Source organism: Schistocerca piceifrons, unplaced genomic scaffold (genome assembly GCF_021461385.2).
Source record: "Schistocerca piceifrons isolate TAMUIC-IGC-003096 unplaced genomic scaffold, iqSchPice1.1 HiC_scaffold_1544, whole genome shotgun sequence".
Taxonomy (NCBI): domain Eukaryota; kingdom Metazoa; phylum Arthropoda; class Insecta; order Orthoptera; family Acrididae; genus Schistocerca; species Schistocerca piceifrons.
Window position 1 is genome coordinate 11,811,271 of NW_025727396.1, and position 72,089 is coordinate 11,883,359.

A 72,089-nucleotide genomic window follows, 5' to 3' on the forward strand; every position below is an offset into this window, starting at 1 on the left:
GCCTTTTCTATTTAATTCCGATGTAATTTCTGTGTTTCATCGTCAATAAGAAGGTCTGAGGGATACGGTAAACCTGAAGTGAAGCATCGAAATCTATAACTAGTGTCACAGGAATGGTTCATAACTTAGACAGTAAGAAGAGTCAGTTTTCTTGAACTTAAGTAGGCATTGTGCCTTTTGTATTTAATTCCGATGCGATTTCTGTGTTTCATCGTCAATAAGAAGGTCAGAGGGATATAGTAAACCTGAGGTGAAGCATCGGAATCTATAACTAGTGTCACAGGAATGGTTCAAAGCATAGACTGTAAGAAGAGTCAGTTTTCATGTACTTAATTCGGCATTGTTCCATTTGTATTTAACTCCGATGCAATTTCTGTGTTTCATCGTCAATATGAAGGTCAGAGGGATACAGTAAACCAGAAGTGAAGCATCGGAATATATAAGTAGTGTCACAGGAATGGTTCAAAACATAGACAGTAAAGAAGAGTCAGTTATCTTGTACTTAAGTCGGCATTCTGCTTTTTGTATTTAATTCCGATGCTATTTCTCTGTTTCATCGTCAATAAGAAGGTCACAGGGATACAGTAAACCGGAAGTAAAGCATCGGAATCTATAACTAGTGTCACAGGAATGGTTCAGAACATAGACAGTAACAAGAGTCAGTTTTCTTGTACTGAAGTCGGAATTGTGCCTTATGTATTTAATTCCGTTGAAATTTTTGTGTTTCAACGTCAATAAGAGTTCAGAGGGATACAGTAAACCTGAAGTGAAGCATCGGAATCTATAACTAGTGTCACTGGAATGGTTCAAAACATAGACTGTAAGAAGAGTCAGTTTTCTTGTACTTAAGTCGGCATTGTGCCTTTTGTATTTAATTCCGATGCAATTTCTGTGTTTCCTCGTCAATAAGAAGGACAGAGGGATTCAGTAAACCTGAAGTGAAAAATCGAAATCTATAACTAGTGTCACAGAATGGTTAAAACATAGACAGTAAGAAGAGTCAGTTTTCTTGTACTGAAGTCGGCATTGTGCCATTTGTATTTAATTCCGATGCAATTTCTGTGATTCATCGTCAATAAGAAGGTCAGAGGGATACAGTAAAAATGAAGTGAAGCATCGGAATCTATAACTAGTGTCACATGAATGGTTCAACACATAGACAGTAAGAAGAGTCAGATATTTTGTACTTAAGTCGGCATTGTGCCTTTTGTATTTAATTCCGAAGCTATTTCTGTGTTACATCCTCAATAAGAAGGTCAGAGGGATACAGTAAACCGGAAGTGAAGCATCGGAATCTATAACTAGTGTCACAGGAATGGTTCAAAACATAGACAGATGAAGAGTCAGTTTTCTTGTACTTAAGTCGGCATTGTGCCTTTTGTATTTAACTCCGAAGCAATTTCTGTGTTTCATCGCTAATAAGAAGGTCAGAGGGATACAGTAAACCTGAAGTGAAGCATCAGAATCTATAACTAGTGTCACAGGAATGGTTCAACACATAGACAGTAAGAAGAGTCAGTTATCTTATACTTAAGTCGGCATTGTGCCTTTTGTATTTAATTCCGATGCAATTTCTGTGTTTCATCGTCAATAAGAAGGTCAGAGGGATGCAGTAAACCGGAAGTGAAGCATCGGAATCTATAACTAGTGTCACAGGAATGGTTCAAAGCATAGACAGTAAGAAGAGTCAGTCTTCTTGTACTTAAGTTGGCATTGTGCCTTTTGTATTTAATTCCGATTCAATTTCTGTGTTTCGTCGTCACTAAGAAGGTCAGAGGAATAGGGTAAACCTGAAGTGAAGCATCGGAATCTATAACTAGTGTCACAGGAATGGTTCAAAACATAGGCAGTGAGAAGATTCAGTTATCCTGTACTTAAGTCGGCATTGTGGCTTTTGTATTTAATTCCGATGCTATTTCTGTGTTTCATCGTCAATAAGAAGGTCAGAGGGATACAGTAAACCGGAAGTAAAGCATCGGAATCTATAACTAGTGTCAAAAGGAATGGTTCAAAAAATAGACAGTAAGAAGGGTCAGTTTTCTTGTATTCTAAGTCGGCATTGTGCCTTTTGTATTTAATTCCGATGCAATTTATGTGTTTCGTCGTCAATAAGAAGGACAGAGGGATACAGTAAACCTTAGGTGAAGAATCGGCATCTATAACTAGTGTCACAGGAATGGTTAAAACATAGACAGTAAGAAGAGTCAGTTTTCTTGTACTTAAGTCGGCATTGTACCTTTTGTATTTAATTCCGATGCAATTTCTGTGATTCATCGTCAATAAGAATGTCAGAGGGATACAGTAAACCTTAAGTGAAGAATCGGCATCTATAACTAGTGTCACAGGAATGGTTAAAACATAGACAGTAAGAAGAGTCAGTTTTCTTGTACTTAAGTCGGCATTGTGCCTTTTGTATTTAATTCCGATGCTATATCTGTGTTTCATCGTCAATAAGAAAGTAGAGTGATGCAGTAAACCGGAAGTGAAAAATCGAAATCTATAACTAGTGTCACCGAATGGTTAAAACATAGACAGTAAGAAGAGTGAGTTTGTTTTACTGAAGTCGGCATTGTGCCTTTTGTATTTAATTCCGATGCAATTTCTGTGATTCATCGTCAATAAGAAGGTCAGAGGGATACAGTAAAAATGAAGTGAAGCATCGGAATCTTTAACTAGTGTCACATGAATGGTTCAACACATAGACAGTAAGAAGAGTCAGATATCTTGTACTTAAGTCGGCATTGTGCCTTTTGTATTTAATTCCGAAGCTATTTCTGTGATTCATCCTCAATACGAAGGTCAGAGGGATACAGTAAACCGGAAGTGAAGCATCGGAATCTATAATTAGTGTCACAGGAATGGTTCAAAACATAGACAGATGAAGAGTCAGTTTTCTTGTACTTAAGTCGGCATTGTGCCTTTTGTATTTAACTCCGATGCAATTTCTGTGTTTCATCGTTAATAAGAAGGTCAGAGGGATACAGTAATCCTGAAGTGAAGCATCGGAATCTATAACTAGTGTCACAGGAATGGTTAAAACATAGACAGTAAGAAGAGTCAGTTTTCTTGAACTTATGTAGGCATTGTGCCTCTTCTATTTAATTTCGATGCAATTTCTGTGTTTCATCGTCAATAAGAAGGTCAGAGGGATACAGTAAACCTCAAGTGAAGCATCGGCATCTATAACTAGTGTCACAGGAATGGTTCAAAACATAGGCAGTGAGAAGAGTCAGTTATCTTGTACTTAAGTCGGCATTGTTCCTTTTGTATTTAATTCCGATGCTATTTCTGTGTTTCATCGTCAATAAGAAGGTCAGAGGGATACAGTAAACCGGAAGTAAGGCATCGGAATCTATAACTAGTGTCACAGGAATGGTTCAAAACATAGACAGTAAGAAGAGTCAGTTTTCTTGTACTTAAGTCGGCATTGTGCCTTTTTTATTTAATTCCGATGCAATTTATGTGTTTCGTCGTCAATAAGAAGGACAGAGGGATACAGTAAACCTTAAGTGAAGAATCGGCATCTATAACTAGTGTCACAGGAATGGTTAAAACATAGACAGTAAGAAGAGTCAGTTTTCTTGTACTTAAGTCGGCATTGTACCTTTTGTATTTAATTCCGATGCAATTTCTGTGATTCATCGTCAATAAGAAGGTCAGAGGGATACAGTAAAAATGAAGTGAAGCATCGGAATCTATAACTAGTGTCACATGAATGGTTCAACACATAGACAGTAAGAAGAGTCAGTTATCTTGTACTTAAGTCGGCATTGTGCCATTTGTATTTAATTCCGATGCTATATCTGTGTTTCATCGTCAATAAGAAGGTCAGAGGGATACAGTAAAAATGAAGTGAAGCATCGGAATCTATAACTAGTGTCACATGAATGGTTCAACACATAGACAGTAAGAACAGTCAGTTATCTTGTACTTAAGTCGGCATTGTGCCTTTTGTATTTAATTCCGATGCTATATCTGTGTTTCATCGTCAATAAGAAAGTAGAGTGATGCAGTAAACCGGAAGTGAAAAATCGAAATCTATAACTAGTGTCACAGAATGGTTAAAACATAGACAGTAAGAAGAGTGAGTTTGTTGTACTGAAGTCGGCATTGTGCCTTTTGTATTTAATTCCGATGCAATTTCTGTGATTCATCGTCAATAAGAAGGTCAGAGGGATACAGTAAAAATGAAGTGAAGCATCGGAATCTTTAACTAGTGTCACATGAATGGTTCAACACATAGACAGTAAGAAGAGTCAGATATCTTGTACTTAAGTCGGCATTGTGCCTTTTGTATTTAATTCCGAAGCTATTTCTGTGATTCATCCTCAATACGAAGGTCAGAGGGATACAGTAAACCGGAAGTGAAGCATCGGAATCTATAACTAGTGTCACAGGAATGGTTCAAAACATAGACAGATGAAGAGTCAGTTTTCTTGTACTTAAGTCGGCATTGTGCCTTTTGTATTTAACTCCGATGCAATTTCTGTGTTTCATCGTTAATAAGAAGGTCAGAGGGATACAGTAATCCTGAAGTGAAGCATCGGAATCTATAACTAGTGTCACAGGAATGGTTAAAACATAGACAGTAAGAAGAGTCAGTTTTCTTGAACTTATGTAGGCATTGTGCCTCTTCTATTTAATTTCGATGCAATTTCTGTGTTTCATCGTCAATAAGAAGGTCAGAGGGATACAGTAAACCTCAAGTGAAGCATCGGCATCTATAACTAGTGTCACAGGAATGGTTCAAAACATAGGCAGTGAGAAGAGTCAGTTATCTTGTACTTAAGTCGGCATTGTTCCTTTTGTATTTAATTCCGATGCTATTTCTGTGTTTCATCGTCAATAAGAAGGTCAGAGGGATACAGTAAACCGGAAGTAAGGCATCGGAATCTATAACTAGTGTCACAGGAATGGTTCAAAACATAGACAGTAAGAAGAGTCAGTTTTCTTGTACTTAAGTCGGCATTGTGCCTTTTGTATGTAATTCCGATGCAATTTATGTATTTCGTCGTCAATAAGAAGGACAGAGGGATACAGTAAACCTTAAGTGAAGAATCGGCATCTATAACTAGTGTCACAGGAATGGTTAAAACATAGACAGTAAGAAGAGTCAGTTTTCTTGTACTTAAGTCGGCATTGTACCTTTTGTATTTAATTCCGATGCAATTTCTGTGATTCATCGTCAATAAGAAGGTCAGAGGGATACAGTAAAAATGAAGTGAAGCATCGGAATCTATAACTAGTGTCACATGAATGGTTCAACACATAGACAGTAAGAAGAGTCAGTTATCTTGTACTTAAGTCGGCATTGTGCCATTTGTATTTAATTCCGATGCTATATCTGTGTTTCATCGTCAATAAGAAGGTCAGAGGGATACAGTAAACCGGAAGTGAAGCATCGGAATCTATAACTAGTGTCACAGGAATGGTTCAAAACATAGACAGTAAGAAGAGTCAGTTTTCTTGTACTTAAGTCGGAATTGTGCCTTATGTATTTAATTCCGTTGAAATTTCTGTGGTTTCAACGTCAATAAGAGTTCCGAGGGATACAGTAAACCTGAAGTGAAGCATCGGAATCTATAGGGGTGTGTGTGTGTGTGTGGGTAGAGGCTTTCGGGCGCTAAACAGCGTGGTCATCAGCGCCCAAACGCATAGAAACAGGAACACATGCGGAGAAGAGACGAAGACGGACAGCGAACAAGGAGAACGGTAAAAGACACAGACCTGACGCAGTTACAAATCCTCACATACAGAGGCAAAACAAGAGGAGAAGAAACGCACTAAAAAGGAAAGGAAACACAAGGAAAAGAGAACAGAAATTGAAGGGAAACAAGTAGGTAATCGTGACTGGCGGACCTCTTACCTAAAACCTGGGTGAACCAGTCACCCAGCAGCACATTAAAATCCTCTCCCTAAAATCCGAGGCAACAAATTAGACAGGACACAAAACCGTAAGACGTTAACCACAGTCGTTGCGTCGTCTTGCAAAATAGAGGGCAAATCCGGTGGCAAGGAAACCACCGCCCTCTGGCCAGAGAATAAAGGACAGTCAAGTAAAATGTGGCGCACAGTTATGTGGACGCCACAAGCACTACAGATTGGGGGGTCCTCCCGCCGGAGTAAAAAACCGTGCGTTAAGGGACTGTGCCCGATGCGGAGGCGGGTGAGGAGAACCTCATCCCGCCTGCATGACTGGTAGGACGTACGCCATGGCCGCGTGGTGGCCTTGACCAGTCGCAGCTTATTTTCACTAACTGCCAGCCACTCCTCTTCCCATTGACGCATAACACGAGAACGCAAAAGGGAGGTAACAGCATGGAGGGGGACGGCACATTCAACAACGTGAGGGAGGGAACATGCATCTTTGGCAGCCACATCCGCCAGTTCGTTTCCCCTAATACCCACGTGCCCCGGCACCCAGCAGAAAGAAACCTCCTTCCCCTGCCGTTGCAGGTGGAGTAGGGCATCATGGATGTTGTGGACGACCGTATCCGCTGGGTACAAGTGTTGCATGGTCTGAAGGGCACTCAGAGAGTCAGAACAGATGAGAAACTTAAGACTGGGAACACATCTCATCTGCTCCAATGCCCGCAAGATCGCAAACAATTCGGCATCAAAGATGGTAAACGCTGCAGGAAGCCGTAATTTGATGACTCGATCAGGGAAAACCACAGCGCAACCTACAGAGTACCCCTGTTTAGAGCCATCCGTAAATACTGGTACATGGTCAGGATGCTGGTTTAAAATATCGTAAAATAAGGAGGTAAAAACAAACGCAGGAGTGCAGCTCCTCCGGTACTCTGACAAGTCTAAAAGGACGCTGGGCCTCTGGAGCAACCAGGGAGGCAGGCGGGTAAAACCCTGGAGTTGGGGTGCCACACGCTCCACACCAAGGGACTCAAGCAAATGCTTGGCACGAATCCCAAATGATCTCGTTGCCCTTGGACGACTGGAAAAGAGACGTTCCATAGGGGGTCAGGCAACAGTAGGGTATGCAGGGGAGGGAGGACAGGCAAGGAATTGACACACTCGTCGCACCATGAGGAGTATCCGCCGGATGGCGAGCGGCGGTTCCCCTGCCTCAGCACACAGGCTGGGGATGGGACTGGTACGGAAGGCACCAGTGGCCAGCCTGATACCCTCATGGTGTACTGCGTCAAGAATCTTCAGATACGAAGGCCTCGCTGACCCATACACAGTGCATCCATAGTCCAGACGCGACCGGACGAAAGCCCTATAAAACTGCAGTAGACGCGCCCGATCTGCTCCCCAGGACCGATGGCTCAAACACTTCAAAATATTCAGCGCCTTCAGGGCCCGCACCTTGAGGTCTTTAAGGTGCGGCATCCACGACAACTTGGAATCAAAAGTGAGGCCCAGGAACCTCACAGTGTCTCTAAAAGGAAGAATGGTGCCCCTCAGACGCAATTCAGGGGAGGTAAAAGCACGTCGAGAACGATTAAAATGAACACACACACATTTGTCTGCAGAAAAGGTAAAACCCGTCTTCGCAGTCCATGCCTCTAATCGCTTTATCGTAAGCTGCAGCTGCCGACTAGCAGTGACAAGACTGGAGGAAGAACAGAAAACAGCAAAATCGTCCACAAACAAGGAGCACTGGGCAGGACTCCGGATTGTGGACGTGATACTGTTAATGGCGACGGCAAAGAGGGTGACACTTAACACGCTTCCCTGAGGAACACCATTCTCCTGCACGTACAAATCAGATAGCACATCACCAACCCGATATCGAAAGAGGCGGCGGGAAAGAAAGGACCGAATGAAGATGGGGAGATGACCACGAAAGCCCCACTGATGGAGTTGATTGAGGATAAGGCGGCGCCAAGTAGTGTCATACGCCTTATTAATGTCAAAGAATACACCTAGACAATGCTGGTTACGTAAGAAGGCCTGCTGGATGACCGCCTCAAGCAGGGTCAAGTTGTCTATAGTTGAACGACATCTCCGAAAGCCACACTGAGAGTGGCTAAGGAGCTGCCTGGTCTCGAGCAGCCAAACCAGGCGACGGTTGACCATGCGTTCCAATGTCTTCCCGACACAGCTCGTCAAAGCAATACTCCGATAACTACTGGGATGCATTCGGTCCTTTCCCGGTTTGAGGAGGGGAACCAAAATCGCCTCCCTCCACGAGTCAGGGAACGTGCCGGATGACCATATCATATTAAAACAATTCAGGAGTACTTCCTTGGATGGCAGCAACAAGTGCTGCAGCATGCTGTACAGGATTTGATCAGCACCTGGCGCAGTATCATGAGCCACAGACAGCGCCGAATCCAGTTCCCACATTGTGAAGGGGCAGTTGTAGGGTTCAGAATTTGGAGACCGGAAGTCCAAGTGATCCCTCTCGATAGCAGTGCGGTAGCGGCAGAAATCTGGATCACAGTTCATAGTGGCAGTAGATTCGGCAAAATACGTGGCCAGTGTCTGGGCAATGTCTCTCGGCGCCGTGAGTAGACTACCCTGATGCAGCAATGCTGTGACAGGTAGTTGGCTGCGTTTCCCGGAGATCCTCCTGATGGCTTCCCACACTTTTGTTGAACTAGTGGAGCGGGAGATGGAGTTCAAGAACGATTGCCATGACCGTCGTTTGCTCTCTTTAATCACTCGCCGCGCCTTGGCCCTTGCCACCCGAAAGGCCGCAAGATTGTCAGCTGAGGGACGGCACTTGAAGCGGCGCAGAGCTGCACGGCGGGCTCGGATGGCTGAGCGGCACTCAGTGGTCCACCAAGGGACAAGGCGCCTCTTGGGATGACTTGAGGACCGTGGGATCGACAATTCAGCAGCATGGGAGATCACGGCTGTAACATGGTCGACCCATTCGTGGACGCTGGCACGGTGTTCCAAAACAGCTAAATCGCTGAAAAGTGTCCAGTCAGCTCTGCAGAGGTTCCACCTGGGTGGCACTGGTAATGCTACAGTCTCATCCAGGAGGCGAATCCAAAGGGGGAAGTGGTCACTAGAATGGAGGTCAGCGGCAACCTCACACAGAGCAGAATCCGCGAGTGCTGGAGAGCAAAAGGAAAGGTCAATAGCTGACGACGACCCAGAAGCAGTACAGAAATGAGTGGGAGCACCAGAGTTGAGGATGCACAGTTCTTCGGATGCCATGAGGCTTTCCAGAATGCGACCCCTGGGGCAAGTAGTCGTAGAGCCCCATAAGACATTATGAGCATTGAAGTCCCCCAGAAGGAGAAATGGGCGGGGGAGTTGGGTAATAAGGTCTGTGAGAGCCTCAGAGTCCATGGCGTCCTGAGGCGATAAGTAAACGGAACAGATTGTGAGCCTCTGCCCCACAAGAAGGTCAACTGCAACTGCTTGCAAGTCCGTAACGAGAGGGAGCTCAGATGAGTGGTGCATGTCATGGACAAAAACCGCAACACCACCCTTTGCCCTTTCCCCCATCAGATCATCTTTTCGATACACGGTATAGCCCCGTAAAGAAGGAGCATCAGTGGCCCGGAAATGTGTCTCTTGGAGACATAAGCACAAGGGGCGCTCTCGTACAAGGAGTTGTAATTCGGCCACATGCGTCCTGAACCCATTCAGGTTCCACTGTAATATGGGAGCCAGTGATCAGGGTGGCTGAATTTTCACCCTGCCCCTGTGCTTTGGAGGAGAGCCCGTACTGGCCGGAGATTTATTCCTGGGACGAGAAGATCGCCCCCGGTCGACATCAATGTCCATCAGCTCCGATGGCGACCCAAGGGAGATGTCAGATAGTATGATGGCATCATCATCGGACTGACCGTGACTAGTCTCCTCAGGTGGCAAAACCTTCACCTTTGGCGTCTTCGTCTTGGGGGGCTTAGAATGCAGAACCTTGTCAACAGTTGGAGCTTTACTCGCCTGGGCAGAAGGTGCCATATGGGGAGGTGCAGGAAGTACCCCAATGTCAGCAACCACGGCCTTGTCCGATGTTGTGGGGAGAGCTGCAGGTTGCAAAACAACCGCAGCAGCACAAGTGCACTGGCAAATGCAGGTATTAGTGGTGACACTAGCATCCTCCGTTTGTGTAGCAACAGTGGCCAACTGTACCGGTTTCTGCAGAGTGGAAGCGAAAGATGTTGTAAACACAGGAGGCTGCATGGCCTTAAAGAGCTTCTTGGCCTCACCATAGGGGATGCGCTTAGATGTTTTGATCTCCTGTATCTTCCGTTCCTCGAGATAGATGGGGCAGACCCGGCTCCAGACAGGGTGACTCCCAGAGCAATTCACGCACTTCACAGGCGATGAACAATCGGCTCCTTCATGGGCAGGCTGACCACATTTACCGCAAGTGGCTATCCCATTGCACCCCAACGTAGTATGCCCAAAGCGCTGACATTTAAAACAGCGCATTGGGTTGGGGAAATATGGCCGTACTGGCAAACGTAAGAAACCTGCTTTAACATGCTCTGGGAGTCTCGGGCGATTGAAAGTGAGAATAAACGAGTCGGATTTGACTAGGTCCCCATCGACTCGTTTCATAATATGCTGCACGTCGACAATACCTTCGTCAGCCCACTCAGATTTCAACTCGTCCTTGGGGATATCCACCAAGTCCCTACATGTCACAACACCCTTACTATAGTTCAAAGTGGAGTGGAGCTCGGTCTCGATAGCGTACTCTCCGAGACAGGTTGCTTTCCTAAGAGAAGTGACTTGACGGGAACTAGAAGTTTCAACTAACAGAGTCCCATTGCGCAGACGCTTCACAGATTTCAGTGTTCCTGCAATTCCCTCAAGACCCTTGTGGATGTAAAAGGGAGAAACTCTCTCAAAGCTACCTTCCTTCCGTTTGACAATCAAAAACACATTCTGGATATCAGCATGTGCTCTGTTACGACAGTCTGATAAATCTCTAGTAACACCAGGCGCTGGAGGACTCGCAGCACGAAGTCGCTTTTTCGATTGGGTGTGTTTTCCTACCAGTGGCCCACCCAATCCACTGGTAGGGGGAAACATAGAGGTCGAAGGGTCCATTGTGGTCCCACGAGCAGCTAGGGAACTAAAGGTCCGCTCAGACAGAGCCCCGCGTGCCTGAGTAAGCCTTATACAACTGGGGTGCGGCAGGTGCCCCAGAGGTTGCCCGCTTGCGACTGTTCCACCCCAATAGCCATGCATCTTATAGGCGCGCAGCACACCATTAGATTGAGGGGTTTTTATAGAGGTTTACCTTCCTCGCAATCCAGGCGGTCAAGCCAAGATTACCATTCCCCGCAGCATACAACATTCCACCGCTGCGCCATGCGGTGGTCGCTGAAGCATGTCCGGGGTTTACGGTGACAGGAGACTGGCGGCGCTGACCAGTCCCCAGCTCAGGAACCCGGGGTCGCCAAGCCCGTACTCATCAAATGAATGCTGAGCCCCTGGGGGGCGGAATCTATAACTAGTGTCACTGGAATGGTTCAAAACATAGACTGCAAGAAGAGTCAGTTTTCTTGTACTTAAGTCGGCATGTGCCTTTTGTATTTAATTCCGATGCAATTTCTGTGTTTCCTCGTCAATAAGAAGGACAGAGGGATACAGTAAACCTGAAGTGAAAAATCGGAATCTATAACTAGTGTCACAGAATGGTAAAACGTAGACAGTAAGAAGAGTCAGTTTTCTTGTACTGATGTCGGCATTGTGCCTTTTGTATTTAATTCCGATGCAATTTCTGTGATTCATCGTCAATAAGAAGGTCAGAGGGATACAGTAAAAATGAAGTGAAGCATCGGAATCTATAACTAGTGTCACATGAATGGTTCAACACATAGACACTAAGAAGAGTCAGATATCTTGTACTTAAGTGGGCATTGTGCCTTTTGTATTTAATTCCGAAGCTATTTCTGTGTTTCATCCTCAATAAGAAGGTCAGAGGGATACAGTAAACCGGAAGTGAAGCATCGGAATCTATAACTTGTGTCACAGGAATGGTTCAAAACATAGACAGATGAAGAGTCAGTTTTCTTGTACTTAAGTCGGCATTGTGCCTTTTGTATTTAACTCCGATGCAATTTCTGTGTTTCATCGTTAATAAGAAGGTCAGAGGGATACAGTAAACCTGCAGTGAAGCATCAGAATCTATAACTAGTGTCACAGGAATGGTTAAAACATAGACAGTAAGAAGAGTCAGTTTTCTTGAACTTAAGTAGGCATTGTTCCTTTTCTATTTAATTCCGATGCAATTTCTGTGTTTCATCGTCAATAAGAAGGTCAGAGGGATACAGTAAACCTGAAGTGAAGCATCGTAATCTATAACTAGAGTCACAGGAATGGTTCAAAACATAGACAGTAAGAAGAGTCAGTCCTCTTGAACTAAAGTCGGCATTGTGCCTTATCTATTTAATTCTGATGCAATTTCTGTGTTTCATCGTCAATAAGTAGGTCCAAGGGATGCAGTAAACCTTGAGTGAAGCATCGGAATCTATAACTATTGTCACAGGAATGGTTCGAAACATAAACAGTAAGAAGAGTCAGTCTTCTTGTACTTAAGTCGGCATTGTGCCTTTTCTATTTAATTCCGATGCAATTTCTGTGTTTCATCGTCAATATGAAGGTCAGAGGGATACAGTAAACCAGAAGTGAAGCATCGGAATATATAAGTAGTGTCACAGGAATGGTTCAAATCATAGACAGTAAAAAAGAGTCAGTTATCTTGTACTTAAGTCGGCATTGTGCATTTTGTATTTAATTCCGATGCAGTTTCTGTGTTACATCGTCAATAAGAAGGTCAGAGGGATACAGTAAAAATGAAGTGAAGCATCGGAATCTATAACTAGTGTCACATGAATGGTTCAACACATAGACAGTAAGAAGAGTCAGTTATCTTGTACTTAAGTCGGCATTGTGCCTTTTGCATTTAATTCCGATGCTATTTCTGTGTTTTATCGTCATTAAGAAGGTCAGGGGGATACAGTAAACCGGAAGTGAAGCATCGGAATCTATAACTAGTGTCACAGGAATGGTTCAAAACATAAACTGTAACAAGAGTCAGTTTTCTTGTACTAAAGTCGTAATTGTGTTATATTTATTTAATTCCGATGAAATTTCTGTGTTTCATCGTCAATAAGAAGGTCAGAGGGATACAGTAAACCTGAAGTGAAGCATCGGAATCTATAACTAGTGTCACTGGAATGGTTCAAAACATAGACAGTAAGAAGAGTCAGTTTTCTTGTTCTTAAGTCGGCATTGTGCCTTTTCTATTTAATTCCGATGCTATTTCTGTGTTTCCTCGTCATAAGAAGGACAGTGGGATACAGTAAACCTGAAGTGAAGCATCGGAATCTATAACTAGTGTCACATGAATGGTTCAAAACATAGACAGAAAGAAGAGTCAGTTTTCTTGTACTTAAGTTGGAATTGTGCTTTTTGTATTCAATTCCGATGCAATTTCTGTGTTTCATCGTCAATAAGAAGGTCAGAGGGATACTGTAAACCTGAAGTGAAGCATCTAAATCACTATTTAGTGTCACAGGAATGGTTCAAACATAGACAGTAAGAAGAGTCAGTTTTCTTGTACTTAATTCGGCATTGTGCCTTTTCTATTTAATTCCGATGCAATTTCTGTGTTTCATCGTCAATAAGAAGGTCAGAGAGATACAGTAAACCTGAAGTGAAGCATCGGCATCTATAACTAGGGTCACAGGAATGGTTCAAAACATAGACAGTAAGAAGAGTCAGTATTCTTGTACTTAAGTCGGCATTGTTCCTGTTCTATTTAATTCCGACGCAATTTCTATGTTTCATCGTCAATAAGAAGGTCAGAGGGATACAGTAATCCTGAAGTGAAGCATCGGAAACTATAACTAGTGTCACAGGAATGGATCAAAAAATAGACAGTAAGAAGTGTCAGTTTTCTTGTACTTAAGTCGGCGTTGTGCCTTTTGTATTTAATTCCGATGCCATTTCTGTGTTTCATCAACAATAAGAGGGTCAGAGGGATGCAGTAAACCTGAAGTGAAGAATCGGCAACTATAACTAGTGTCACAGGAATGGTTCAAAACATAGACAGTAAGAAGAGTCAGTTTCCTGGTACTTAAGTTGGCATTGTGCCATTTGTATTTAATTCCGATGCAATTTCAGTGTTTCATCGTCAATAAGAAGGTCAGAGGGATACAGTAAACCTGAAGTGAATCATCGGAATCTATAACTGGTGTCACTGGAATGGTTCAAAACATAGACAGTAAGAAGAGTCAGTTTTCTTGTTCTTAAGTCGGCATTGTGCCTTTTCTATTTAATTCCGATGCTATTTCTGTGTTTCCTCGTCATAAGAAGGACAGAGGGATACAGTAAACCTGAAGTGAAGCATCGGAATCTGTAACTAGTGTCACATGAATGGTTCAAAACATAGACAGAAAGAAGAGTCAGTTTTCTTGTACTTAAGTTGGAATTGTGCTTTTTGTATTCAATTCCGATGCAATTTCTGTGTTTCATCGTCAATAAGAAGGTCAGAGGGATACTGTAAACCTGAAGTGAAGCATCGAAATCACTATTTAGTGTCACAGGAATGGTTCAAACATAGACAGTAAGAAGAGTCAGTTTTCTTGTACTTAATTCGGCATTGTGCCTTTTCTATTTAATTCCGATGCAATTTCTGTGTTTCATCGTCAATAAGAAGGTCAGAGAGATACAGTAAACCTGAAGTGAAGCATCGGCATCTATAACTAGGGTCACAGGAATGGTTCAAAACATAGACAGTAAGAAGAGTCAGTATTCTTGTACTTAAGTCGGCATTGTTCCTGTTCTATTTAATTCCGACGCAATTTCTATGTTTCATCGTCAATAAGAAGGTCAGAGGGATACAGTAATCCTGAAGTGAAGCATCGGAAACTATAACTAGTGTCACAGGAATGGATCAAAAAATAGACAGTAAGAAGAGTCAGTTTTCTTGTACGTAAGTCGGCGTTGTGCCTTTTGTATTTAATTCCGATGCCATTTCTGTGTTTCATCAACAACAAGAGGGTCAGAGGGATGCAGTAAACCTGAAGTGAAGAATCGGCAACTATAACTAGTGTCACAGGAATGGTTCAAAACATAGACAGTAAGAAGAGTCAGTTTCCTGGTACTTAAGTCGGCATTGTGCCATTTGTATTTAATTCCGATGCAATTTCAGTGTTTCATCGTCAATAAGAAGGTCAGAGGGATACAGTAAACCTGAAGTGAAGCATCGGAATCTATAACTAGTGTCACAGGAATGGTTCAAAGCATAGACTGTAAGAAGAGTCAGTTTTCTTGTACATAAGTCTTCATTGTTCCTTTTGTATTTAACTCCGATGCAATTTCTGTGTTTCAACGTCAATATGAAGGTCAGAGGGATACAGCAAACCTGAAGTGAAGCATCGGACTATATAACTAGTGTCACAGGAATGGTTCAAAACATAGACAGTAAAGAAGAGTCAGTTTTCTTGTACTTAAGTCGGCATTGTGCATTTTGTATTTAATTCCGATGCAATTTCTGTGTTTCATCGTCAATAAAAAGGTCAGAGGGATACAGTAAACCTGAAGTGAAGCATCGGAATCTATAACTAGTGTCACAGGAATGGTTCAAACATAGAGAGTAAGTAGAGTCAGTTTTCTTGTACTTAAGTCGACATTGTGCCTTTTGTATTTAATTCCGATGCACTTTCTGTGTTTCATCGTCAATAAGAAGGTCAGAGGGATGCAGTAAACCTGAAGTGAAGCATCGGAATCTATAACTAGTGTCACATGAATGGTTCAAACATAGACAGTAAGAAGAGTCAGTTTTCTTGTACATAAGTCGGCATTGTGCCCTTTCTATTTAATTCCGATGCAATGTCTGTGTTTCATCGTCTATACGAAGGTCAGAGGGTTACAGTAAACCTGAAGTGAAGCATCGGAATCCATAATTAGAGTCACATGAATGGTTCAAAACAAAGAGAGTAAGTAGAGTCAGTATTCTTGTACGTAAGTCGGCATTGTGCTTTTTGTATTTAATTCCGATGCTATTTCTGTGTTTCCTCGTCATAAGAAGGACAGAGGGATACAGTAAACCTGAAGTGAAGCATCGGCATCTATAACTAGTGTCACAGGAATGGTTCAAAACATAGACAGTAAGAAGAGTCAGTTTTCTTGTACTTAAGTCGGCATTGTTCGTTTTCTATTTAATTCCGATGAAATTTCTGTGTTTCATCGTCAATAAGATGGTCCGAGGGCTACAGTAAACCTGAAGTGAAGCATCGGAATCTGTTACTAGTGTCACATGAATGGTTCAAAAGATAGACAGTTAGAAGTGTCAGTTTTCTTGTATATTAGTCGGCATTGTGCTTTTTGTATTTAATACCGATGCAATTTCTGTGTTTCATCGTCAATAAGAAGGTCAGGGAGATACAGTAAACCTGAAGTGAAGCATCGGAATCTATATTTAGTGTCACAGGAATGGTTCAAAACATAGACAGTGAGAAGAGTCAGTTTGTTAGTACTTAAGTCGGCATTCTGCTTTTTCTATTTAATTCCGATGCAATTTCTGTGTTTCATCGTCAATAAGAGGGTCAGAAGCATACAGTAAACCTGAAGTGAAGCATCGGAATCTATAACTAGTGTCACAGGAATGGTTCAAAACATAGACAGTAAGTAGAGTCAGTTTTCTTGTACATAAGTCGGCATTGTTCCTTTTCTATTTAATTCCGTTGCAATTTCTATGTTTCATTGTCAATGAGAAGGTCAGAGGGATACAGTACACCTGAAGTGAAGCATCGGAATCTATAACTAGTGTCACAGGAATGGATCCAAACATAGACAGTAAGAAGAGTCAGTTTTCTTGTACTTAAGTCGGCATTGTGCCATTTGTATTAAATTCCGAAGCAATTTCTGTGATTCATCGTCAATAAGAAGGTCAGAGGGATACAGTAAACCTCGAGTAAAGCATCCGAATCTATAACTAGTGTCACATGAATGGTTTAAATCATAGACAGTAAGAAGAGTCAGTTTTCTTGTACTTAAGTCGGCATTGTGCCTCTTGTATTTTATTCCGATGCAATTTCTGTGTTTCATCGTCAGTAAGAAGGTCAGAGGGATACAGTAAACCTGAAGTGAAGCATCGGATTCTATAACTATGTGTCACAGGAACGGTTCAAACCATAGACAGTAAGAAGAGTCAGTTTTCTTGTACTTAAGTCGGCATTGTGCCTTTTGTAATTAATTCCGATGCAATTTCTCTGTTTCATCGTCAATAAGAAGGTCGGAGGGATACAGTAAACCTGAAGTGAAGCACCGGCATCTATAACTAGTGTCACATGATTGTTTCAAATCATAGACAGTTAGAAGAGTCAGCTTTCTTGTACTTAAGTCAGCATTGTGCTTTTTGTATTTAATTCCCATGCAATGTCTGTGTTTCATCGTCAATAAGAAGGTCAGAGGGATACAGTAAACCTGAAGTGAAGCGTCGGAATCTATATTTAGTGTCACAGGAATGGTTCAAAACATAGACAGTAAGAAAAGTCAGTTTTCTTGTACTTAAGTCGGCATTGTGCATTTTCTATTTAATTCCGATGCAATTTCTGTGTTTCATCGTCAATAAGAAGGTCAGAGGGATACAGTAAACGTGAAGTGAAGCATCGGAATCTATAACTAGTGTCATAGGAATGGTTCAAACATAGACAGTGAGAAGAGTCAGTTTTCTTGTACTTAAGTCGGCACTGTTCCTTTTCTATTTAATTCCGATGCAATTTCTATGTTTCATCGTCAATAAGAAGGTCAGAGGGATACAGTAAACCTGAAGTGAAGCATCGGAATCTATAACTAGTGTCACAGGAATGGATCAAAACTTAGACAGTAAGCAGAGTCAGTTTTCTTGTACTTAAGTCGGCATTGTGCCTTTTGTATTTAATTCCGAAGTAATTTCTGTGATTCATCGTCAATAAGAAGGTCAGAGGGATACAGTAAACCTGGAGTAAAGCATCGGAATCTATAAATAGTGTCACATGAATGGTTTAAATCATAGACAGTAAGAAGAGTCAGTTTTCTTGTACTTAAGTCGGCATTGTGTCTTTTGTATTTAATTCCGATGCAATTTCTGTGTTTCATCGTCAATAAGAAGGTCCGAGGGATACAGTAAACCTGAAGTGAAGCATCGGAATCTATAACTAGTGTCACAGGAACCTTTCAAAACATAGACAGTAAGAAGAGTCAGTTTTCTTGTACTTAAGTCGGCGTTGTGCTTTTTGTATGTAATTCCGATTCAATTTCTATGTTTCATCGTCAATAAGACGGTCAGAGGGATACAGTTAACCTGAAGTGAAGCATCAGAATCTATAGCTAGTGTCACAGGAATGGTTCAAAACAAAGGCAGTAAGAAGAGTCAGTTTTCTTGTACTTAAGTCGGCATTGTGCCTTTTGTATTTAATTCCGATGCAATTTCTGTGTTTCATCGTCAATAGGAAGGTCAGAGGTATACAGGAAACCTGAAGTAAAGCATCGGAATCTATAACTAGTGTCACAGGAATGGTTCAAAACATAGACAGTAAGAAGAGACAGTTTTCTTGTACTTAAGCCGGCATTGAGCCTTTTGTATTTAATTCCGATGCTATTTCTGTGTTTCATCGTCATTAAGATGGTCAGAGGGATACAGTAAACTGGAAGTAAAGCATCGGAATCTATAACTAGTGTCACAGGAATGGTTCAAAACACATACAGTAAGAAGAGTCAGTTTTCTTGTACTTAAGTCGGCATTGTGTCTTTTGTATTTAATTCCGATGCAATTTCTGTGTTTCGTCGTCAATAAGAAGGACAGAGGGTTACAGTAAACCTTAAGTGAAGAATCGGAATCTATAACTAGTTTCACAGGAATGGTTAATACATAGACAGTAAGAAGAGTCAGTTTTCTTGTACTTAAGTCGGCATTGTGCCGTTTGTATTTAATTCCGATGCAATTTCTGTGTTCCATCGTCAATAAAAAGGTCAGAGGGATACAGTAAAAATGAAGTGAAGCATCGGAATCTATAACTAGTGTCACATGAATGGTTCAACACATAGACAGTAAGAAGAGTCAGTTACCTTGTACTTAAGTCGGCATTGTGCCTTTTGTATTTAATTCCGAAGGTATTTCTCTGTTTCATCGTCAATAAGAGGGTCAGAGGGATACAGTAAACCGGAAGTGAAGCATCGGAATCTATAACTAGTGTCACAGGAATGGTTCAAAACATAGACAGATGAAGAGTCAGTTTTCTTGTACTTAAGTCGGCATTGTGCCTTTTGTATTTAACTTCGATGCAATTTCTGTGTTTCATCGTTAATAAGAAGGTCAGAGGGATACAGTAAGCCCGAAGTGAAGCATCGGAAACTATTACTAGTGTCACATGAATAGTTCAAAATATAGACAGTAAGAAGAGTCAGTTTTCTTGTACTTGAGTCGGCATTGTGACTTTTGTATTTAATTCCGATGCAATTTCTGTGTTTCATCGTCAATAAGAAGGTCAGAGGGATACATTAAACCTGAAGTGAATCATCGGAATCTATAACTAGTGTCACAGGAATGGTTCAAAACATAGACACTAAGACGAGTCAGTTTGCTTGAACTTAAGTCGGCATTGTGCCTTTTGTCTTTAATTCCGTTGCAATTTCAGTGTTTCATCGTCAATAAGAAGGTCAGAGGGATACAGTAAACCTGAGGTGAAGCATCGGAATCTTTAACTAGTGTCACAGGAATGGTTCAAAGCATAGACAGTAAGAAGAGTCAGTAATCTTGTACTTAAGTCGGCATTGTTCCTTTTCTATCTAATTCCGATGCAATTTCTATGTTTCGTCGTCAATAAGAAGGTCAGAGGGATACAGTAAACCTGAAGTGAAGCATCGGAATCTATAACTAGTGTCACAGGAGTGGATCAAAACATAGACAGTAAGAAGAGTCTGTTTTCTATTACTTAAGTTGGCGTTGTGCCTTTTGTATTTAATTCCGGTGCAATTTCTGTGTTTTATCAACAATAAGAAGGTCAGAGGTATGCATTAAACCTGAAGTGAAGAATCGGCAACTGTAACTAGTGTCACAGGAATGTTTCAAAACATAGACAGTACGAAGAGTCAGTTTCCTTGTACTTAAGTCGGCATTGTGCCTTTTGTATTTAATTCCGACGCAATATCTGTGTTTCGTCGTCAATAAGAAGGTCAAAGGGATACAGTAAACCTGAAGTAAAGCATCGGAATGTATAACTAGTGTCACAGGAATGGTTCAAAGCATAGACTGTAAGAAGAGTCAGTTTTCTTGTACTTAAGTCGGCATTGTTCCATTTGTACTTAACTCCGATGCAATTTCTGTGTTTCATCGTCAATATGAAGGTCAGAGGGATACAGTAAACCAGAAGTGAAGCATCGGAATATATAAGTAGTGTCACAGGAATGGTTGAAAACATAGACAGTAGAGAAGAGTCAGTTATCTTGTACTTAAGTCGGTATTGTGCATTTTGTATTTAATTCCGATGCAGTTTCTGTGTTTCATCGTCAATAAGAAGGTCAGAGGGATACAGTAAAAATGAAGTGAAGCATCGGAATCTATAACTAGTGTCACATGAATGGTTCAACTCATAGACAGTAAGAAGAGTCAGTTATCTTGTACTTAAGTCGGCATTGTGCCTTTTGTATTTAATTCCGATGCTATTTCTGTGTTTTATCGTCAATAAGATGGTCAGAGGGATACAGTAAACCGGAAGTGAAGCATCGGAATCTATAACTAGTGCCACAGGAATGGTTCAAAACATAAACCGTAACAAGAGTCAGTTTTCTTGTACTAAAGTCGGAATTGTGTCTTATGTATTTAATTCCGATGATATTTCTGTGTTGCATCGTCAATAAGAAGGTCAGAGGGATACAGTAAACCGGAAGTGAAGCATCAGACTCTATAACTAGTGTCACTGGAATGGTTCAAAACATAAACAGTAAGAATAGTCAGTTTTCTTGTTCTTAAGTCGGCATTGTGCCTCTTGTATTTCATTCCGATGCTATTTCTGTGTTTCTTCGTCATAAGAAGGACAGAGGGATACAGTAAACCTGAAGTGAAGAATCGGAATCTATAACTAGTGTCACAGTAGTGGTTAAAACATAGACAGTAAGAAGAGTCAGGTTTCGTGTACTTAAGTCGGCATTCTGCCATTTGTATTTAATTCCGAAGCAATTTCTGTGATTCATCATCAATACGAATGTCAGAGGGATACAGTAAACCTCGAGTAAAGCATCGGAATCTATAACTAGTGTCAAATGAATGGTTTAAATCATAGACAGTAAGAAGAGTCAGTTTTCTTGTACTTAAGTCGGCATTGTGCCTCTTGTATTTTATTCCGATGCAATTTCTGTGTTTCATCGTCAATAAGAAGGTCAGAGGGATACAGTAAACCTGAAGTGAAGCATCGGATTCTATAACTAGTGTCACAGGAATGGTTCAAACCATAGACAGTAAGAAGAGTCAGTTTACTTGTACTTAAGTCGGCATTGTGCCTTTTGTATTTAATTCCGATGCAATTTCTGTGTTTCATCGTCAATAAGAAGGTCAGAGGGATACAGTAAACCTTAAGTGAAGCATCGGAATCTATAAGTAGTGTCACATGAATGTTTCAAAACATAGACAGTTAGAAGAGTCAGCTTTCTTGTACTTAAGTCGGCATTGTGCTTTTTGTATTTAATTCCCATGTAATTTCTGTGATTCATCGTCAATAAGAAGGACAGAGGGATACAGTAAACCTAAAGTGAAGCATCGGAATCTATATTTAGTGTCACAGGAATGGTTCAAAACATAGACAGTAAGAAGAGTCAGTTTTCTTGTACTTAAGTCGGCATTGTGCCTTTTCTATTTAATTCCGATGCAATTTCTGTGTTTCATCGTCAATAAGAAGGTCAGAGGGATGCAGTAAACCTGAAGTGAAGCATCGGAATCTATAACTAGTGTCACATGAATGGTTCAAAACAAAGAGAGTTAGTAGAGTCAGTTTTCTTGTACATAAGTCGGCATTGTGCCTTTTGTATTTAATTCCGATGCAATTTCAGTGTTTCATCGTCAATAAGAAGGTCAGAGGGATACAGTATACCTGAAGTGAAGCATCGGGATCAATATTTAGTGTCACAGGAATGGTTCAAAACACAGACAGTAAGAAGGGTCAGTTTTCTTGTACTTAATTCGGCATTGTGCCTTTTCTATTTAATTCCGATGCAATTTCTGTGTTTCATCGTCAATAAGATTGTTGGAGGGATACAGCAAACCTGAAGTGAAGCATCGGCATCTATAACTAGTGTCACAGGAATGGTTCAAAACATAGACAGTAAGAAGAGTCAGTTTTCTTGTACTTAAGTCGGCATTGTTCGTTTTCTATTTAATTCCGATGCAATATCTGTGTTTCATCGTCAATAAGAAGGTCAGAGAGATACAGTAAACCTGAAGTGAAGCATCGGAATCTAAATTTAGTGTCACAGGAATGGTTCAAAACATAGACAGTGAGAAGAGTCTGTTTTTTTGTACTTAAGTCGGCATTCTGCCTTTTCTATTTCATTCCGGTGCAATTTCTGTGTTTCATCGTCAATAAGAGGGTCAGAAGGATACAGTAAACCTGAAGTGAAGCATCGGAATCTATAACTAGTGTCAGAGGAATGGTTCAAAACATAGACAGTAAGAAGAGTCAGTTTTCTTGTACTTAAGTCGGCATTGTTCCTTTTCTATTTAATTCCGATGCAATTTCTAAGTTTCATCGTCAATGAGAAGGTCCGAGGGATACAGTACACCTGAAGTGAAGCATCGGAATCTATAACTAGTGTCACAGGAATGGATCCAAACATAGACAGTAAGAAGAGTCAGTTTTCTTGTACTTAAGTCGGCATTGTGCCATTTGTATTTAATTCCGAAGCAATTTCTGTGATTCATCGTCCATACGAAGGTCAGAGGGATACAGTAAACCCCGAGTAAAGCATCGGAATCTATAACTAGTGTCACATGAATGGTTTAAACAATAGACAGTAAGAAGAGTCAGTTTTCTTGTACTTAAGCCGGCATTGAGCCTTATGTATTTAATTACGATGCTATTTCTGTGTTTCATCGTCAATAAGATGGTCAGAGGGATACAGTAAACTGGAAGTAAAGCATCGGAATCTATAACTAGTGTCACAGGAATGGTTCAAAACACAGACAGTAAGAAGAGTCAGTTTTCTTGTACTTAAGTCGGCATTGTGCCTTTTGTATTTAACTCCGATGCAATTTCTGTGTTTCATCGTTAATAAGAAGGTCAAAGGGATACAGTAAGCCTGAAGTGAAGCATCGGAATCTATAACTAGTGTCACAGGAATGGTTCAAAACACAGACAGTAAGAAGAGTCAGTTTTCTTGTACTTAAGTCGGCATTGTGCCTTTTGTATTTAATTCCGATGCAATTTCTGTGTTTCATCGTCAATAAGAAGGTCAGAGGGATACAGTAAACCTGAAGTGAGTCATCGGAATCTATAACTAGTGTCACAGGAATGGTTCAAAACATAGACAGTACGAAGAGTCAGTTTCCTTGTACTTAAGTCGGCATTGTGCCTTTTGTTTTCAATTCCGACCCAATATCTGTGTTTCGTCGTCAATAAGAAGGTCAAAGGGATACAGTAAACCTGAAGTGAAGCATCGGAATCTATAACTAGTGTCACAGGAATGGTTCAAAGCATAGACTGTAAGAAGAGTCAGTTTTCTTGTACTTAAGTCGGCATTGTTCCATTTGTATTTAACTCCGATGCAATATCTGTGTTTCATCGTCAATATGAAGGTCAGAGGGATACAGTAAACCAGAAGTGAAGCATCGGAATATACAAGTAGTGTCACAGGAATGGTTCAAAACATAGACAGTAAAGAAGAGTCAATTATCTTGTACTTGAGTCGGCATTGTGCATTTTGTATTTAATTCCGATGCAGTTTCTGTGTTTCATCGTCAATAAGAAGGTCAGAGGGATACAGTAAAAATGAAGTGAAGCATCGGAATCTATAACTAGTGTCACATGAATGGTTCAACTCATAGACAGTAAGAAGAGTTAGTTATCTTGTTCTTAAGTCGGCATTGTGCCTTTTGTAGTTAATTCCGATGCTATTTCTGTGTTTTATCGTCAATAAGAAGGTCAGAGGGATACAGTAAACCGGAAGTGAAGCATCGGATTCTATAACTAGTGTCACAGGAATGGTTCAAAACATAAACAGTAACAAGAGTCAGTTTTCTTGTACTAAAGACGGAATTGTGTCTTATGTATTTAATTCCGATGAAATTTCTGTGTTTCATCGTCAATAAGGAGGTCAGAGGGTAACAGAAAACCGGAAGTGAAGCATCGGACTCTATAACTAGTGTCACTGGAATGGTTCAAAACATAAACAGTAAGAAGAGTCAGTTTTCTTGTTCTTAAGTCGGCATTGTGCCTTTTGTATTTCATTCCGATGCTATTTCTGTGTTTCCTCGTCATAAGAAGGACAGAGGGATACAGTAAACCTGAAGTGAAGAATCGGAATCTATAACTAGGGTCACAGGAGTGGTTAAAACATAGACAGTAAGAAGAGTCAGTTTTCTTGTACTTATGTCGGCATTCTGCTTATTATATTCAATTCCGATGAAATTTCTGTGATTCATCGTCAATAAGAAGGTCAGAGGGATACAGTAAAAATGAAGTGAAGCATCGGCATCTATAACTAGTGTCACATGAATGGTTCAACACATAGACAATAAGAAGAGTCAGTTATCTTGTACTTAAGTCGGCTATGTGCCTTTTGTATTTAATTCCCAAGCTATTTCTGTGTTTCATCGTCAATAAGAAGGTCAGAGGGATAGAGTAATCCGGAAGTGAAGCATCGGAATCCATAACTAGAGTCACAGGAATGGTTCAAAACATAGACAGTAAGAAGAGTCAGTTTTCTCGTACTTAAGTCGGCATTGTGCCTTTTGTATTTAATTCCGATGCAATTTCTATGTTTCATCGTCAATAAGAAGGTCAGAGGGATACAGTAAACCTGAAGTGAAGCATCGGAATCTATAACTAGTGTCACAGGAATGGTTCAAAACATAGTAAGAAGAGTCAGTTTTATTGTACTTAAGCCGGCATTGTGCCTTTTGTATTTAATTCCGATGCAATTTCTGTATTTCATCGTCAACAAGAAGGTCAGAGGGATACAGTAAACCTGAAGTGAATCATCGGAATCCATAACAAGTGTCACAGGAATGGTTCAAAACATAGACCGTAAGAAGAGTCAGTTTTCTTGAACTTAAGTCGGCATTGTGCCTTTTGTATTTAATTCCGTTGCAATTTCTGTGTTTCATCGTCAATAAGAAGGTCAGATGGATACAGTAAACCTGAGGTGAAGCATCGGAATCTTTAACTAGTGTCACAGGAATGGTTCAAAACATAGACAGTAAGAAGAGTCAGTTTTCGTGTAGTTTAGTCGGCGTTGTGCCTTTTCTATTTAATTCCGATATAATTTCTGTGTTTCATCGTCAATAAGAAGGTCTGAGGGATACGGTAAACCTGAAGTGAAGCATCGGAATCTATAACTAGTGTCACAGGAATGGTTCGCAACTTAGACAGTAAGAAGAGTCAGTTTTCTTGAACTTAAGTAGGCGTTGTGCCTTTTGTATTTAATTCCGATGCGATTTCCGTGTTTCATCGTCAATAAGAAGGTCAGAGGGATACAGTAAACCTGAAGTGAAGCATCGGAATCTATAACTAGTGTCACATGAATGGTTCAAAACATAGACAGTAAGAAGAGTCAGTTTTCTTGTACTTAAGTTGGAATTGTGCTTTTTGTAATCAATTGCGATGCAATTTCTGTGTTTCATCGTCAATAAGAAGGTCAGAGGGATACTGTAAACCTGAAGTGAAACATCGGAATCACTATTTAGTGTCGCAGGAATGGTTCAAACATAGACAGTAAGAAGAGTCAGTTTTCTTGTACTTAATTCGGCATTGTGCCATTTCTATTTAATTCCGATGCCATTTCTGTGTTTCATCGTCAATAAGAAGGTCAGAGGGATACAGTATACCTGAAGTGAAGCATCGGCATCTATTACTAGTGTCACAGGTATGGTTCAAAGCATAGACAGTACAAAGAGTCCGTTTTCTTGTACTTAAGTCGGCGTTGTGCCTTTTGTATGTAATTCCGATTCAATTTCTGTGTTTCATCGTCAATAAGACGGTCAGAGGGATACAGTTAACCTGAAGTGAAGCATCGGAATCTATAGCTAGTGTCACACGAATGGTTCAAAACAAAGACAGTAAGAAGAGTCAGTTTTCTTGTACTTAAGTCGGCATTGTGCCTTTTGTATTAAATTCCGATGAAATTTCTGTGATTCATCGTCAATAAGAAGGTCAGAGGGATACAGTAAACCTGAAGTGAAGCATCGGAATCTATAACTAGTGTCACATGAATGGTTCAAAACATAAACAGTAAGAAGATACAGTTTTCTTGTACTTAAGCCGGCATTGTGCCTTTTGTATTTCATTCCGATGCAATTTCTGTGTTTCATCGTCAATAAGAAGGTCAGAGGGATACAGTAATGCTGAAGTGAAGCATCGGAATCTATATCTACTGTCACAGGAATGGTTCAAAACTTAGACAGTTAGAAGAGTCAGTTTTCTTGTACTTACGTCGGCATTGTGCTTCTTGTATTTAATTCCGATGGAATATCTGTGTTTCATCGTCAAAAAGAAGGTCAGAGGGATACAGTAAACCGGAAGTGAAGCATCGGAATCTATAACTAGTGTCACATGAATGGTTCAACACATTGACAGTGAGAAGAGTCAGTTATCTTGTACTTAAGTCGGCATTGTGCCTTTTGTATTTAATTCCGATGCTATTTCTGTGTTTCATCGTCAATAAAACGGTCAGAGGAATACAGTAAACCGGAAGTAAAGCATCGGAATCTATAACTAGTGTCACAGGAGTGGTTCAAAACATAGACAGTAAGAAGAGTCAGATTTCTTGTACTGAAGTCGGCATTGTGCATTTTGTATTTAATTCCGATGCAATTTCTGTGTTTCGTCGTCAATAAGAAGGACAGAGGGATACAGTAAACCTTAAGTGAAGAATCGGAATCTATAACTAGTGTCACAGGAATTGTTAAAACATAGACAGTAAGAAGAGTCAGTTTTCTTGTACTTAAGTCGGCATTGTGCCTTTTGTATTGAATTCCGATGCAATTTCTGTGATTCATCGTCAATAAGAAGGTCAGAGGGATACAGTAAACCAGAAGTGAAGCATCGGAATATACAAGTAGTGTCACAGGAATGGTTCAAAACATAGACAGTAAAGAAGAGTCAATTATCTTGTACTTGAGTCGGCATTGTGCATTTTGTATTTAATTCCGATGCAGTTTCTGTGTTTCATCGTCAATAAGAAGGTCAGAGGGATACAGTAAACCTGAAGTGAAGCATCGGATTCTATAACTAGTGTCACAGGAATGGTTCAAACCATAGACAGTAAGAAGAGTCAGTTTACTTGTACTTAAGTCGGCATTGTGCCTTTTGTATTTAATTCCGATGCAATTTCTGTGTTTCATCGTCAATAAGAAGGTCAGAGGGATACAGTAAACCTTAAGTGAAGCATCGGAATCTATAAGTAGTGTCACATGAATGTTTCAAAACATAGACAGTTAGAAGAGTCAGCTTTCTTGTACTTAAGTCGGCATTGTGCTTTTTGTATTTAATTCCCATGTAATTTCTGTGATTCATCGTCAATAAGAAGGACAGAGGGATACAGTAAACCTAAAGTGAAGCATCGGAATCTATATTTAGTGTCACAGGAATGGTTCAAAACATAGACAGTAAGAAGAGTCAGTTTTCTTGTACTTAAGTCGGCATTGTGCCTTTTCTATTTAATTCCGATGCAATTTCTGTGTTTCATCGTCAATAAGAAGGTCAGAGGGATGCAGTAAACCTGAAGTGAAGCATCGGAATCTATAACTAGTGTCACATGAATGGTTCAAAACAAAGAGAGTTAGTAGAGTCAGTTTTCTTGTACATAAGTCGGCATTGTGCCTTTTGTATTTAATTCCGATGCAATTTCAGTGTTTCATCGTCAATAAGAAGGTCAGAGGGATACAGTATACCTGAAGTGAAGCATCGGGATCAATATTTAGTGTCACAGGAATGGTTCAAAACACAGACAGTAAGAAGGGTCAGTTTTCTTGTACTTAATTCGGCATTGTGCCTTTTCTATTTAATTCCGATGCAATTTCTGTGTTTCATCGTCAATAAGATTGTTGGAGGGATACAGCAAACCTGAAGTGAAGCATCGGCATCTATAACTAGTGTCACAGGAATGGTTCAAAACATAGACAGTAAGAAGAGTCAGTTTTCTTGTACTTAAGTCGGCATTGTTCGTTTTCTATTTAATTCCGATGCAATATCTGTGTTTCATCGTCAATAAGAAGGTCAGAGAGATACAGTAAACCTGAAGTGAAGCATCGGAATCTAAATTTAGTGTCACAGGAATGGTTCAAAACATAGACAGTGAGAAGAGTCTGTTTTTTTGTACTTAAGTTGGCATTCTGCCTTTTCTATTTCATTCCGGTGCAATTTCTGTGTTTCATCGTCAATAAGAGGGTCAGAAGGATACAGTAAACCTGAAGTGAAGCATCGGAATCTATAACTAGTGTCAGAGGAATGGTTCAAAACATAGACAGTAAGAAGAGTCAGTTTTCTTGTACTTAAGTCGGCATTGTTCCTTTTCTATTTAATTCCGATGCAATTTCTAAGTTTCATCGTCAATGAGAAGGTCCGAGGGATACAGTACACCTGAAGTGAAGCATCGGAATCTATAACTAGTGTCACAGGAATGGATCCAAACATAGACAGTAAGAAGAGTCAGTTTTCTTGTACTTAAGTCGGCATTGTGCCATTTGTATTTAATTCCGAAGCAATTTCTGTGATTCATCGTCCATACGAAGGTCAGAGGGATACAGTAAACCCCGAGTAAAGCATCGGAATCTATAACTAGTGTCACATGAATGGTTTAAACAATAGACAGTAAGAAGAGTCAGTTTTCTTGTACTTAAGCCGGCATTGAGCCTTATGTATTTAATTACGATGCTATTTCTGTGTTTCATCGTCAATAAGATGGTCAGAGGGATACAGTAAACTGGAAGTAAAGCATCGGAATCTATAACTAGTGTCACAGGAATGGTTCAAAACACAGACAGTAAGAAGAGTCAGTTTTCTTGTACTTAAGTCGGCATTGTGCCTTTTGTATTTAACTCCGATGCAATTTCTGTGTTTCATCGTTAATAAGAAGGTCAAAGGGATACAGTAAGCCTGAAGTGAAGCATCGGAATCTATAACTAGTGTCACAGGAATGGTTCAAAACACAGACAGTAAGAAGAGTCAGTTTTCTTGTACTTAAGTCGGCATTGTGCCTTTTGTATTTAATTCCGATGTCATTTCTGTGTTTCATCGTCAATAAGAAGGTCAGAGGGATACAGTAAACCTGAAGTGAGTCATCGGAATCTATAACTAGTGTCACAGGAATGGTTCAAAACATAGACAGTACGAAGAGTCAGTTTCCTTGTACTTAAGTCGGCATTGTGCCTTTTGTTTTCAATTCCGACCCAATATCTGTGTTTCGTCGTCAATAAGAAGGTCAAAGGGATACAGTAAACCTGAAGTGAAGCATCGGAATCTATAACTAGTGTCACAGGAATGGTTCAAAGCATAGACTGTAAGAAGAGTCAGTTTTCTTGTACTTAAGTCGGCATTGTTCCATTTGTATTTAACTCCGATGCAATATCTGTGTTTCATCGTCAATATGAAGGTCAGAGGGATACAGTAAACCAGAAGTGAAGCATCGGAATATACAAGTAGTGTCACAGGAATGGTTCAAAACATAGACAGTAAAGAAGAGTCAATTATCTTGTACTTGAGTCGGCATTGTGCATTTTGTATTTAATTCCGATGCAGTTTCTGTGTTTCATCGTCAATAAGAAGGTCAGAGGGATACAGTAAAAATGAAGTGAAGCATCGGAATTTATAACTAGTGTCACATGAATGGTTCAACTCATAGACAGTAAGAAGAGTTAGTTATCTTGTACTTAAGTCGGCATTGTGCCTTTTGTAGTTAATTCCGATGCTATTTCTGTGTTTTATCGTCAATAAGAAGGTCAGAGGGATACAGTAAACCGGAAGTGAAGCATCGGAATCTATAACTAGTGTCACAGGAATGGTTCAAAACATAAACAGTAACAAGAGTCAGTTTTCTTGTACTAAAGACGGAATTGTGTCTTATGTATTTAATTCCGATGAAATTTCTGTGTTTCATCGTCAATAAGGAGGTCAGAGGGTAACAGAAAACCGGAAGTGAAGCATCGGACTCTATAACTAGTGTCACTGGAATGGTTCAAAACATAAACAGTAAGAAGAGTCAGTTTTCTTGTTCTTAAGTCGGCATTGTGCCATTTGTATTTCATTCCGATGCTATTTCTGTGTTTCCTCGTCATAAGAAGGACAGAGGGATACAGTAAACCTGAAGTGAAGAATCGGAATCTATAACTAGGGTCACAGGAGTGGTTAAAACATAGACTGTAAGAAGAGTCAGTTTTCTTGTACTTATGTCGGCATTCTGCTTATTATATTCAATTCCGATGAAATTTCTGTGATTCATCGTCGATAAGAAGGTCAGAGGGATACAGTAAAAATGAAGTGAAGCATCGGCATCTATAACTAGTGTCACATGAATGGTTCAACACATAGACAATAAGAAGAGTCAGTTATCTTGTACTTAAGTCGGCTATGTGCCTTTTGTATTTAATTCCGAAGCTATTTCTGTGTTTCATCGTCAATAAGAAGGTCAGAGGGATACAGTAATCCGGAAGTGAAGCATCGGAATCCATAACTAGAGTCACAGGAATGGTTCAAAACATAGACAGTAAGAAGAGTCAGTTTTCTCGTACTTAAGTCGGCATTGTGCCTTTTGTATTTAATTCCGATGCAATTTCTATGTTTCATCGTCAATAAGAAGGTCAGAGGGATACAGTAAACGTGAAGTGAAGCATCGGAATCTATAACTAGTGTCACAGGAATGGTTCAAAACATAGTAAGAAGAGTCAGTTTTCTTGTACTTAAGCCGGCATTGTGCCTTTTGTATTTAATTCCGATGCAATTTCTGTATTTCATCGTCAACAAGAAGGTCAGAGGGATACAGTAAACCTGAAGTGAATCATCGGAATCCATAACAAGTGTCACAGGAATGGTTCAAAACATAGACCGTAAGAAGAGTCAGTTTTCTTGAACTTAAGTCGGCATTGTGCCTTTTGTATTTAATTCCGTTGCAATTTCTGTGTTTCATCGTCAATAAGAAGGTCAGATGGATACAGTAAACCTGAGGTGAAGCATCGGAATCTTTAACTAGTGTCACAGGAATGGTTCAAAACATAGACAGTAAGAAGAGTCAGTTTTCGTGTAGTTTAGTCGGCGTTGTGCCTTTTCTATTTAATTCCGATATAATTTCTGTGTTTCATCGTCAATAAGAAGGTCTGAGGGATACGGTAAACCTGAAGTGAAGCATCGGAATCTATAACTAGTGTCACAGGAATGGTTCGCAACTTAGACAGTAAGAAGAGTCAGTTTTCTTGAACTTAAGTAGGCGTTGTGCCTTTTGTATTTAATTCCGATGCGATTTCCGTGTTTCATCGTCAATAAGAAGGTCAGAGGGATACAGTAAACCTGAAGTGAAGCATCGGAATCTATAACTAGTGTCATATGAATGGTTCAAAACATAGACAGTAAGAAGAGTCAGTTTTCTTGTACTTAAGTTGGAATTGTGCTTTTTGTAATCAATTGCGATGCAATTTCTGTGTTTCATCGTCAATAAGAAGGTCAGAGGGATACTGTAAACCTGAAGTGAAACAACGGAATCACTATTTAGTGTCGCAGGAATGGTTCAAACATAGACAGTAAGAAGAGTCAGTTTTCTTGTACTTAATTCGGCATTGTGCCATTTCTATTTAATTCCGATGCCATTTCTGTGTTTCATCGTCAATAAGAAGGTCAGAGGGATACAGTATACCTGAAGTGAAGCATCGGCATCTATTACTAGTGTCACAGGTATGGTTCAAAGCATAGACAGTACAAAGAGTCCGTTTTCTTGTACTTAAGTCGGCGTTGTGCCTTTTGTATGTAATTCCGATTCAATTTCTGTGTTTCATCGTCAATAAGACGGTCAGAGGGATACAGTTAACCTGAAGTGAAGCATCGGAATCTATAGCTAGTGTCACACGAATGGTTCAAAACAAAGACAGTAAGAAGAGTCAGTTTTCTTGTACTTAAGTCGGCATTGTGCCTTTTGTATTAAATTCCGATGAAATTTCTGTGATTCATCGTCAATAAGAAGGTCAGAGGGATACAGTAAACCTGAAGTGAAGCATCGGAATCTATAACTAGTGTCACATGAATGGTTCAAAACATAAACAGTAAGAAGATACAGTTTTCTTGTACTTAAGCCGGCATTGAGCAATTTGTATTTAATTCCGATTCAATTTCTGTGTTTCATCGTCAATAAGAAGGTCAGAGGGATACAGTAAACCGGAAGTGAAGCATCGGAATCTATAACTAGTGTCACATGAATGGTTCAACACATTGACAGTGAGAAGAGTCAGTTATCTTGTACTTAAGTCGGCATTGTGCCTTTTGTATTTAATTCCGATGCTTTTTCTGTGTTTCATCGTCAATAAAACGGTCAGAGGAATACAGTAAACCGGAAGTAAAGCATCGGAATCTATAACTAGTGTCACAGGAGTGGTTCAAAACATAGACAGTAAGAAGAGTCAGATTTCTTGTACTGAAGTCGGCATTGTGCATTTTGTATTTAATTCCGATGCAATTTCTGTGTTTCGTCGTCAATAAGAAGGACAGAGGGATACAGTAAACCTTAAGTGAAGAATCGGAATCTATAACTAGTGTCACAGGAATTGTTAAAACATAGACAGTAAGAAGAGTCAGTTTTCTTGTACTTAAGTCGGCATTGTGCCTTTTGTATTGAATTCCGATGCAATTTCTGTGATTCATCGTCAATAAGAAGGTCAGAGGGATACAGTAAACCAGAAGTGAAGCATCGGAATATACAAGTAGTGTCACAGGAATGGTTCAAAACATAGACAGTAAAGAAGAGTCAATTATCTTGTACTTGAGTCGGCATTGTGCATTTTGTATTTAATTCCGATGCAGTTTCTGTGTTTCATCGTCAATAAGAAGGTCAGAGGGATACAGTAAAAATGAAGTGAAGCATCGGAATCTATAACTAGTGTCACATGAATGGTTCAACTCATAGACAGTAAGAAGAGTTAGTTATCTTGTACTTAAGTCGGCATTGTGCCTTTTGTAGTTAATTCCGATGCTATTTCTGTGTTTTATCGTCAATAAGAAGGTCAGAGGGATACAGTAAACCGGAAGTGAAGCATCGGAATCTATAACTAGTGTCACAGGAATGGTTCAAAACATAAACAGTAACAAGAGTCAGTTTTCTTGTACTAAAGACGGAATTGTGTCTTATGTATTTAATTCCGATGAAATTTCTGTGTTTCATCGTCAATAAGGAGGTCAGAGGGTAACAGAAAACCGGAAGTGAAGCATCGGACTCTATAACTAGTGTCACTGGAATGGTTCAAAACATAAACAGTAACAAGAGTCAGTTTTCTTGTTCTTAAGTCGGCATTGTGCCTTTTGTATTTCATTCCGATGCTATTTCTGTGTTTCCTCGTCATAAGAAGGACAGAGGGATACAGTAAACCTGAAGTGAAGAATCGGAATCTATAACTAGGGTCACAGGAGTAGTTAAAACATAGACAGTAAGAAGAGTCAGTTTTCTTGTACTTATGTCGGCATTCTGCTTATTATATTCAATTCCGATGAAATTTCTGTGATTCATCGTCAATAAGAAGGTCAGAGGGATACAGTAAAAATGAAGTGAAGCATCGGCATCTATAACTAGTGTCACATGAATGGTTCAACACATAGACAATAAGAAGAGTCAGTTATCTTGTACTTAAGTCGGCTATGTGCCTTTTGTATTTAATTCCGAAGCTATTTCTGTGTTTCATCGTCAATAAGAAGGTCAGAGGGATACAGTAATCCGGAAGTGAAGCATCGGAATCCATAACTAGAGTCACAGGAATGGTTCAAAACATAGACAGTAAGAAGAGTCAGTTTTCTCGTACTTAAGTCGGCATTGTGCCTTTTGTATTTAATTCCGATGCAATTTCTATGTTTCATCGTCAATAAGAAGGTCAGAGGGATACAGTAAACCTGAAGTGAAGCATCGGAATCTATAACTAGTGTCACAGAAATGGTTCAAAACATAGTAAGAAGAGTCAGTTTTCTTGTACTTAAGCCGGCATTGTGCCTTTTGTATTTAATTCCGATGCAATTTCTGTATTTCATCGTCAACAAGAAGGTCAGAGGGATACAGTAAACCTGAAGTGAATCATCGGAATCCATAACAAGTGTCACAGGAATGGTTCAAAACATAGACCGTAAGAAGAGTCAGTTTTCTTGAACTTAAGTCGGCATTGTGCCTTTTGTATTTAATTCCGTTGCAATTTCTGTGTTTCATCGTCAATAAGAAGGTCAGATGGATACAGTAAACCTGAGGTGAAGCATCGGAATCTTTAACTAGTGTCACAGGAATGGTTCAAAACATAGACAGTAAGAAGAGTCAGTTTTCGTGTAGTTTAGTCGGCGTTGTGCCTTTTCTATTTAATTCCGATATAATTTCTGTGTTTCATCGTCAATAAGAAGGTCTGAGGGATACGGTAAACCTGAAGTGAAGCATCGGAATCTATAACTAGTGTCACAGGAATGGTTCGCAACTTAGACAGTAAGAACAGTCAGTTTTCTTGAACTTAAGTAGGCGTTGTGCCTTTTGTATTTAATTCCGATGCGATTTCCGTGTTTCATCGTCAATAAGAAGGTCAGAGGGATACAGTAAACCTGAAGTGAAGCATCGGAATCTATAACTAGTGTCACATGAATGGTTCAAAACATAGACAGTAAGAAGAGTCAGTTTTCTTGTACTTAAGTTGGAATTGTGCTTTTTGTAATCAATTGCGATGCAATTTCTGTGTTTCATCGTCAATAAGAAGGTCAGAGGGATACTGTAAACCTGAAGTGAAACATCGGAATCACTATTTAGTGTCGCAGGAATGGTTCAAACATAGACAGTAAGAAGAGTCAGTTTTCTTGTACTTAATTCGGCATTGTGCCATTTCTATTTAATTCCGATGCTATTTCTGTGTTTCATCGTCAATAAGAAGGTCAGAGGGATACAGTATACCTGAAGTGAAGCATCGGCATCTATTACTAGTGTCACAGGTATGGTTCAAAGCATAGACAGTACAAAGAGTCCGTTTTCTTGTACTTAAGTCGGCGTTGTGCCTTTTGTATGTAATTCCGATTCAATTTCTGTGTTTCATCGTCAATAAGACGGTCAGAGGGATACAGTTAACCTGAAGTGAAGCATCGGAATCTATAGCTAGTGTCACACGAATGGTTCAAAACAAAGACAGTAAGAAGAGTCAGTTTTCTTGTACTTAAGTCGGCATTGTGCCTTTTGTATTAAATTCCGATGAAATTTCTGTGATTCATCGTCAATAAGAAGGTCAGAGGGATACAGTAAACCTGAAGTGAAGCATCGGAATCTATAACTAGTGTCACATGAATGGTTCAAAACATAAACAGTAAGAAGATACAGTTTTCTTGTACTTAAGCCGGCATTGTGCCTTTTGTATTTAATTCCGATGCAATTTCTGTGTTTCATCGTCAATAAGAAGGTCAGAGGGATACAGTAATGCTGAAGTGAAGCATCGGAATCTATATCTACTGTCACAGGAATGGTTCAAAACTTAGACAGTTAGAAGAGTCAGTTTTCTTGTACTTACGTCGGCATTGTGCTTCTTGTATTTAATTCCGATGAAATATCTGTGTTTCATCGTCAATAAGAAGGTCAGAGGGATACAGTAAACCGGAAGTGAAGCATCGGAATCTATAACTAGTGTCACATGAATGGTTCAACACATTGACAGTGAGAAGAGTCAGTTATCTTGTACTTAAGTCGGCATTGTGCCTTTTGTATTTAATTCCGATGCTATTTCTGTGTTTCATCGTCAATAAAACGGTCAGAGGAATACAGTAAACCGGAAGTAAAGCATCGGAATCTATAACTAGTGTCACAGGAGTGGTTCAAAACATAGACAGTAAGAAGAGTCAGATTTCTTGTACTGAAGTCGGCATTGTGCATTTTGTATTTAATTCCGATGCAATTTCTGTGTTTCGTCGTCAATAAGAAGGACAGAGGGATACAGTAAACCTTAAGTGAAGAATCGGATCTATAACTAGTGTCACAGGAATTGTTAAAACATAGACAGTAAGAAGAGTCAGTTTTCTTGTACTTAAGTCGGCATTGTGCCTTTTGTATTAAATTCCGATGCAATTTCTGTGATTCATCGTCAATAAGAAGGTCAGAGGGATACAGTATACCTGAAGTGAAGCATCGGCATCTGTAACTAGTGTCTCAGGAATGGTTCAAAGCATAGACTGTAAGAAGAGCCAGTTTTCTTGTACTTAAGTCGGCATTATTCCATTTGTATTTATCTCCGATGAAATTTCTTTGTTTCATCGTCAATATGAAGGTCAGAGGGATACAGTAAACCAGAAGTGAAGCATCGGAATATATAAGTAGTGTCACAGGAATGGTTCAAAACATAGACAGTAAAGAAGAGTCAGTTATCTTGTACTTAAGTCGGCTATGTGCCTTTTGTATTTAATTCCGATGCTATTTCTGTGTTTTATCGTCAATAAGAAGGTCAGAGGGATACAGTAAACCGGAAGTGAAGCATCGGAATCTATAACTAGTGTCACAGGAATGGTTCAAAACATAAACAGTAACAAGAGTCAGTTTTCTTGTACTAAAGTCGGAATTCTGTCTTATGTATTTAATTCCGATGAAATTTCTGTGTTTCATCGTCAATAAGAAGGTCAGAGGGATACAGTAAACCTGAAGTGAAGCATCGGAATCTATAACTAGTGTCACAGGAATGGTTAAAAACGTAGACAGTAAGAAGAGTCAGTTTTCTTGTTCATAAGTCGGCATTGTGCCTGCTGTATTTAATTCCGATGCTATTTCCGTGTTTCCTCGTCATAAGAAGGACGGTGGGATACATTAAACCTGAAGTGAAGAATCGGAATCTATAACTAGTGTCACATGAATGGTTCAAAACATAGACAGTAAGAAGAGTCAGTTTTCTTGTACTTAAGTTGGAATTGTGCTTTTTGTAATCAATTCCGATGCAATTTCTGTGTTTCATCGTCAATAAGAAGGTCAGAGGGATACTGTAAACCCGAAGTGAAGCATCGGAATCACTATTTAGTGTCACAGGAATGGTTCAAACATAGAGAGTAAGAAGAGTCAGTTTTCTTGTACTTAATTCGGCATTGTGCCTTTTCTATTTATTTCCGATGCAATTTCTGTGTTTCATCGTCAATAAGAAGGTCAGAGGGATACAGTATACCTGAAGTGAAGCATCGGCATCTATAACTGGTGTCACAGGTATGGTTCAAAGCATAGACAGTAAGAAGAGTCAGTTTTCTTGTACTTAAGTCGGCGTTGTGCCTTTTGTATGTAATTCCGATTCAATTTCTGTGTTTCAACGTCAATATGACGGTCAGAGGGATACAGTTAACCTGAGGTGAAGCATCGGAATCTATAGCTAGTGTCACACGAATGGTTCAAAACAAAGACAGTAAGAAGAGTCAGTTTTCTTGTACTTAAGTCGGCATTGTGCCTTTTGTATTTAATTCCGATGCAATTTCTGTGTGTCATCGTCAATAAGAAGGTCAGAGGTATACAATAAACCTGAAGTGAAGCATCGGAATCTATAACTAGTGTCACAGGAATGGTTCAAAACATAGACAGTAAGAAGAGTCAGTTATCTTGTACTTAAGTCGGCATTGTGCTTTTTGTATTTAATTCCGAAGCTATTTCTGTGTTTCATCGTCAGTAAGAAGGTCAGAGGTGAAGCATCGGATTCTTTAACTAGTGTCACAGGAAAGGTTCAAAACATTGACAGTAAAAAGAGTCAGTTTTCGTGTAGTTAAGTCGGCATTGTGCCTTTTCTAATTAATTCCGATGCAATTTCTGTGTTTCATCGTCAATAAGAAGGTCAGAGGGATACGGTGAACCTGAAGTGAAGCATCGTAATCTATAACTAGTGTCACAGGAATGGTTCGTAAATTAGACAGTAAGAAGAGTCAGTTTTCTTGCACTTAAGTCGGCGTTGTGCTTTTTGTATTTAATTCCGAAGCAATTTCTGTGTTTCATCAACAATAAGAAGGTCAGAGGTATGCAGTAAACCTGAAGTGAAGAATCGGCAACTATAACTAGTGTCACAAGAATGTTTCAAAACATAGACAGTACGAAGTGTCAGTTTCCTTGTACTTAAGTCGGCATTGTGTCTTTTGTATTTAATTCCGACGCAATATCTGTGTTTCATCGTCAATAAGAAGGTCAAAGGGATACAGTAAACCTGAAGTGAAGCATCGGAATCTATAACTAGTGTCTCAGGAACGGTTCAAAGCATAGCCTGTAAGAAGAGCCAGTTTTCTTGTACTTAAGTCGGCATTATTCCATTTGTATTTAACTCCGATGCTATTTCTGTGTTTCCTCGTCATAAGAAGGACAGAGGGATACAGTATATCTGAAGTGAAGAATCGGAATCTATAACTAGTGTCACAGGAGTGGTTAAAACATAGACAGTGAGAGGAGTCAGTTTTCTTGTACTTAAGACGGCATTCTGCTTTTTGTATTTAATTCCGATGAAATTTCTGTGATTCATCGTCAATAAGAAGGTCACAGGGATACAGTAAAAATGAAGTGAAGCATCGGAATCTATAACTAGTGTCACAGGAATGGTTAAAACATAGAGAGTGAGAAGAGTCAGTTTTCTTGTACTTAAGTCGGCATTGTACCTTTTGTATTTAATTCCGATGCAATTTCTGTGATTCATCGTCAATAAGAACGTCAGAGGGATACAGTAAAAATGAAGTGAAGCATCGGAATCTATAAATAGTGTCACATGAATGGTTCAAAACATAAACAGTAAAAAGAGTCAGTTTTCTTGTTCTTAAGTCGGCATTGTGCCTGTTGTATTTAATTCCGATGCTATTTCTGTGTTTCCTCGTCATACGAAGGACAGAGGGATACAGTAAACCTGAAGCGAAGAATCGGAATCTATAACTAGTGTCACAGGAGCGGTTAAATCATAGAAAGTAAGAAGAGTCAGTTTTCTTGTACTTAAGTCGGCATTCTGCTTTTTGTATTTAATTCCGAATAAATTTCCGTGAGTCATCGTCAATACGAAGGTCAGAGGAATACAGTAAAAATGAAGTGAAGCATCGGAATCTATAACTAGTGTCACATGAATGGTTCGACACATAGACAGTAAGAAGAGTCAGTTTTCTTGTACATAAGTCGGCATTGTGCCTTTTGTATTTAATTCCGATGCAATTTCTGTGTTTCGTCGTCAATAAGAAGGACAGAGGGATACGGTATACCTTAAGTGATGAATCGGAATCTATAACTAGTGTCACAGGAATGGTTAAAACATAGAGAGTAAGAAGAGTCATTTTTCTTGTACTTAAGTCGGCATTGTGCCTTTTGTATTTAATTCCAATGCAATTTCTGTATTTCATAATCAACATGAAGGTCAGAGGGATACAGTAAACCTGAAGTGAATAATCGGAATCCATAACTAGTGTCACAGGAATGGTTCAAAGCATAGACAGTAAGAAGAGTCAGTTTTCTTGAACTTAAGTCGGCGTTGTGCCTTTTGTATTTAATTCCGTTGCAATTTCTGTGTTTCATCGTCAATAAGAAGTTCAGAGAGATACAGTAAACCATGAGGTGAAGCATCGGAATCTTTAACTAGTCACAGTAGTGGTTCAAAACATAGACAGTAAGAAGAGTCAGTTTTCGTGTAGTTAAGTCGGCATTGTGCCTTTTCTATTTAATTCCGATGCAATTTCTGTGTTTCATCGTCAATAAGAAGGTCTGAGGGATACGGTAAACCTGAAGTGAAGCATCGGAATCTATAACTAGTGTCACAGGAATGGTTCATAACTTAGACAGTAAGAAGAGTCAGTTTTCTTGAACTTAAGTAGGCATTGTGCCTTTTGTATTTAATTCCGATGCGACTTCTGTGTTTCATCGCCAATAAGAAGGTCAGAGGGATACAGTAAACCTGAAGTGAAGCATCGGAATCTATAACTAGTGTCACATGAATGGTTAAAAACATAGACAGTAAGAAGAGTCAGTTTGCTTGTACTTAAGTTGGAATTGTGCTTTTTGTATTCAATTCCGATGCAATTTCTGTGATTCATCGTCAATAAGAAGGTCAGAGGGATACTGTAAACCTGAAGTGAAGCATCGGAATCACTATTTAGTGTCACAGGAATGGTTCAAACATAGACAGTAAGAAGAGTCAGTTTTCTTCTACTTAATTCGGCATTGTGCCTTTTCTATTTAATTCCGATGCAATTTCTGTGTTTCATCGTCAATAAGAAGGTCAGAGGGATACAGTATACCTGAAGTGAAGCATCGGCATCTATAACTAGTGTCACAGGAATGGTTCAAAACATAGACAGTAAGAAGAGTCAGTATTCTTGTAGTTAAGTCGGCATTGTTCCTGTTCTATTTAATTCCGATGCAAATTCTATGTTTCATCGTCAATAAGAAGGTCAGAGGGGTACAGTAAACCTGAAATGAAGCTTCGGAATCTATAACTAGTGTCACAGGAATGGATCAAAAAATAGAGAGTAAGAAGAGTCAGTTTTCTTGTACTTAAGTCGGCGTTGTGCCTTTTGTATTTAATTCCGATGCAATATCTGTGTTTCATCAACAATAAGAAGGTCAGAGGGATGCAGTAAACCTGAAGTGAAGAATCGGCAACTGTAACTAGTGTCACAGGAATGGTTCAAAACATAGACAGTAAGAACAGTCAGTTTACTTATACTTAAGTCGGCATTGTGCCTTTTGTATTTAATTCCGATGCTATTTCAGTGTCTCATCGTCAATAAGAAGGTCAGAGGGATACAGTAAACCTGAAGTGAAGCGTCGGAATCTATAACTAGTGTCACAGGAATGGTTCAAAACATAGACAGTAAGAAGAGTCAGTTTTCTTGTACTTAAGTCGTCATTGTGCCATTTGTATTTAGTTCCGACACAATATCTGTGTTTCATCGTCAATAAGAAGGTCAGAGGGATACAGTAAACCTGAAGTGAAGCATCGGAATCTATAACTAGTGCCACATGAATGATTCAAACATAGACAGTAAGAAGAGTCAGTTTTCTTGTACTTAAGTCGGCATTGTTACTTTTCTATTTAATTCCGATGCAATTTCTATGTTTCATCGTCAATACGAAGGTCAGAGGGATACAGTAAACCTAAAGTGAAGCATCGGAATCTATAACTAGTGTCACAGGAATGGTTCAAAACATTGACAGTAAGAAGATTCAGTTTTCTTGTACTTAAGTCGGCATTGTGCTTTTTGTATTTAGTTCCGATGTAATATCTGTGCTTCATCAACAATAAGAAGGTCAGAGGGATACAGTAAACCTGAAGTGAAGCATCGGAATCTATAACTAGTGTCACAGGAATGGTTCAAAACTTAGACAGTAAGAAGAGTCAGTTTGCTTGTACTTACGTCGGCATTGTGCCTTTTCAATTTAGTTCCGATGCAATTTCTGTGTTTCATCGTCAATAAGAAAGTCAGAAGGATACAGTAAACCTGAAGTGAAGCAACGGAATCTATAACTAGTGTCACAGGAATGGATCCAAGCATAGACAGTAAGAAGAGTCAGTTTTCTTGTACTTAAGTCGGCATTGTGCCATTTATATTTAATTCCGAAGCAATTTCTGTGATTCATCGTCAATAAGAAGGTCAGAGGGATACAGTAAACCTGGAGTGAAGCATCGGAATCCATAACTAGTGTCACATGAATGGTTTAAATCGTAGACAGTAAGATGAGTCAGTTTTCTTGTACTTAAGTCGGCATTGTGCTTCTTGTATTTAATTCCGATGCAATTTCTGTGTTTCATCGTCAATAAGAAGGTCAGAGGGATACAGTATACCTGAAGTGAAGCATCGGAATCTATAGCTAGTGTCACACGAATGGTTCAAAACAAAGACAGTAAGAAGAGTCAGTTTTCTTGTACTGATGTCGGCATTGTGCCTTTTGTATTTAATTCCGATGCAATTTCTGTGTGTCATCGTCAATAAGAAGGTCAGAGGTATACAATAAACCTGAAGTGAAGCATCGGAATCCATAACTAGTGTCACAGGAATGGTTCAAAACATAGAGAGTAAGAAGAGTCAGTTATCTTGTACTTAAGTCGGCATTGTGCCTTTTGTATTAAATTCCGAAGCTATTTCTGTGTTTCATCGTCAATAAGAAGGTCAGAGTTGAAGCATCGGAATCTTTAACTAGTGTCACAGGAAAGGTTCAAAACATTGACAGTAAAAAGAGTCAGTTTTCGTGTAGTTAAGTCGGCATTGTGCCTTTTCTAATTAATTCCGATGCAATTTCTGTGTTTCATCGTCAATAAGAAGATCAGAGGGATACGGTGAACCTGAAGTGAAGCATCGTAATCTATAACTAGTGTCACAGGAATGGTTCGTAAATTAGACAGTGAGAAGAGTCAGTTTTCCGGAACTTAAGTAGGCATTGTGCCTTTTCTATTTAATTCCGATGCAATTTCTGTAATTCATCGTCAATAAGAAGGTCAGAGGGATACAGTAAACCTGAAGTGAAGCATCGGAATCTGTAACTAGTGTCACAGGAGTGGATCAAAACATAGACAGTAAGAAGAGTCAGTTTTCTTGCACTTAAGTCGGCGTTGTGCCTTTTGTATTTAATTCCGAAGCAATTTCTGTGTTTCATCAACAATAGGAAGGTCAGAGGTATGCAGTAAACCTGAAGTGAAGAATCGGCAACTATAACTAGTGTCACAGGAATGTTTCAAAACATAGACAGTGCGAAGAGTCAGTTTTCTTGTACTTAAGTCGGCATTGTGTCTTTTGTATTTAATTCCGACGCAATATCTGTGTTTCATCGTCAATAAGAAGGTCAAAGGGATACAGTAAACCTGAAGTGAAGCATCGGAATCTATAACTAGTGTCACAGGAACGGTTCAAAGCATAGCCTGTAAGAAGAGCCAGTTTTCTTGTACTTAAGTCGGCATTATTCCATTTGTATTTAACTCCGATGAAATTTCTGTGTTTCATCGTCAATATGAAGGTCAGAGGGATACAGTAAACCAGAAGTGAAGCATCGGAATATATAAGTAGTGTCACAGGAATGGTTCAAAACATAGACAGTAAAGAAGAGTCAGTTATCTTGTACTTAAGTCGGCATTGTGCATTTTGTACTTAATTCCGATGCAGTATCTGTGTTTCATCGTCAATAACAAGGTCAGAGGGATACAGTAAAAATGAAGTGAAGCATCGGAATCTATAACTAGTGTCACATGAATGGTTCAACACATAGACAGTAAGAAGAGTCAGTTATCTTGCACTTAAGTCGGCTATGTGCCTTTTGTATTTAATTCCGATGCTATTTCTGTGTTTTATCGTCAATAAGAAGGTCAGAGGGCTACAGTTAACCGGAAGTGAAGCATCGGAATCTATAACTAGTGTCACAGGAATGGTTCAAAACATAAACAGTAACAAGAGTCAGTTTTCTTGTACTAAAGTCGGAATTGTGTCTTATGTATTTAATTCCGATGAAATTTCTGTGTTTCATCGTCAATAAGAAGGTCAGAGGGATACAGTAAACCTAAAGTGAAGCATCGGAATCTATAACTAGTGTCACTGGAATGGTTCAAAACATAGACAGTAAGAAGAGTCAGTTTTCTTGTTCTTAAGTCGGCATTGTGCCTGTTGTATTTATTTCCGATGCTATTTCTGTGTTTCCTCGTCATAAGAAGGACAGAGGGATACAGTAAATCTGAAGTGAAGAATCGGAATCTATAACTAGTGTCACAGGAGCGGTTAAAACATAGACAGTAAGAAGAGTCAGTTTTCTTGTACTTAAGTCGGCATTCTGCTTTTTGTATTTAATTCCGAATAAATTTCCGTGAGTCATCGTCAATACGAAGGTCAGAGGAATACAGTAAAAATGAAGTGAAGCATCGGAATCTATAACTAGTGTCACATGAATGGTTCGACACATAGACAGTAAGAAGAGTCAGTTTTCTTGTACATAAGTCGGCATTGTGCCTTTTGTATTTAATTCCGATGCAATATCTGTGTTTCGTCGTCAATAAGAAGGACAGAGGGATACGGTAAACCTTAAGTGAAGAATCGGAATCTATAACTAGTGTCACAGGAATGGTTAAAACATAGAGAGTAAGAAGAGTCATTTTTCTTGTACTTAAGTCGGCATTGTGCCTTTTGTATTTAATTCCGATGCAATTTCTGTGTTTCATCGTCAATAAGAAGGTCAGAGGGATACAGTATACCTGAAGTGAAGCATCGGAATCTATAGCTAGTGTCACACGAATGGTTCAAAACAAAGACAGTAAGAAGAGTCAGTTTTCTTGTACTTATGTCGGCATTGTGCCTTTTGTATTTAATTCCGATGCAATTTCTGTGTGTCATCGTCAATAAGAAGGTCAGAGGTATACAATAAACCTGAAGTGAAGCATCGGAATCTATAACTAGTGTCACAGGAATGGTTCAAAACATAGAGAGTAAGAAGAGTCAGTTATCTTGTACTTAAGTCGGCATTGTGCCTTTTGTATTAAATTCCGAAGCTATTTCTGTGTTTCATCGTCAATAAGAAGGTCAGAGTTGAAGCATCGGAATCTTTAACTAGTGTCACAGGAAGGGTTCAAAAAATTGACAGTAAAAAGAGTCAGTTTTCATGTAGTTAAGTCGGCATTGTGCCTTTTCTAATTAATTCCGATGCAATTTCTGTGTTTCATCGTCAATAAGAAGATCAGAGGGATACGGAGAACCTGAAGTGAAGCATCGTAATCTATAACTAGTGTCACAGGAATGGTTCGTAAATTAGACAGTGAGAAGAGTCAGTTTTCCGGAACTTAAGTAGGCATTGTGCCTTTTCTATTTAATTCCGATGCAATTTCTGTAATTCATCGTCAATAAGAAGGTCAGAGGGATACAGTAAACCTGAAGTGAAGCATCGGAATCTGTAACTAGTGTCACAGGAGTGGATCAAAACATAGACAGTAAGAAGAGTCAGTTTTCTTGCACTTAAGTCGGCGTTGTGCCTTTTGTATTTAATTCCGAAGCAATTTCTGTGTTTCATCAACAATAGGAAGGTCAGAGGTATGCAGTAAACCTGAAGTGAAGAATCGGCAACTATAACTAGTGTCACAGGAATGTTTCAAAACATAGACAGTGCGAAGAGTCAGTTTTCTTGTACTTAAGTCGGCATTGTGTCTTTTGTATTTAATTCCGACGCAATATCTGTGTTTCATCGTCAATAAGAAGGTCAAAGGGATACAGTAAACCTGAAGTGAAGCATCGGAATCTATAACTAGTGTCACAGGAACGGTTCAAAGCATAGCCTGTAAGAAGAGCCAGTTTTCTTGTACTTAAGTCGGCATTATTCCATTTGTATTTAACTCCGATGAAATTTCTGTGTTTCATCGTCAATATGAAGGTCAGAGGGATACAGTAAACCAGAAGTGAAGCATCGGAATATATAAGTAGTGTCACAGGAATGGTTCAAAACATAGACAGTAAAGAAGAGTCAGTTATCTTGTACTTAAGTCGGCATTGTGCATTTTGTACTTAATTCCGATGCAGTATCTGTGTTTCATCGTCAATAACAAGGTCAGAGGGATACAGTAAAAATGAAGTGAAGCATCGGAATCTATAACTAGTGTCACATGAATGGTTCAACACATAGACAATAAGAAGAGTCAGTTATCTTGCACTTAAGTCGGCTATGTGCCTTTTGTATTTAATTCCGATGCTATTTCTGTGTTTTATCGTCAATAAGAAGGTCAGAGGGATACAGTTAACCGGAAGTGAAGCATCGGAATCTATAACTAGTGTCACAGGAATGGTTCAAAACATAAACAGTAACAAGAGTCAGTTTTCTTGTACTAAAGTCGGAATTGTGTCTTATGTATTTAATTCCGATGAAATTTCTGTGTTTCATCGTCAATAAGAAGGTCAGAGGGATACAGTAAACCTAAAGTGAAGCATCGGAATCTATAACTAGTGTCACTGGAATGGTTCAAAACATAGACAGTAAGAAGAGTCAGTTTTCTTGTTCTTAAGTCGGCATTGTGCCTGTTGTATTTATTTCCGATGCTATTTCTGTGTTTCCTCGTCATAAGAAGGACAGAGGGATACAGTAAATCTGAAGTGAAGAATCGGAATCTATAACTAGTGTCACAGGAGCGGTTAAAACATAGACAGTAAGAAGAGTCAGTTTTCTTGTACTTAAGTCGGCATTCTGCTTTTTGTATTTAATTCCGAATAAATTTCCGTGAGTCATCGTCAATACGAAGGTCAGAGGAATACAGCAAAAATGAAGTAAAGCATCGGAATCTATAACTAGTGTCACATGAATGGTTCGACACATAGACAGTAAGAAGAGTCAGTTTTCTTGTACATAAGTCGGCATTGTGCCTTTTGTATTTAATTCCGATGCAATATCTGTGATTCGTCGTCAATAAGAAGGACAGAGGGATACGGTAAACCTTAAGTGAAGAATCGGAATCTATAACTAGTGTCACAGGAATGGTTAAAACATAGAGAGTAAGAAGAGTCATTTTTCTTGTACTTAAGTCGGCATTGTGCCTTTTGTATTTAATTCCAATGCAATTTCTGTATTTCATAATCAACATGAAGGTCAGAGGGATACAGTAAACCTGAAGTGAATAATCGGAATCCATAACTAGTGTCACAGAAATGGTTCAAAGCATAGACAGTAAGAAGAGTCAGTTTTCTTGAACTTAAGTCGGCGTTGTGCCTTTTGTATTTAATTCCGTTGCAATTTCTGTGTTTCATCGTCAATAAGAAGGTCAGAGAGATACAGTAAACCATGAGGTGAAGCATCGGAATCTTTAACTAGTCACAGGAGTGGTTCAAAACATAGACAGTAAGAAGAGTCAGTTTTCGTGTAGTTAAGTCGGCATTGTGCCTTTTCTATTTAATTCCGATGCAATTTCTGTGTTTCATCGTCAATAAGAAGGTCAGAGGGATACAGTAAACCTGAAGTGAAGCATCGGAATCACTATTTAGTGTCACAGGAATGGTTCAAACATAGACAGTAAGAAGAGTCAGTTTTCTTCTACTTAATTCGGCACTGTGCCTTTTCTATTTAATTCCGATGCAATTTCTGTGTTTCATCGTCAATAAGAAGGTCAGAGGGATACAGTAAACCTGAAGTGAAGCATCGGAATCTATAACTAGTGTCACAGAAATGGTTCAAAACATAGACAGTAAGAAGAGTCAGTATTCTTGTACTTAAGTCGGCATTGTTCTTGTTCTATTTAATTCCGATGCAATTTCTATGTTTCATCGTCAATAAGAAGGTCAGAGGGGTACAGTAAACCTGTAATGAAGCTTCGGAATCTATAACTAGTGTCACTGGAATGGATCAAAAAATAGACAGTAAGAAGGGTCAGTTTTCTTGTACTTAAGTCGGCGTTGTGCCTTTTGTATTTAATTCCGAAGCAATATCTGTGTTTCATCAACAATAAGAAGGTCAGAGGGATGCAGTAAACCTGAAGTGAAGAATCGGCAACTGTAACTAGTGTCACAGGAATGGTTCAAAACATAGACAGTAAGAACAGTCAGTTTACTTGTACTTAATTCGGCATTGTGCCTTTTGTATTTAATTCCGATGCAATTTCAGTGTCTCATCGTCAATAAGAAGGTCAGAGGGATACAGTAAACCTGAAGTGAAGCGTCGGAATCTATAACTAGTGTCACAGGAAATGTTCAAAACATAGACAGTAAGAAGAGTCAGTTTTCTTGTACTTAAGTCGTCATTGTGCCATTTGTATTTAGTTCCGACACAATATCTGTGTTTCATCGTCAATAAGAAGGTCAGAGGGATACAGTAAACCTGAAGTGAAGCATCGGAATCTATAACTAGTGCCACATGAATGATTCAAACATAGACAGAAAGAAGAGTCAGTTTTCTTGTACTTAAGTCGGCATTGTTCCTTTTCTATTTAATTCCGATGCAATTTCTATGTCTCATCGTCAATTACAAGGTCAGAGGGATACAGTAAACCTAAAGTGAAGCATCGGAATCTATAACTAGTGTCACAGGAATGGTTCAAAACATTGACAGTAAGAAGAGTCAGTTTTCTTGTACTTAAGTCGGCATTGTGCTTTTTGTATTTAATTCCGATGTAATATCTGTGCTTCATGAACAATAAGAAGGTCAGAGGGATACAGTAAACCTGAAGTGAAGGATCGGAATCTATAACTAGTGTCACAGGAATGGTTCAAAACTTAGACAGTAAGAAGAGTCAGTTTCCTTGTACTTAAGCCGGCATTGTGCCTTTTGTATTTAATTCCGATGCTAATTCTGTGTTTCCTCGTCAATAAGAAGGTCAGAGGGATACAGTAAACCTGAAGTGAAGCATCGGAATCTATAACTAGTGTCACATGAATGGTTCAAAACATAGACAGTTAGAAGAGTCAGTTTTCTTGTACTTAAGTCGGCATTGTGCTGTTTGTATTTAATTCCGATGAAATTTCTGTGTTTCATCGTCAATAAGAAGGTCAGAGGGATACAGTAAACCTGAAGTCAGGCATCGGAATCTATATTTAGTGTCGCAGGAATGGTTCAAAACATAGACAGTAAGAGGAGTCAGTTGCTTGTACTTACGTCGGCATTGTGCCTTTTCAATTTAGTTCCGATGCAATTTCTGTGTTTCATCGTCAATAAGAAGGTCAGAAGGATACAGTAAACCTGAAGTGAAGCAACGGAATCTATAACTAGTGTCACAGGAATGGATCCAAACATAGACAGTAAGAAGAGTCAGTTTTCTTGTACTTAAGTCGGCATTGTACCATTTATATTTAATTCCGAAGCAATTTCTGTGATTCATCGTCAATAAGAAGGTCAGAGGGATACAGTAAACCTGGAGTGAAGCATCGGAATCCATAACTAGTGTCACATGAATGGTTTAAATCGTAGACAGTAAGAAGAGTCAGTTTTCTTGTACTTAAGTCGGCATTGTGCTTCTTGTATTTAATTCCGATGCAATTTCTGTGTTTCATCGTCAATAAGAAGGTCAGAGGGATACAGTAAACCTGAAGGGGAGCATCGAAATCTATAACTAGTGTCACATAAATGGTACAAACCAAAGACAGTAAAAGAGTCAGATTTCTTGTACCTAAGTCGGCATTGTGCCTTTTGTATTTAATTCCGATGCAATTTCTGTGTTTCATCGTCAATAAGAAGGTCAGAGGGATACAGTAAACCCGAAGTGAAGCATCGGAATCTATAACTAGTGTTACATGAATGTTTCAAAACATAGACAGTTAGAAGAGTCAGCTTTCTTGTACTTAAGTCGGCATTGTGCCTTCTCTATTTAATTCCCATGCAATTGCTGTGTTTCACCGTCAATAAGAAGGTCAGAGGGATACAGTAAACGTGAAGTGAAGCATCGAAATCTATAACTTGTGTCATAGGAATGGTTCAAATCATAGACAGTAAGAAGAGTCAGTTTTCTTGTACTTAAGTCGGCACTATTCCTTTTCTATTTAATTCCGATGCAATTTCTATGTTTCATTGTCAATAAGACGGTCAGAGGGATACAGTAAACCTGAAGTGAAGTATCGGGATCTATAACTAGTGTCACAGGAATGGATCAAAACTTAGACAGTAAGGAGAGTCAGTTTTCTTGTACTTAAGTCGGCATTGTGCCTTTTCTATTTAATTCCGATGCAATTTCTATGTTTCATCGTCAATAAGAAGGTCAGAGGGGTACAGTAAACCTGAAATGAAGCATCGGAATCTATAACTAGTGTCACAGAAATGGATCAAAAAATAGACAGTAAGAAGAGTCAGTTTTCTTGTACTTAAGTCGGCGTTGTGTCTTTTGTATTTAATTCCGATGCAATTTCTGTGTTTCATCAACAATAAGAAGGTCAGAGGGATGCAGTAAACCTGAAGTGAAGAATCGGCAACTGTAACTAGTGTCACAGGAATGGTTCAAAACATAGACAGTAAGAAGTGTCAGTTTACTTGTACTTAAGTCGGCATTGTGCCTTTTGTATTTAATTCCGATGCAATTTCAGTGTTTCATCGTCAATAAGAAGGTCAGAGGGATACAGTAAACCTGAAGTGAAGCGTCGGAATCTATAACTAGTGTCACAGGAATGGTTCAAAACATAGACAGTAAGAAGAGTCAGTCTTCTTGTACTTAAGTCGCCAATGTGCCTTTTGCGTTTAATTCCGATGCAATTTCTGTGTTTCATCGTCACTAAGAAGGTCAGAGGAATACGGTAAACCTGAAGTGATGCATTGGAATCTATAACTAGTGTCACAGGAATGGTTCAAAACATAGACAGTAAGAAGAGTCAGTTTTCTTGTACTTAAGTCTTAATTGTGCCATTTGTATTTAGTTCCGACACAATATCTGTGTTTCATCGTCAATAAGAAGGTCAGAGGGATACAGTAAACCTGAAGTGAAGCATCGGAATCAATAACTAGTGTCACAGGAATATTTCAAAGCATAGACTGTAAGAAGAGTCAGTTTTTTGTACTTAAGTCGGCATTGTTCCATTTGTATTTAACTCCGATGCAAATTCTGTGTTTCATCGTCAATATGAAGGTCAGATTGATACAGTAAACCTGAAGTGAAGCATCGGAATATATAACTAGTGTCACAGGAATGGTTCAAAACATAGACAGTAAAGAAGAGTCAGTTTTCTTGTACTTAAGTCGGCATTGTGCCTTTTGTGTTTAATTCCGATGCACTTTCTGTGTTTCATCGTCAATAAGAAGGTCACAGGGATGCAGTAAACCTGAAGTGAAGCATCGGAAGCTATAACTAGTGCCACATGAATGATTCAAACATAGACAGTAAGAAGAGTCAGTTTTCTTGTACTTAAGTCGGCATTGTTCCTTTTCTATTTAATTCCGATGCAATTTCTATGTTTCATCGTCAATAAGAAGGTCAGAGGGATACAGTAAACCTAAAGATAAGCATCGGAATCTATAACTAGTGTCACAGGAATGGTTCAAAACATTGACAATAAGAAGAATCAGTTTTCTTGTACTTAAGTCGGCATTGTGCTTTTTGTATTTAATTCCGATGTAATATCTGTGCTTCATCAACAATAAGAAGGTCAGAGGGATACAGTAAACCTGAAGTGAAGCATCGGAATCTATAACTAGTGTCACAGGAATGGTTCAAAGCTTAGACAGTAAGAAGAGTCAGTTTCCTTGTACTTAAGCCGGCATTGTGCCTTTTGTATTTAATTCCGACGCAAATTCTGTGTTTCCTCGTCAATAAGAAGGTCAGAGGGATACAGTAAACCTTAAGTGAAGAATCGGCATCTATAACTAGTGTCACAGGAATGGTTCAAAACATAGACAGTAAGAAGAGTCAGTTTTCTTGTACTTACGTCGGCATTGTGCCTTTTCAATTTAGTTCCGGTGCAATTTCTGTGTTTCATCGTCAATAAGAAGGTCAGAAGGATACAGTAAACCTGAAGTGAAGCATCGGAATCTATAACTAGTGTCACAGGAATGGATCCAAACATAGACAGTAAGAAGAGTCAGTTTTCTTGTACTTAAGTCGGCATTGTGCCATTTATATTTAATTCCGAAGCAGTTTCTGTGATTCATCGTCAATAAGAAGGTCAGAGGGATACAGTAAACCTGGAGTGAAGCATCGGAATCCATAACTAGTGTCACATAAATGGTACAAACCATAGACAGTAAAAAGAATCAGTTTACTTGTACTTAAGTCGGCATTGTGCCTTTTGTATTTAATTCCGATGCAATTTCTGTGTTTCATCGTCAATAAGAAGGTCAGAGGGATAAAGTAAACCCGAAGTGAAGCATCGGAATCTATAACTAGTGTTACATGAATGTTTCAAAACATAGACAGTTAGAAGAGTCAGCTTTCTTGTACTTAAGTCGGCATTATGCCTTTTCTATTTAATTCCCATGCAATTTCTGTGTTTCACCGTCAATAAGAAGGTCAGAGGGATACAGTAAACGTGAAGTGAAGCATCGGAATCTATAACTAGTGTCATAGGAATGGTTCAAATCATAGACAGTAAGAAGAGTCAGTTATCTTGTACTTAAGTCGGCACTGTTCCTTTTCTATTTAATTCCGATGCAATTTCTATGTTTCATCGTCAATAAGACGGTCAGAGGGATACAGTAAACCTGAAGTGAAGCATCGGAATCTATAACTAGTGTCACAGGAATGGATCAAAACTTAGACAGTAAGAAGAGTCAGTTTTCTTGTACTTAAGCCGGCATTGTGCCTTTTGTATTTAATTCCGATGCAATTTCTGTGTTTCATCGTCAATAACACGATCAGAGGGATACAGTAAACCTGAAGTGAAGCATCGGTATCTATAACTAGTGTCACACATATGGTTCAAAACATAGACAGTAGGAAGAGTCAGTCTTCTTGTACTTAAGTCGGCATTGTGCCTTTTGTATTTAATTCCGATGCTTTTTCTGTGTTTCATCGTCAATCAGAGAGTCAGCTGGATACAGTAAACCTGAAGTGAAGCATCGGAATCTATAACTAGTGTCACAGGAATGGTTCAAAACATAGACAGTAAGAAGAGTCAGTTTTCTTGTTCTTAAGTCGTCATTGTGCCATTTGTATATAATTACGATGCAATATCTGTGCTTCATCGTCAATAAGAAGGTCGGAGGGATACAGTGAACCTGAAGTGAAGCATCGGAATCTATAACTAGTGTCACAGGAATGGTTCAAAACATAGACTGTAAGAAGAGTCAGTTTTCTTGTACTTAAGTCGGCATTGTGCCTTTTGTATATAACTCCGATGCAATATCTGTGTTTCTTCGTCAATAACAAGGTCAGAGGGATACAGTAAACCTGAAGTAAAGCATCGGAATCAATAACTAGTGTCACAGGAATGGTTCAAACATTGACAGTAAGAAGAGTCAGTTTTCCTGTACTTATGTCGGCATTGTGCCCTTAGTATTTAATTCCGATGCAATTTCTGTGTTTCATCGCCGATACGAAGATCAGAGGGATACAGTAAACCTGAAGTGAAGCATCGGAATCTATAATTGGTGTCACATGAATGGTTCAAAACATAGAGAGTAAGAAGAGTCAGTTTTCTTGTACTTAAGTCGGCATTTTGCCGTTTGTATTTAATTTCGAAGCAATTTCTGTGTTTCATCGTCAATAAGAAGGTCAGAGGGATACAGTAAACCTAAAGTGAAGCATCGGAATCTATAACTAGTGTCACAGGAATGGTTCAAACCGTAGACACTAAGAAGAGTCAGATTTCTTGTACTTAAGTCGGCATTGTGCCTTTTGTGTTTAATTCCGATGCAATTTCTGTGTTTCATCGTCAATAAAAAGGACCAAGGGATACAGTAAACCTGAAGTGAAGCATCAGAATCTGTAACTAGTGTCACATGAATGGTTCAAATCATAGACAGTAAGAAGAGTCTGTTTTCTTGTACTTAAGTCGGCATTCTGTCTTTTGGATTTAATTCCGATGCAATATCTGTGTTTCATCTTCAATAAGAAGGTCAGAGGGATACAGTAAACCTGATGTGAAGCATCGGAACCTATATCTAGTGTCACAGGAATGGCTCAAAACAGAGGCAGTAAGAAGAGGCAGTTTACTTGTACTTAAGTCGGCATTGTTCCTTTTGTATTTAATTCCGATGAAATTTCTGTGTTTCATCGTCAATAAGAAGGTCAGAGGGATACAGTAAACCTGAAGTGGAGCATCGGAATCAATAACTAGTGTCACAGGAATGGTTCAATCATAGACAGAAAGAAGAGTCAGTTTTCTTGTGACTTAAGTCGGCATTGTGCCTTTTGTATCTAATTCCAATGCAATTTCTCTGTTTCATCGTCATTAAGAAGGTCAGAGGGATACAGTAAACTTGAAGTGAAGCATCGGAATCTATATCTAGTGTCACAGGAATGGATCAAAACATAGACAGTAAGAAGAGTCAGTTATCTTGTACTTAAGTCGGCATTGTGCCTTTTGTATATAACTCCGATGCAATATCTGTGTTTCTTCGTCAATAACAAGGTCAGAGGGATACAGTAAACCTGAAGTAAAGCATCGGAATCAATAACTAGTGTCAGAGGAATGGTTCAAACATTGACAGTAAGAAGAGTCCGTTTTCCTGTACTTATGTCGGCATTGTGCTGTAGTATTTAATTCCGATGCAATTTCTGTGTTTCATCGTCAATAAGAAGGTCAGAGGGATACAGTAAAACTGAAGTGAAGCATCGGAATCTATAACTAGTGTCACATGATTGGTTCAAATATAGACACTAAGAAGAGTCAGTTTTCTTGTACTTAAGTCGGCATTGTGTCTTTTGTATTTCATTCCGATGAAATTTCTGTGTTTCATCGTCAATAAGAAGGTCAGAGGGATACAGTAAACCTGAAGTGGAGCATCGGAATCAATACCTAGTGTCACAGGAATGGTTCAATCATAGACAGAATGAAGAGACAGTTTTCTTGTGACTTAAGTCGGCATTGTGCCTTTTGTATCTAATTCCGATGCAATTTCTGTGTTTCATCGTCATTAAGAAGGTCAGAGGGATACAGTAAACCTGAAGTGAAGCATCGGAATCTATAACTAGTGTCACGTGAATGGTTCAAACATAGACAGTAAGAAGAGTCAGTTTTCTTGTACATAAGTCGGCATTGTGCTTTTTGTATTTGATCCCGATGCAATTTCTGTGTTTCATCGCCAATAAGAAGGTCTGATGGATACAGTAAACCTGAAGTGAAGCATCGGAAGCTATAACTAGTGTCACATGAATGGTTCAAAACATAGACAGTAAGAAGAGTCAGTTATCTTGTACTTAAGTCGGCATTGTGCTGTTTGTATTTAATTCCGATTCGATTTCTGCGTTTCATCGTCATTAAGAAGGTCAGAGGGATACAGTAAACCTGAAGTGAAGCATCGAAACCTATATCTAGTGTCACAGGAATGGATCAAAACATAGACAGTAAGGAGAGTCAGTTTTCTTGTACTTAAGTCGGCATTGTGCCTTTTGTATTTAATTCCGATGCAAATTCTGTGTATCATTGTCAATAAGGAGGTCACAGGGATACAGTAAACCTGAAGTGAAGCATCGCAATCTATAACCAGTGTCACAGGAATGGTTCAGAGCATAGACCGTATGAAGAGTCAGTTTTCTTGTACTTAAGTCAGCATTGTTCATTTTCTATCTAATTCCGATGCAATTTCTATGTTTCATCGTCAATAAGAAGGTCAGAGGGATACAGTAAACCTGAAGTGGAGCATCGAAATCTATAACTAGTGTCACATAAATGGTACAAACCATAGACAGTAAAAAGAATCAGTTTACTTGTACTTAAGTCGGCAATGTGCCTTTTCTATTTAATTCCGATGCAATTTCTGTGTTTCATCGTCAATAAGAAGGTCAGAGGGATACAGTAAACCCGAAGTGAAGCATCGGAATCTATAACTAGTGTTACATGAATGTTTCAAAACATAGACAGTTAGAAGAGTCAGCTTTCTTGTACTTAAGTCGGCATTATGCCTTTTCTATTTAATTCCCATGCAATTTCTGTGTTTCACCGTCAATAAGAAGGTCAGAGGGATACAGTAAAAGTGAAGTGAAGCATCGGAATCTATAACTAGTGTCATAGGAATGGTTCAAATCATAGACAGGAAGAAGAGTCAGTTTTCCTGTACTTATGTCGGCATTGTGCCCTTAGTATTTAATTCCGATGCAATTTCTGTGTTTCATCGCCGATACGAAGATCAGAGGGATACAGTAAACCTGAAGTGAAGCATCGGAATCTATAATTGGTGTCACATGAATGGTTCAAAACATAGAGAGTAAGAAGAGTCAGTTTTCTTGTACTTAAGTCGGCATTTTGCCGTTTGTATTTAATTTCGAAGCAATTTCTGTGTTTCATCGCTCAATAAGAAGGTCAGAGGGATACAGTAAACCTAAAGTGAAGCATCGGAATCTATAACTAGTGTCACAGGAATGGTTCAAACCGTAGACACTAAGAAGAGTCAGATTTCTTGTACTTAAGTCGGCATTGTGCCTTTTGTGTTTAATTCCGATGCAATTTCTGTGTTTCATCGTCAATAAAAAGGACCAAGGGATACAGTAAACCTGAAGTGAAGCATCAGAATCTGTAACTAGTGTCACATGATTGGTTCAAAACATAGACAGTAAGAAGAGTCTGTTTTCTTGTACTTAAGTCGGCATTCTGTCTTTTGTATTTAATTCCGATGCAATATCTGTGTTTCATCTTCAATAAGAAGGTCAGAGGGATTCAGTAAACCTGATGTGAAGCATCGGAACCTATATCTAGTGTCACAGGAATGGCTCAAAACAGAGACAGTAAGAAGAGGCAGTTTACTTGTACTTAAGTCGGCATTGTTCCTTTTGTATTTAATTCCGATGAAATTTCTGTGTTTCATCGTCAATAAGAAGGTCAGAGGGATGCAGTAAACCTGAAGTGGAGCATCGGAATCAATAACTAGTGTCACAGGAATGGTTCAATCATAGACAGAAAGAAGAGTCAGTTTTCTTGTGACTTAAGTCGGCATTGTGCCTTTTGTATCTAATTCCAATGCAATTTCTCTGTTTCATCGTCATTAAGAAGGTCAGAGGGATACAGTAAACCTGAAGTGAAGCATCGGAATCTATATCTAGTGTCACAGGAATGGATCAAAACATAGACAGTAAGAAGAGTCAGTTATCTTGTACTTAAGTCGGCATTGTGCCTTTTGTATATAACTCCGATGCAATATCTGTGTTTCTTCGTCAATAACAAGGTCAGAGGGATACAGTAAACCTGAAGTAAAGCATCGGAATCAATAACTAGTGTCAGAGGAATGGTTCAAACATTGACAGTAAGAAGAGTCCGTTTTCCTGTACTTATGTCGGCATTGTGCTTTAGTATTTAATTCCGATGCAATTTCTGTGTTTCATCGTCAATAAGAAGGTTAGAGGGATACAGTAAAACTGAAGTGAAGCATCGGAATCTATAACTAGTGTCACATGATTGGTTCAAATATAGACACTAAGAAGAGTCAGTTTTCTTGTACTTAAGTCGGCATTGTGTCATTTTTATTTGATTCCGATGAAATTTCTGTGTTTCATCGTCAATAAGAAGGTCAGAGGGATACAGTAAACCTGAAGTGGAGCATCGGAATCAATACCTAGTGTCACAGGAATGGTTCAATCATAGACAGAATGAAGAGACAGTTTTCTTGTGACTTAAGTCGGCATTGTGCCTTTTGTATCTAATTCCGATGCAATTTCTGTGTTTCATCGCCATTAAGAAGGTCAGAGGGATACAGTAAACCTGAAGTGAAGCATCGGAATCTATAACTAGTGTCACGTGAATGGTTGAAACATAGACAGTAAGAAGAGTCAGTTTTCTTGTACATAAGTCGGCATTGTGCTTTTTGTATTTGATCCCGATGCAATTTCTGTGTTTCATCGACAATAAGAAGGTCTGATGGATACAGTAAACCTGAAGTGAAGCATCGGAAGCTATAACTAGTGTCACATGAATGGTTCAAAACATAGACAGTAAGAAGAGTCAGTTATCTTGTACTTAAGTCGGCATTGTGCTGTTTGTATTTAATTCCGATTCGATTTCTGCGTTTCATCGTCATTAAGAAGGTCAGAGGGATACAGTAAACCTGAAGTGAAGCATCGAAACCTATATCTAGTGTCACAGGAATGGATCAAAACATAGACAGTAAGGAGAGTCAGTTTTCTTGTACTTAAGTCGGCATTGTGCCTTTTGTATTTAATTCCGATGCAAATTCTGTGTATCATTGTCAATAAGGAGGTCACAGGGATACAGTAAACCTGAAGTGAAGCATCGCAATCTATAACCAGTGTCACAGGAATGGTTCAGAGCATAGACCGTATGAAGAGTCAGTTTTCTTGTACTTAAGTCAGCATTGTTCATTTTCTATCTAATTCCGATGCAATTTCTATGTTTCATCGTCAATAAGAAGGTCAGAGGGATACAGTAAACCTGAAGTGGAGCATCGAAATCTATAACTAGTGTCACATAAATGGTACAAACCATAGACAGTAAAAAGAATCAGTTTACTTGTACTTAAGTCGGCATTGTGCCTTTTCTATTTAATTCCGATGCAATTTCTGTGTTTCATCGTCAATAAGAAGGTCAGAGGGATACAGTAAACCCGAAGTGAAGCATCGGAATCTATAACTAGTGTTACATGAATGTTTCAAAACATAGACAGTTAGAAGAGTCAGCTTTCTTGTACTTAAGTCGGCATTATGCCTTTTCTATTTAATTCCCTTGCAATTTCTGTGTTTCACCGTCAATAAGAAGGTCAGAGGGATACAGTAAAAGTGAAGTGAAGCATCGGAATCTATAACTAGTGTCATAGGAATGGTTCAAATCATAGACAGGAAGAAGAGTCAGTTTTCTTGTACTTAAGTCGGCGCTGTTCCTTTTCTATTTAATTCCGATGCAATTTCTATGTTTCATCGTCTATAAGACGGTCAGAGGGATACAGTAAACCTGAAGTGAAGCATCGGAACCTATAACTAGTGTCACAGGAATGGATCAAAACTTAGACAGTAAGAAGAGTCAGTTTTCTTGTACTTAAGTCGGCATTGTGCCTTTTGTATTTAATTCCGAAGTAATTTCTGTGATTCATCGTCAATAAGAATGTCAGAGGCATATAGTAAACCTGGAGTAAAGCATCGGAATCTATAAATAGTGTCACATTAATGGTTTAAAACATAGACAGTAAGAAGCGTCAGTTTTCTTGTACTTAAGTCGGCATTGTGTCTTTTGTATTTAATTCCGATGCAATTTCTGTGTTTCATCGTCATTAAGAAGGTCAGAGGGATACAGTAAACCTGAAGTGAAGCATCGGAATCTATAACTAGTGTCACAGGAACCTTTCAAAGCATAGACAGTAAGAAGAGTCAGTTTTCTTGTACTTATGTCGGCGTTGTGCCTTTTGTATGTAATTCCGATTCAATTTCTGTGTTTCATCGTCAATAAGAAGGTCAGAGGGATACAGTTAACCTGAAGTGAAGCATCGGAATCTACAGCTAGTGTCACAGGAATGGTTCAAAACAAAGACAGTAAGAAGAGTCAGTTTTCTTGTACTTAAGTCGGCATTGTGCATTTTGTACTTAATTCCGATGCAGTATCTGTGTTTCATCGTCAATAAGAAGGTCAGAGGGATACAGTAAAAATGAAGTGAAGCATCGGAATCTATAACTAGTGTCACATGAATGGTTCAACACATAGACAGTAAGAAGAGTCAGTTATCTTGCACTTAAGTCGGCTATGTGCCTTTTGTATTTAATTCCGATGCTATTTCTGTGTTTTATCGTCAATAAGAAGGTCAGAGGGATACAGTTAACCGGAAGTGAAGCATCGGAATCTATAACTAGTGTCACAGGAATGGTTCAAAACATAAACAGTAACAAGAGTCAGTTTTCTTGTACTAAAGTCGGAATTGTGTCTTATGTATTTAATTCCGATGAAATTTCTGTGTTTCATCGTCAATAAGAAGGTCAGAGGGATACAGTAAACCTAAAGTGAAGCATCGGAATCTATAACTAGTGTCACTGGAATGGTTCAAAACATAGACAGTAAGAAGAGTCAGTTTTCTTGTTCTTAAGTCGGCATTGTGCCTGTTGTATGTAATTCCGATGCTATTTCTGTGTTTCCTCGTCATAAGAAGGACAGAGGGATACAGTAAATCTGAAGTGGAGAATCGGAATCTATAACTAGTGTCACAGGAGCGGTTAAAACATAGACAGTAAGAAGAGTCAGCTTTCTTGTACTTAAGTCGGCATTCTGCTTTTTGTATTTAATTCCGAATAAATTTCCGTGAGTCATCGTCAATACGAAGGACAGAGGAATACAGTAAAAATGAAGTGAAGCATCGGAATCTATAACTAGTGTCACATGAATGGTTCGACACATAGACAGTAAGAAGAGTCAGTTTTCTTGTACATAAGTCGGCATTGTGCCTTTTGTATTTAATTCCGATGCAATATCTGTGTTTCGTCGTCAATAAGAAGGACAGAGGGATACGGTAAACCTTAAGAGAAGAATCGGAATCTATAACTAGTGTCACAGGAATGGTTAAAACATAGAGAGTAAGAAGAGTCATTTTTCTTGTACTTAAGTCGGCATTGTGCCTTTTGTATTTAATTCCAATGCAATTTCTGTATTTCATAATCAACATGAAGGTCAGAGGGATACAGTAAACCTGAAGTGAATAATCGGAATCCATAACTAGTGTCACAGGAATGGTTCAAAGCATAGACAGTAAGAAGAGTCAGTTTTCTTGAACTTAAGTCGGCGTTGTGCCTTTTGTATTTAATTCCGTTGCAATTTCTGTGTTTCATCGTCAATAAGAAGGTCAGAGAGATACAGTAAACCATGAAGTGAAGCATCGGAATCTTTAACTAGTCACAGGAGTGGTTCAAAACATAGACAGTAAGAAGAGTCAGTTTTCGTGTAGTTAAGTCGGCATTGTGCCTTTTCTATTTAATTCCGATGCAATTTCTGTGTTTCATCGTCAATAAGAAGGTCAGAGGGATACTGTAAACCTGAAGTGAAGCATCGGAATCACTATTTAGTGTCACAGGAATGGTTCAAACATAGACAGTAAGGAGAGTCAGTTTTCTTCTACTTAATTCGGCATTGTGCCTTTTCTATTTAATTCCGATGCAATTTCTGTGTTTCATCGTCAATAAGAAGGTCAGAGGGATACAGTAAACCTGAAGTGAAGCATCGGAATCTATAACTAGTGTCACAGGAATGGTTCAAAACATAGACAGAAAGAAGAGTCAGTATTCTTGTACTTAAGTCGGCATTGTTCTTGTTCTATTTAATTCCGATGCAATTTCTATGTTTCATCGTCAATAAGAAGGTCAGAGGGGTACAGTAAACCTGAAATGAAGCTTCGGAATCTATAACTAGTGTCACAGGAATGGATCAAAAAATAGACAGTAAGAAGGTTCAGTTTTCTTGTACTTAAGTCGGCGTTGTGCCTTTTGTATTTAATTCCGATGCAATATCTGTGTTTCATCAACAATAAGAAGGTCAGAGGGATGCAGTAAACCTGAAGTGAAGAATCGGCAACTGTAACTAGTGTCACAGGAATGGTTCAAAACATAGACAGTAAGAACAGTCAGTTTACTTGTACTTAAGTCGGCATTGTGCCTTTTGTATTTAATTCCGATGCAATTTCAGTGTCTTATCGTCAATAAGAAGGTCAGAGGGATACAGTAAACCTGAAGTGAAGCGTCGGAATCTATAACTAGTGTCACAGGAATGGTTCTAAACATAGACAGTAAGAAGAGTCAGTTTTCTTGTACTTAAGTCGTCATTGTGCCATTTGTATTTAGTTCCGACACAATATCTGTGTTTCATCGTCAATAAGAAGGTCAGAGGGATACAGTAAACCTGAAGTGAAGCATCGCAATCTATAACTAGTGCCACATGAATGATTCAAACATAGACAGTAAGAAGAGTCAGTTTTCTTGTACTTAAGTCGGCATTGTTCCTTTTCTATTTAATTCCGATGCAATTTCTATGTCTCATCGTCAATAAGAAGGTCAGAGGGATACAGTAAACCTAAAGTGAAGCATCGGAATCTATAACTAGTGTCACAGGAATGGTCCAAAACATTGACAGTAAGAAGAGTCAGTTTTCTTGTACTTAAGTCGGCATTGTGCTTTTTGTATTTAATTCCGATGTAATATCTGTGCTTCATCAACAATAAGAAGGTCAGAGGGATACAGTAAACCTGAAGTGAAGCATCGGAATCTATAACTAGTGTCACATGAATGGTTCAAAACATAGACAGTTAGAAGAGTCAGTTTTCTTGTACTTAAGTCGGCATTGTGCTGTTTGTATTTAATTCCGATGAAATTTCTGTGTTTCATCGTCAATAAGAAGGTCAGAGGGATACAGTAAACCTGAAGTCAGGCATCGGAATCTATATTTAGTGTCGCAGGAATGGTTCAAAACATAGACAGTAAGAAGAGTCAGTTGCTTGTACTTACGTCGGCATTGTGCCTTTTCAATTTAGTTCCGATGCAATTTCTGTGTTTCATCGTCAATAAGAAGGTCAGAAGGATACAGTAAACCTGAAGTGAAGCAACTGAATCTATAACTAGTGTCACAGGAATGGATCCAAACATAGACAGTAAGAAGAGTCAGTTTTCTTGTACTTAAGTCGGCATTGTGCCATTTATATTTAATTCCGAAGCAATTTCTGTGATTCATCGTCAATAAGAAGGTCAGAGGGATACAGTAAACCTGGAGTGAAGCATCGGAATCCATAACTAGTGTCACATGAATGGTTTAAATCGTAGACAGTAAGAAGAGTCAGTTTTCTTGTACTTAAGTCGGCATTGTGCTTCTTGTATTTAATTCCGATGCAATTTCTGTGTTTCATCGTCAATTAGAAGGTCAGAGGGATACAGTAAACCTGAAGGGGAGCATCGAAATCTATAACTAGTGTCACATAAATGGTACAAACCATAGACAGTAAAAGAGTCAGTTTTCTTGTACTTAAGTCGGCACTATTCCTTTTCTATTTAATTCCGATGCAATTTCTATGTTTCATCGTCAATAAGACGGTCAGAGGGATACAGTAAACCTGAAGTGAAGCATTGGGATCTATAACTAGTGTCACAGGAATGGATCAAAGCTTAGACAGTAAGAAGAATCAGTTTTCTTGTACTTAAGTCGGCATTGTGCCTTTTCTATTTAATTCCGATGCAATTTCTATGTTTCATCGTCAATAAGAAGGTCAGAGGGGTACAGTAAACCTGAAATGAAGCATCGGAATCTATAACTAGTGTCACAGGAATGGATCAAAAAATAGACAGTAAGAAGAGTCAGTTTTCTTGTACTTAAGTCGGCGTTGTGCCTTTTGTATTTAATTCCGATGCAAATTCTGTGTTTCATCAACAATAAGAAGGTCAGAGGGATGCAGTAAACCTGAAGTGAAGAATCGGCAACTGTAACTAGTGTCACAGGAATGGTTCAAAACATAGACAGTAAGAAGAGTCAGTTTACTTGTACTTAAGTCGGCATTGTGCCTTTTGTATTTAATTCCGATGCAATTTCAGTGTTTCATCGTCAATAAGAAGGTCAGAGGGATGCAGTAAACCTGAAGTGAAGCGTCGGAATCTATAACTAGTGTCACAGGAATGGTTCAAAACGTAGACAGTTAGAAGAGTCAGTCTTCTTGTACTTAAGTCGCCAATGTGCCTTTTGCGTTTAATTCCGATGCAATTTCTGTGTTTCATCGTCACTAAGAAGGTCAGAGGAATACGGTAAACCTGAAGTGATGCATTGGAATCTATAACTAGTGTCACAGGAATGGTTCAAAACATAGACAGTAAGAAGAGTCAGTTTTCTTGTACTTAAGTCGTCATTGTGCCATTTGTATTTAGTTCCGACACAATATCTGTGTTTCATCGTCAATAAGAAGGTCAGAGGGATACAGTAAACCTGAAGTGAAGCATCGGAATCAATAACTAGTGTCACAGGAATGGTTCAAAGCATAGACTGTAAGAAGAGTCAGTTTTATGTACTTAAGTCGGCATTGTTCCATTTGTATTTAACTCCGATGCAAATTCTGTGTTTCATCGTCAATATGAAGGTCAGAGGGATACAGTAAACCTGAAGTGAAGCATCGGAATATATAACTAGTGTCACAGGAATGGTTCAAAACATAGACAGTAAAGAAGAGTCAGTTGTCTTGTACTTAAGTCGGCATTGTGCCTTTTGTGTTTAATTCCGATGCACTTTCTGTGTTACATCGTCAATAAGAAGGTCACAGGGATGCAGTAAACCTGAAGTGAAGCATCGGAAGCTATAACTAGTGCCACATGAATGATTCAAACATAGACAGTAAGAAGAGTCAGTTTTCTTGTACTTAAGTCGGCATTGTTCCTTTTCTATTTAATTCCGATGCAATTTCTATGTTTCATCGTCAATAAGAAGGTCAGAGGGATACAGTAAAGCTGAAGTGAAGCATCGGAATCTATAACTAGTGTCACAGGAATGGTTCAAAACATTGACAGTAAGAAGAGTCAGTTTTCTTGTACTTAAGTCGGCATTGTGCTTTTTGTATTTAATTCCGATGTAATATCTGTGCTTCATCAACAATAAGAAGGTCAGAGGGACACAGTAAACCTGAAGTGAAGCATCGGAATCTATAACTAGTGTCACACTAATGGTTCAAAACTTAGACAGTAAGAAGAGTCAGTTTTCTTGTACTTAAGCCGGCATTGTGCTTTTTGTATTTAATTCCGATGAAATTTCTGTGTTTCATCGTCAATAAGAAGGTCAGAGGGATACAGTAAACCTGAAGTCAGGCATCGGAATCTATATGTAGTGTCGCAGGAATGGTTCAAAACATAGACAGTAAGAAGAGTCAGTTTTCTTGTACTTACGTCGGCATTGTGCCTTTTCAATTTAGTTCCGATGCAATTTCTGTGTTTCATCGTCAATAAGAAGGTCAGAAGGATACAGTAAACCTGAAGTGAAGCATCGGAATCTATAACTAGTGTCACAGGAATGGATCCAAACATAGACAGTAAGAAGAGTCAGTTTTCTTGTACTTAAGTCGGCATTGTGCCATTTATATTTAATTCCGAAGCAGTTTCTGTGATTCATCGTCAATAAGATGGTCAGAGGGATACAGTAAACCTGGAGTGAAGCATCGGAATCCATAACTAGTGTCACATGAATGGTTTAAATCGTAGACAGTAAGAAGAGTCAGTTTTCTTGTACTTAAGTCGGCATTGTGCTTCTTGTATTTAATTCCGATGCAATTTCTGTGTTTCATCGTCAATAAGAAGGTCAGAGGGATACAGTAAACCTGAAGTGGAGCATCGAAATCAATAACTAGTGTCACATAAATGGTACAAACCATAGACAGTAAAAAGAATCAGTTTACTTGTACTTAAGTCGGCATTGTGCCTTTTGTATTTAATTCCGATGCAATTTCTGTGTTTCATCGTCAATAAGAAGGTCAGAGGGATACAGTCAACCCGAAGTGAAGCATCGGAATCTATAACTAGTGTTACATGAATGTTTCAAAACATAGACAGTTAGAAGAGTCAGCTTTCTTGTACTTAAGTCGGCATTTGCCTTTTCTATTTAATTCCCATGCAATTTCTGTGTTTCACCGTCAATAAGAAGGTCAGAGGGATACAGTAAACGTGAAGTGAAGCATCGGAATCTATAACTAGTGTCATAGGAATGGTTCAAATCATAGACAGTAAGAAGAGTCAGTTGTCTTGTACTTAAGTCGGCACTGTTCCTTTTCTATTTAATTCCGATGCAATTTCTGTGTTTCATCGTCAATAAGAAGGTCAGAGGGATACTGTAAACCTGAAGTGAAGCATCGGAATCACTATTTAGTGTCACAGGAATGGTTCAAACATAGACAGTAAGGAGAGTCAGTTTTCTTCTACTTAATTCGGCATTGTGCCTTTTCTATTTAATTCCGATGCAATTTCTGTGTTTCATCGTCAATAAGAAGGTCAGAGGGATACAGTAAACCTGAAGTGAAGCATCGGAATCTATAACTAGTGTCACAGGAATGGTTCAAAACATAGACAGAAAGAAGAGTCAGTATTCTTGTACTTAAGTCGGCATTGTTCTTGTTCTATTTAATTCCGATGCAATTTCTATGTTTCATCGTCAATAAGAAGGTCAGAGGGGTACAGTAAACCTGAAATGAAGCTTCGGAATCTATAACTAGTGTCACAGGAATGGATCAAAAAATAGACAGTAAGAAGGTTCAGTTTTCTTGTACTTAAGTCGGCGTTGTGCCTTTTGTATTTAATTCCGAAGCAATATCTGTGTTTCATCAACAATAAGAAGGTCAGAGGGATGCAGTAAACCTGAAGTGAAGAATCGGCAACTGTAACTAGTGTCACAGGAATGGTTCAAAACATAGACAGTAAGAACAGTCAGTTTACTTGTACTTAAGTCGGCATTGTGCCTTTTGTATTTAATTCCGATGCAATTTCAGTGTCTTATCGTCAATAAGAAGGTCAGAGGGATACAGTAAACCTGAAGTGAAGCGTCGGAATCTATAACTAGTGTCACAGGAATGGTTCTAAACATAGACAGTAAGAAGAGTCAGTTTTCTTGTACTTAAGTCGTCATTGTGCCATTTGTATTTAGTTCCGACACAATATCTGTGTTTCATCGTCAATAAGAAGGTCAGAGGGATACAGTAAACCTGAAGTGAAGCATCGCAATCTATAACTAGTGCCACATGAATGATTCAAACATAGACAGTAAGAAGAGTCAGTTTTCTTGTACTTAAGTCGGCATTGTTCCTTTTCTATTTAATTCCGATGCAATTTCTATGTCTCATCGTCAATAAGAAGGTCAGAGGGATACAGTAAACCTGGAGTGAAGCATCGGAATCCATAACTAGTGTCACATGAATGGTTTAAATCGTAGACAGTAAGAAGAGTCAGTTTTCTTGTACTTAAGTCGGCATTGTGCTTCTTGTATTTAATTCCGATGCAATTTCTGTGTTTCATCGTCAATTAGAAGGTCAGAGGGATACAGTAAACCTGAAGGGGAGCATCGAAATCTATAACTAGTGTCACATAAATGGTACAAACCATAGACAGTAAAAGAGTCAGTTTTCTTGTACTTAAGTCGGCACTATTCCTTTTCTATTTAATTCCGATGCAATTTCTATGTTTCATCGTCAATAAGACGGTCAGAGGGATACAGTAAACCTGAAGTGAAGCATTGGGATCTATAACTAGTGTCACAGGAATGGATCAAAGCTTAGACAGTAAGAAGAATCAGTTTTCTTGTACTTAAGTCGGCATTGTGCCTTTTCTATTTAATTCCGATGCAATTTCTATGTTTCATCGTCAATAAGAAGGTCAGAGGGGTACAGTAAACCTGAAATGAAGCATCGGAATCTATAACTAGTGTCACAGGAATGGATCAAAAAATAGACAGTAAGAAGAGTCAGTTTTCTTGTACTTAAGTCGGCGTTGTGCCTTTTGTATTTAATTCCGATGCAAATTCTGTGTTTCATCAACAATAAGAAGGTCAGAGGGATGCAGTAAACCTGAAGTGAAGAATCGGCAACTGTAACTAGTGTCACAGGAATGGTTCAAAACATAGACAGTAAGAAGAGTCAGTTTACTTGTACTTAAGTCGGCATTGTGCCTTTTGTATTTAATTCCGATGCAATTTCAGTGTTTCATCGTCAATAAGAAGGTCAGAGGGATACAGTAAACCTGAAGTGAAGCGTCGGAATCTATAACTAGTGTCACAGGAATGGTTCAAAACGTAGACAGTTAGAAGAGTCAGTCTTCTTGTACTTAAGTCGCCAATGTGCCTTTTGCGTTTAATTCCGATGCAATTTCTGTGTTTCATCGTCACTAAGAAGGTCAGAGGAATACGGTAAACCTGAAGTGATGCATTGGAATCTATAACTAGTGTCACAGGAATGGTTCAAAACATAGACAGTAAGAAGAGTCAGTTTTCTTGTACTTAAGTCGTCATTGTGCCATTTGTATTTAGTTCCGACACAATATCTGTGTTTCATCGTCAATAAGAAGGTCAGAGGGATACAGTAAACCTGAAGTGAAGCATCGGAATCAATAACTAGTGTCACAGGAATGGTTCAAAGCATAGACTGTAAGAAGAGTCAGTTTTATGTACTTAAGTCGGCATTGTTCCATTTGTATTTAACTCCGATGCAAATTCTGTGTTTCATCGTCAATATGAAGGTCAGAGGGATACAGTAAACCTGAAGTGAAGCATCGGAATATATAACTAGTGTCACAGGAATGGTTCAAAACATAGACAGTAAAGAAGAGTCAGTTGTCTTGTACTTAAGTCGGCATTGTGCCTTTTGTGTTTAATTCCGATGCACTTTCTGTGTTACATCGTCAATAAGAAGGTCACAGGGATGCAGTAAACCTGAAGTGAAGCATCGGAAGCTATAACTAGTGCCACATGAATGATTCAAACATAGACAGTAAGAAGAGTCAGTTTTCTTGTACTTAAGTCGGCATTGTTCCTTTTCTATTTAATTCCGATGCAATTTCTATGTTTCATCGTCAATAAGAAGGTCAGAGGGATACAGTAAAGCTGAAGTGAAGCATCGGAATCTATAACTAGTGTCACAGGAATGGTTCAAAACATTGACAGTAAGAAGAGTCAGTTTTCTTGTACTTAAGTCGGCATTGTGCTTTTTGTATTTAATTCCGATGTAATATCTGTGCTTCATCAACAATAAGAAGGTCAGAGGGACACAGTAAACCTGAAGTGAAGCATCGGAATCTATAACTAGTGTCACACTAATGGTTCAAAACTTAGACAGTAAGAAGAGTCAGTTTTCTTGTACTTAAGCCGGCATTGTGCTTTTTGTATTTAATTCCGATGAAATTTCTGTGTTTCATCGTCAATAAGAAGGTCAGAGGGATACAGTAAACCTGAAGTCAGGCATCGGAATCTATATGTAGTGTCGCAGGAATGGTTCAAAACATAGACAGTAAGAAGAGTCAGTTTTCTTGTACTTACGTCGGCATTGTGCCTTTTCAATTTAGTTCCGATGCAATTTCTGTGTTTCATCGTCAATAAGAAGGTCAGAAGGATACAGTAAACCTGAAGTGAAGCATCGGAATCTATAACTAGTGTCACAGGAATGGATCCAAACATAGACAGTAAGAAGAGTCAGTTTTCTTGTACTTAAGTCGGCATTGTGCCATTTATATTTAATTCCGAAGCAGTTTCTGTGATTCATCGTCAATAAGATGGTCAGAGGGATACAGTAAACCTGGAGTGAAGCATCGGAATCCATAACTAGTGTCACATGAATGGTTTAAATCGTAGACAGTAAGAAGAGTCAGTTTTCTTGTACTTAAGTCGGCATTGTGCTTCTTGTATTTAATTCCGATGCAATTTCTGTGTTTCATCGTCAATAAGAAGGTCAGAGGGATACAGTAAACCTGAAGTGGAGCATCGAAATCAATAACTAGTGTCACATAAATGGTACAAACCATAGACAGTAAAAAGAATCAGTTTACTTGTACTTAAGTCGGCATTGTGCCTTTTGTATTTAATTCCGATGCAATTTCTGTGTTTCATCGTCAATAAGAAGGTCAGAGGGATACAGTCAACCCGAAGTGAAGCATCGGAATCTATAACTAGTGTTACATGAATGTTTCAAAACATAGACAGTTAGAAGAGTCAGCTTTCTTGTACTTAAGTCGGCATTTGCCTTTTCTATTTAATTCCCATGCAATTTCTGTGTTTCACCGTCAATAAGAAGGTCAGAGGGATACAGTAAACGTGAAGTGAAGCATCGGAATCTATAACTAGTGTCATAGGAATGGTTCAAATCATAGACAGTAAGAAGAGTCAGTTGTCTTGTACTTAAGTCGGCACTGTTCCTTTTCTATTTAATTCCGATGCAATTTCTATGTTTCATCGTCAATAGACGGTCAGAGGGATACAGTAAACCTGAAGTGAAGCATCGGAATCTATAACTAGTGTCACAGGAATGGATCAAAACTTAGACAGTGAGAAGAGTCAGTTTTCTTGTACTTAAGTCGGCATTGTGCCTTTTGTATTTAATTCCGAAGTAATTTCTGTGATTCATCGTCAATAAGAAGGTCAGATTCATATAGTAAACCTGGAGTAAAGAATCGGAATCTATAAATAGTGTCACATTGATGGTTTAAAACATAGACAGTAAGAAGCGTCAGTTTTCTTGTACTTAAGTCGGCATTGTGTCTTTTGTATTTAATTCCGATGCAATTTCTGTGTTTCATCGTCATTAAGAAGGTCAGAGGGATACAGTAAACCTGAAGTGAAGCATCGGAATCTATAACTAGTGTCACAGGAACCTTTCAAATCATAGACAGTAAGAAGAGTCAGTTTTCTTGTACTTATGTCGGCGTTGTGCCTTTTGTATGTAATTCCGATTCAATTTCTGTGTTTCATCGTCAATAAGAAGGTCAGAGGGATACAGTTAACCTGAAGTGAAGCATTGGAATCTACAGCTAGTGTCACAGGAATGGTTCAAAACAAAGACAGTAAGAAGAGTCAGCTTTCTTATACTTAAGTCGGCATTGTGCCTTTTGTATTTAATTCCGATGCATTTTCAGTGTTTCATCATCAATAAGAAGGTCAAAAGGTACAGTGAACCTGAAGTGAATTATCGGAATCTATAACTAGTGTCACAGGAATGGTTCAAAACATACACAGTAAGAAGAGTCAGTTCCCTTGTACTTAAGCCGGCATTGTGCCTTTTGTATTTAATTCCGATGCAATTTCTGTGTTTCATCGTCAATAACACGATCAGAGGGATACAGTAAACCTGAAGTGAAGCATCGGTATCTATAACTAGTGTCACACAAATGGTTCAAAACATAGACAGTAGGAAGAGTCAGTCTTCTTGTACTTAAGTCGGCATTGTGCCTTTTGTATTTAATTCCGATGCAATTTCTGTGTTTCATCGTCAATCAGAGAGTCAGCTGGATACAGTAAACCTGAAGTGAAGCATCGGAATCTATAACTAGTGTCACAGGAATGGTTCAAAACATAGACAGTAAGAAGAGTCAGTTTTCTTGTTCTTAAGTCGGCATTGTGCCTTTTGTATATAACTCCGATGCAATATCTGTGTTTCTTCGTCAATAACAAGGTCAGAGGGATACAGTAAACCTGAAGTAAAGCATCGGAATCAATAACTAGTGTCACAGGAATGGTTCAAACATTAACAGTAAGAAGAGTCAGTTTTCCTGTACTTATGTCGGCATTGTGCCCTTAGTATTTAATTCCGATGCAATTTCTGTGTTTCATCGCCGATACGAAGATCAGAGGGATACAGTAAACCTGAAGTGAAGCGTCGGAATCTATAACTAGTGTCACAGGAATGGTTCTAAACATAGACAGTAAGAAGAGTCAGTTTTCTTGTACTTAAGTCGTCATTGTGCCATTTGTATTTAGTTCCGACACAATATCTGTGTTTCATCGTCAATAAGAAGGTCAGAGGGATACAGTAAACCTGAAGTGAAGCATCGCAATCTATAACTAGTGCCACATGAATGATTCAAACATAGACAGTAAGAAGAGTCAGTTTTCTTGTACTTAAGTCGGCATTGTTCCTTTTCTATTTAATTCCGATGCAATTTCTATGTCTCATCGTCAATAAGAAGGTCAGAGGGATACAGTAAACCTGGAGTGAAGCATCGGAATCCATAACTAGTGTCACATGAATGGTTTAAATCGTAGACAGTAAGAAGAGTCAGTTTTCTTGTACTTAAGTCGGCATTGTGCTTCTTGTATTTAATTCCGATGCAATTTCTGTGTTTCATCGTCAATTAGAAGGTCAGAGGGATACAGTAAACCTGAAGGGGAGCATCGAAATCTATAACTAGTGTCACATAAATGGTACAAACCATAGACAGTAAAAGAGTCAGTTTTCTTGTACTTAAGTCGGCACTATTCCTTTTCTATTTAATTCCGATGCAATTTCTATGTTTCATCGTCAATAAGACGGTCAGAGGGATACAGTAAACCTGAAGTGAAGCATTGGGATCTATAACTAGTGTCACAGGAATGGATCAAAGCTTAGACAGTAAGAAGAATCAGTTTTCTTGTACTTAAGTCGGCATTGTGCCTTTTCTATTTAATTCCGATGCAATTTCTATGTTTCATCGTCAATAAGAAGGTCAGAGGGGTACAGTAAACCTGAAATGAAGCATCGGAATCTATAACTAGTGTCACAGGAATGGATCAAAAAATAGACAGTAAGAAGAGTCAGTTTTCTTGTACTTAAGTCGGCGTTGTGCCTTTTGTATTTAATTCCGATGCAAATTCTGTGTTTCATCAACA